This window comes from Camellia sinensis, chromosome 9 (genome assembly GCF_055761805.1).
Source record: "Camellia sinensis isolate YWXY chromosome 9, ASM5576180v1, whole genome shotgun sequence".
Taxonomy (NCBI): domain Eukaryota; kingdom Viridiplantae; phylum Streptophyta; class Magnoliopsida; order Ericales; family Theaceae; genus Camellia; species Camellia sinensis.
In genome coordinates this window covers 22,375,663-22,447,112 of record NC_138969.1, presented here as the reverse complement: position 1 = coordinate 22,447,112, position 71,450 = coordinate 22,375,663, and the positions used below count along the sequence as shown (strand labels likewise).

At 38.1% G+C, this 71,450-nt stretch overlaps 4 protein-coding genes and 1 long non-coding RNA gene across 8 annotated transcripts; 3 read left to right on the top strand and 2 right to left on the bottom strand.

Annotated features, from left to right (window-relative positions):
• Positions 1–10,243: 10,243 nt before the first annotated feature.
• LOC145799295 (uncharacterized) lies at positions 10,244–13,882 on the bottom strand. Its single transcript, XM_082888842.1, has 5 exons — positions 12,808–13,882; positions 12,274–12,365; positions 11,414–11,613; positions 10,557–10,584; positions 10,244–10,315 (listed from the first exon to the last, which is right to left on the bottom strand). Exons 1-5 carry the CDS (start codon positions 13,880–13,882, stop codon positions 10,244–10,246), a joined length of 1,467 nt encoding a protein of 488 aa, XP_082744968.1.
• A 9,774-nt stretch (positions 13,883–23,656) lies between these two features.
• Positions 23,657–28,827, top strand: MEE49 (Ribosomal RNA processing Brix domain protein). Its single transcript, XM_028235442.2, has 11 exons — positions 23,657–24,091; positions 24,211–24,291; positions 25,144–25,239; positions 25,408–25,491; positions 25,612–25,681; positions 25,770–25,852; positions 26,280–26,359; positions 26,931–27,029; positions 27,116–27,224; positions 28,283–28,372; positions 28,510–28,827. Exons 1-11 carry the CDS (start codon positions 23,828–23,830, stop codon positions 28,546–28,548), a joined length of 1,095 nt encoding a protein of 364 aa, XP_028091243.2. The 5' UTR covers positions 23,657–23,827; the 3' UTR covers positions 28,549–28,827.
• Positions 28,828–32,167: 3,340 nt separating this feature from the next.
• Positions 32,168–37,066, top strand: LOC114291613 (pentatricopeptide (PPR) repeat-containing protein). 2 transcript variants are annotated; one of them, XR_014339432.1, is made up of 2 exons: positions 32,168–34,826; positions 35,869–37,066. XR_014339432.1 is itself a non-coding variant. In XM_082886285.1 (1 exon), exon 1 carries the CDS (start codon positions 32,345–32,347, stop codon positions 34,688–34,690), a length of 2,346 nt encoding a protein of 781 aa, XP_082742411.1. In that variant the 5' UTR covers positions 32,168–32,344; the 3' UTR covers positions 34,691–35,041. The 2 variants fall into 2 exon arrangements, 1 of the variants encoding a protein (XP_082742411.1); XM_082886285.1 differs by lacking the exon at positions 35,869–37,066 and having other exon boundaries at positions 32,168–35,041.
• A 1,422-nt stretch (positions 37,067–38,488) lies between these two features.
• LOC145798499 (uncharacterized) lies at positions 38,489–39,239 on the top strand. The gene is made up of 2 exons (XR_014339431.1): positions 38,489–38,700; positions 38,836–39,239. It is a non-coding gene; the product is annotated as an uncharacterized LOC145798499 (long non-coding RNA).
• Positions 39,240–40,005: 766 nt separating this feature from the next.
• Positions 40,006–44,688, bottom strand: LOC114291594 (protein ARV 2). 3 transcript variants are annotated; one of them, XM_028235443.2, is made up of 10 exons: positions 44,367–44,688; positions 44,204–44,251; positions 43,872–43,961; positions 43,537–43,582; positions 43,348–43,430; positions 43,141–43,235; positions 42,381–42,447; positions 42,117–42,192; positions 40,625–40,787; positions 40,006–40,519 (listed from the first exon to the last, which is right to left on the bottom strand). In XM_028235443.2, exons 1-9 carry the CDS (start codon positions 44,460–44,462, stop codon positions 40,681–40,683), a joined length of 708 nt encoding a protein of 235 aa, XP_028091244.2. In that variant the 5' UTR covers positions 44,463–44,688; the 3' UTR covers positions 40,006–40,519; positions 40,625–40,680. The 3 variants fall into 3 exon arrangements, with proteins under 3 accessions (XP_028091244.2, XP_028091246.2, XP_028091245.2); XM_028235445.2 differs by having other exon boundaries at positions 40,006–40,531; positions 44,367–44,679; XM_028235444.2 differs by having other exon boundaries at positions 40,006–40,514; positions 44,367–44,679.
• Between the last annotated feature and the right edge of the window lie 26,762 nt (positions 44,689–71,450).

The following is a 71,450-nucleotide window of genomic DNA, read 5'->3' as shown; positions in this document are numbered from 1 at the left end:
GTGTGCCGGAAACCTCTCCGATGCCTAAGTCAGAAAACTTGACAAATAGACAAAGCTCAATGTATTCAGGAAGCAAAAATTGTATGTTGTGTTATGTTACCTCCTCCAAGGTGATGCTTGTGAGCTTTTATAGGTTTTGAGTGGCACAATCCTAGTAGGACTTTTATTTCTCCATGCAGAGTTTTCCTAGGATTCATACTCCTAAAGGATAATGCTTATCCTTTTACACCCCCCCACTGCTTAAACCAAGTGGGTTGGTTTTTACCATGGCTGAACTACCATTTGACCGAAGTAAACTGGCTATGCTGAGCCACAAGGTAGGCCGAACTATCCTTAGTTCGGCCCTTCCTTTTACTCATCTCGGTTCTCCCTTGTATGAACCATGGTATGTTGGGACCGAGCTACCGAGTAGCAAGGTCCTGACCGATCTATCCAGAATACGTCATGACCGGACTAACTCGGAGACCGGACTAACTCCAAGTTGTCCAGACCGAAGTAGCTTTACAATTCCTGAGCTGAAGTAACTTCATCTCTTTTGGCCGGAGTAACTTTATCTCTCGTGGGCCGGAGTAACTTTTCAGCCCTTCTTACCCAGTCCATATTTTGGGCCATAAAGTCCATCTCATAGCTCGGCCCAATTTTCACCAAAAATTACCCTCTCACTATGTTTTTTGAACATATTTTTCCTTACAAGAAAGGACATGAATTAAGTTCACAGAAAAGAACTTATGATTGTACACAAAATCAAGAGACTAATGACAATCAAATACAAGAGATTAGTAATGGTCTCGACCAACAGGATTTAACTGATGTTGAACCAAGACGAAGTAAAAGAGTAAGACCATCAAAATCCTTTAGTCCAAATTTTCTGACATATCTGTTAAAAAATGAACCTCAAAACTTTAAGGAAGCAACGACAGGTCCTGAAGTACTTTTCTGGAAAGAGGCTGCTAATAATGAAATTGAATCTATTATGCAAAATCATACTTGACAATTGGTGGATCTTCCACCTGGTTCTAAACCTCTTGGATATAAATGGATATTCAAGAGAAAAATGAAAGTAGATAGTTCAATAGACATGTATAAAACAAGACTTGTGGTAAAAGGTTATAGACAAAAGGAAGGTCTGGATTATTTTGACACATATTCTCTTGTGACAAGAATAACATCCATATGCATACTGATTGTTATAGTAGCGTTGTATAATTTAGAAATACATCAAATGGATATTAAGACAGCTTTCTTAAACGGTGATTTAAATGAAGAGATCTATATAGAGTAACCTGAAGGGGTTGTAGTGCCAGGGCAAGAAAAGAAAGTTTGTCGGCTTGTAAAATCTCTTTATAGATTAAAACAAGCTCCTAAGTAATGACATGAAAAATTTGATCATGCTATGCTTACTAATGGGTTTAAGATAAACGAATATAACAAGTGCGTCTATGTTAAAAACACTGACAAAGGGTATGTCATCGTTTGTCTTTATGTGGATGACATGCTTATCATTGGAAGCAGTCAAAACATAATCAAACCAACTAAGCAAATGCTAAACAAAAGATTTGATATGAAAGATATGGGAGTTGCAGATGTTATATTAAGTATGAAAATTACTAAAACATCTGATGGGTATGCATTATCTCAATCTCATTATATTAAGAAAATTCTTGGAAAATTTATCAAGGATGATATAAAAATAGCTAGAACTTCTGTAGACATCAGTTTTTATTTATCGAAAAATAAAGGTGATGCGGTGTCTCAATTAAAATACTCCCAAATCGTTGGAAGCCTAATGTACTTAATGAATTATACTCGTCCTTATATAGTTTATGTTGTTAGTAAATTGAGTAGGTACACTAGTAACCTCGGAGAAAACCATTGGAAAGCGATCATTCGGGTTCTTAGATATGTAAGATTTACTCGTGATCATGGTTTGAACTTTACTCGATATCCAGCAGTACTCGAAGGATATTGTGATGCAAATTGGATATCGGATACTAAAGATTCAAAATCTACTAGTGAATATGTCTTTACTCTGGGAGACGCTGCTGTTTCTTGGAAATTCACGAAACAAACATGTATCGCACGATCCACAATGAAATCTGAGTTTATTACTTTAGACAAAGCAGGAGAAGAAGCAGAATGGCTTCGCCATTTTTTAGAAGACATTCCAATATGGCCAAAACCTGTGCCAGCTATTTGCATTTATTGTGATAGTCAATCTGCAATAGGCAGGGCACAGAATCATATGTATAATGATAAGTCACGACATATTCGTCGTCGACATAATACCGTAAGCCAATTGCTCTCAAATGGAATAATCTCAATAAATTATATAAAGTCTAAAGAGAATATTACGGATCCGTTAACAAAATATTTGATAAAAGAGTAAGTGCATAGTTAATCAAAGGGGATGAGATTAAAGCCTATGACATAAAAGTCATCATAATGGTAACCCTACTTATATGACTGGAGATCCCAAGAACTAAGTTCAAAGGGACAACTAAGTTATGTATAGCTCGCCAGAAATCACAAAGGGATTAAAATTCTCTACCCATTCCTATGGTGAGAGTGATATTTGCAACATGTGTTGTATGCAGGGGTTTAAGGATAAGCTTCGCTTTTAATGATTACTTATATCTTGATTTAGGTATAAAAATCAAGACGAGTAGAAGAGATACTCACAATAAAAATCACTTATATGAGTGTCGAACTGGGGCCGGTTCTATGAGAATAAAGAGGCTAAATTCTCTAAAAAGCACTCATGAACAACCAGGAGCGTTCAAGGCCAAAATGAACACCATCGTGAGAACCACGATGTGTCAGAAGATATTTTGTGTGAAATCTATTGTCTTGGCTTATACAAATGGCTGAACAATTCAAGGTATCGCGTCCATTGGTTAGCTAGTAAGTCCGATAGGTTATCACTAGGGAAGGTTCAAGGCCAAAAGCTATCTATCCTGATGCAAGCTATTTTCGATTTATACTCTTTTTGACAAATTCTGCATATTGTTGCATTTCTTTTGTCATCAAATTCTATACATGTGGAGGATTGTTAGAAATGGTTTTGGAAGTTTTGAAAAAATCAGATTTTCCTCAACTTTCGTCTATCTTTTAGGTAGGACCCATGCGCCAAAGTTGGCGGGTCTAAGTGGTAACGTGTTCTATGTCGCGTTGTGATTCATGTAGTGTATTTGGTTGCTCAAAACCTTTATCGGGTGAATAGGAAATTGAAGCCAAAGTGAGCTCCATGGAAATGAAGTTTGTGATCAAAATTTCTTAAGGTTTGGTTTAAGGCTTGTCCTACATTGGTTTGGTCAGCAAACTTTTGTGAGTTTATAAAGCTTGGGTTTGTAACTTGGGGAGGGCCCTAAGGAGTATCCCAATTTTGTAGAAGGGAGAGGTTATAAGCAAAGTGGGCTAGACCCATTGGACCCAAAAATAAACACACGCGCGCGCGTCACCGTTGTCCGTCCGTCCGGTCAGTCGGTCAGGCGGGCTGGACTGGGCTGGGTCTAGGCGCAGGTGCATAGTATGGGGTTAGGTTGGGCTTGTCCAACCCAATGCTTATCTTTTTAGGTAAAAAAACATTTGAATTTATTTTATTTGTTTGGAAATAAAATCTGTTCGTTTTTATTTCAAATTCTGGTTGGAAATAAAATTCAAATTTTGGTTTGCACCTCTTCGGAAATTCTGTACAGTTTCATATCTGTCCAAACATATCCAAATTTGTTCAAATTCAAACCCAAACATGTTTTTATCTATTTGAAATTTAAACCAGATCTATCCGAACAAGTAACCATACCTGTTGGATTCAAACCAAACAGCCACCATTTTCATCTATAAATAGGCAATCTCTCAATTAATTTTTTCACTTAATTTTCATCCCAAATTCTGCCTGCTTTCTCTACATTTTGTTGCATTATTTTCTTGTGAGAAAGAGTGTAAACACAAAGTGTGTTCGTTGTGCGAATAATTTTTTGTGCTGCTATTATTCGTAGTTGATCATTTTATTTTGGGAGATAGATGTCCACAATTTGAAAGCACCGTGGAGAGAACGAATCTGTCTTAAGGATACAGTGTTAAACACTGGACTTGATCAAAAATTTGTTCGACAAATTAATAAGGTAAGTAAATAATTTACTTTTCTGTTTTATTATTTTTTTTGTTTCAAATTTTGATTTTGTTTTGTAACAAAATAAAAATCTGTTTTATTTATTTATTTTATATTCTTGTTTGATTTTGAAATCAAACAATCTCTCTCATTTTCTTTATTTCTTCTGTTTGTTGTTAAGTACACAAACATAATTTTCTTAATACAGTGAAGATTGTTCAACATGTGTTTCAAACTATGATTCCACACTAATAAGCCTTGTTTGGGTAGTTGGCTATTTTGATAGGTTATTTTAGTTTTTGGTTATTTTAGTAAGTTAAATTTTTTGTAATTGGATGTGATATTTGTAAGAAAAAAAAGTGAAATTATTAGGAGTTTAATGTAACATTTTGTCTTATTGGCTATTTTGTTTTTTTGTGTATTTCAACCAAAAAAAATTCAAAAAGCCTCTGGCCAAACAGGGTCATAAAACCCTATGTTTGTTTACAGTTTTCAAATCATAATTCCAAATCAATTTCAAAACACATTTTGAAAACATGTTTGGTAAACTATAGAGTTTTTAAAATTTTTGGTCTACCCGGTCATTCACCTGACCATTCGCCTAAACAATTTTTAAATTTTTGAACCGAACCAAACATTGTCCTTTTGACAAAATTTATTTGTAATTTAAAAAAGTATCTCAAATCCAACTTTATACCAAAAACAAAAAAAAAAAAAACAAAAAACAAAAAGGAAAAAAAAGAAGAAGTCAATTTCTTGGATTTATTTTGAGTTGAGATTCTAAATAAGTTGAAAATTCAAAAAATTTAAATAATACCTTAACTTTCCAAAGTATAATGGTTTAAACCTGAAATTTCAAATATTAAGCTGTCAAATAAGTTTAGTTTATTTGTTAAAAAGGAAAAGAAAAAAGAGAGAGAAAGAGATACAAAAATAAATATAACATAATAATACTATATAAATGAATTATTTACACGAAAATTCCCTCAATCTATCTTTTTATTTATGAACTCATACACTTTTTAATTGGAGAATTTCACCACAGTAGACAAATAAAATAAAATAAAAAAATGAAAATTAGTTTAAGGTCTCTCTCCCATTTTTAGTAAGAGGAGAAATCCACAATATTATTTTGTAATGTCTAAAGTTCCTCACCCACCCCCATATGTCTCACCTACCCAATCTTCATTCAACTTCACACTTCTTCACGCCAACTTCCAGAGAATTTCTCTAGTTTGAACGACTGATCTATCATATCATCTACAGTTATCATTTACAGTTTCGAATAATGTTCTCATAGGAAAAAAAAAAGAATGAGCGGTCTTTAAATTAGTGGTTTTCTTGGGTTTGAACTTGATTCTGACAGTTTCTTCTCTCTCTCTTTTTTTTTTAATAGAGTTGTTCACAGTTTTTGCAATGTTCATCAACACAATGTTGTTGTCTTTCTTGAATTCTATAAATCTCACCAACAACAATAACAAGTTCGTTACAGCAATAGAGACGATCACATGGCTCAACAATTTTCAGATTCAAGCAACTGCGATGATGTAGCGCTCGAGATTGGCGATTAATCTAGTGACAATTTCGATTTGCTAAACCAAACTCATGATCCAATTCCAAGACGGACCATAAAATTTTCCGAAATTCAAGATAATGATGATGATGAAGACAACAATGATGATTTGGTTCCAGGAAAGCCAAGGATGTTCATGTCTTGGACCAAATCGAGGCTTGAAGATTGACATTGGAGATATAAAAGGCTGTCGACAACTGGCAAGGATTGCAAAGACGATGATCTGTTCTTGGACGAAGGCAGAGATGTATTCGGGAATTTCTTTGGATTTCATAAAATGCTAGTGTCTTACAGCCCAGAGAAAATTGGTCAAAATGAAAATGGTGGTTGCTCAATTTTCCCTGATTTGTTGTTGTCTAAAAGTCTTATAGTTTAGAGAATATTGGTCAAAATGAAAATGGTGATTATTCAATTTTCTCTGGTTTGTTGTTGTCTAAATGTCTTACAGTCCAGAGAAAATTGGTCAAAATGAAAATAGTGGTTGTTTAATTTTCTCTAGTTTGATAAAAAAATACAGAGAAAATTATGAGTAAACTAAAGAAAATTAGTCAAAACACATAGAAATTCTATGAGAAATTCTCGGTAATTTACCAGAGTTTGGATTTGGGTTTGGGGTTCGAAGCTTGATCTAATTTTGGGATTTTTTTTTTTGTTGAGAAATTAGGCTCTGAATTTACTAATTTTATTACTATTTTGGTTAAGAAATGAGTTAAAGTTCTAGTTTTGTATTACAGTTTTGTTGTGTAATTTTCCTAAGTTGGTGAATTGGGGATTTGGGTTTGGATTTTGAAGGTTGATCAAAAAAAAAAAAAAATTTGTTAGGAAGCTGGGTTGTAAATTTACAAAATTTAGTATTTTGGTGAGAAAATTACAGGAACTTGTTAGTATTTTGTTCTAATTAATTTTCTCTGGATAATTTTCTCTGTCTTGTTTAATTTTCTTTGTGTTATTCAATTTGCTTTGAATTTCTCTGGTTTGAACTCAGAAAGATTTCAATTTTCTCTAGATAATTTTCTCTACCCTATTTAATTTTCTCTGTGTTGTTCAATTTTCTCTGGTTTGAACTCAGAGAAATTTGAATTTTCTCTGGTTTGAACCTAGAAAATTCTTCGGGAAGTCCAGAATTTCTCTGGATTGAAATTTCTCTAGATCAATGTTGATGGACCTTAGTCATTATGAAAATATTGAATGTTCTTTATGCCATAAAATCTTAATATTAATGACCCTTAAAAAAAATCCTAAAAAAATTATAAAAATATATAAGGTACAAGTAATTTGTGATGAGGTGCAAGTGAAATATTGTGGAGTGCAAGTGTAACTTACTGTCATAACCCAAACCCGCCCCTATAGGTTTAGCATCATAACCGGCCTGCAATCCTTGGATTACCAAAAACCTTTTGACAAATTAGCATATAATAAGGAGCTGCGGAAGCAAATATACAAAATATAAATGGTCCAATGAGCTGTGACGACATACATGGGACAGAATAATTTAAAACTTGTATGAACATAAGAGTGACGACCAAAAGATGCAGTATTTACATAACATTCCTTGAAGTGTAATAACCAGGATTCGACCTAACTTAACAAAACAGACAGAGACTAGTATAAATACAAAAACAGCCATGTAACTTGACTTCGATCAGAACCTCCTCGGGCGGCACAACGGTTGGCTGACAAAAACCGAAACGAAGGCTGTCAACTCTGGCCCTTATCATGTGTCAGCTCACCTACATACATAATATAAATAGTGAGCGAAAGCCCAGTGAACAATAACAGAGTAAAGGGGTTTTAATGAATGAGTCCATACAGATTCAGAAATCATAATTCGTTTTCATAACAAATTCATATTCATATTCTTGTCTAGATCATATACAGAAGTCATAAGTCTTGCTTAAGCATACGTGGTATATCCATTAGCGCTAACAGAGTAGATACAGAGCAGATGCAGACACACGGTGGTTATGAATAACCAGTTTCATAAAGGAGCCTCTGGATCCGGGTAACAGAGAATAAACATGCTGAGCCGCATGATGGAACCTCCGGTACGGTTAATAGAGTGTAGACATATTAAGTTCCATGATGGAACCTCCAATACCGGGTAACAGCTAACAGATATCACATGATGCTAAGGATGCCACGAACACATTATTAGAAATTGGACAATCATTTGTTGTGCAGAACATATCATTTCAGAAACAGATCTTACTTCATCACACAGAAAATAAATAAAGTTGAACATAGCTTTACTAAGTTATTACTCACAGTTGGCTTTGAGGCAGACAGACGGAGCAGATTGGTTAAACGGTATACGGCACGTGACCTACATGACACATAACAAATACAAACCTAAAACACATGTTCGAATTGTATATAACTTATTTCGTTTGTTCTTAGTGCGTTTCTAGCCTTTAATCCTCATTATGGAGTCTTAAACATGGCCTAGGAATGCTTATGATGGAATGAGGATGCAAAAATGTGTTGGAAAACATTTTTCAAAACAGGCTAAAAATAAGGTCCACACTTGAGCATGGCTTTCCTCGCTCGAGCGGACATGCAGACAACAAAGCTCTGCTCGAGCGTGACTTTCCCCGCTCGAGCGGACTACAAACTTTTGAAAAGTACTAGTTGCATGTTTTTCACGCTTGACAGACGCTCGACTTCCGCTCGAGTGTGAGACTCAGACCCTCGCTCGAGCCTGAATTCCCTCGCTCGAGCGGAGTGCAAAACACATGAACTTCTGGGCATATGCATTTCACGCTCGAGCGTGACTCTCGATGCTCGAACGGAAGTGCATGTACTCAGAGTGAACGCTTGAGCATAAAGTCCCATGCTCAAGCGTGGATCAAATTTATGAAATTTCCAAATTTGATCACCAAGCTCAAATTCAACCTCAAATGCATCAAACTCAATTTTTTGGGCCCAAAACTTTGGAAAACACTTAGAAACTCATAAAACAACATATTTAAAGCATTATTTCAAGAAATCGTGGCCCAAAAGGATACCAATTGTGCACAAACTCAACTTAAACTCTATGAATGTCCCAAAGCATAACATACATGAACTCTCTTGTACTTGACCTCTTCAAAACATGATCAAACTTGGCAAATTGTTAGAAAACATGATGAATTCTCAAAACATAGATGAAATGAACACAGGCATGAAAGAAGTCTTTGAAATCATGCTCAAATTGTGAAGAAATGCACATGCATGCATGAATTCACTCTTAATTCCACTCTTTAAGCTCAATTCCCATGTTAAACCACTTAACACCATTAATTTCATGCTCTAAACAACTAAACTTCAAGGCTAGAGATTAACATTCTTACTTAGGGTTCTCAATTCCTTATGTTAGAGATGGTCTTGAGTGATCTTCCAAGTTTTCCTAGCAATTCCCTCATTGTGAATTTAATTCTTGAACCTAGGACCCAAATCCCTCAATTCTCTCTCATTCTCACGTTGAGCATCGAGTTGAGGAAGAATGAAAATGAAAAGGTAAACTTAGTGGGGTTAAAATGACCTTATGGGTAGTAATTAATCAAATGGCATTAATTTAATCTAATTTAATCATTCCGAACCAAATTTTAATTAAACTTACCATAAAATTCTCTAAATCCTAACTAGCACATAAATCAAGTCAATTTCTGATTCGAACGCCGATAAGGTCTCTAGTTCGCAAATCGAAGTTCAAGCAAGAACAGATCTTTCTACACTGAACAGATAGAGACACAAAAGTAATGCAATGCGCATGTAATTTAACTCATGATTTCTTCTTAATTACTTATTTGGCCTACGTAAACATGAATTAGCATTAATCTTAGGTCGGGGTTGTTACAGTCTCCCCCCTTAAAAGAGTTTGGTCCTCTAAACTCGAATTACCTTCATTCTGGAACAACATGGGGTCCAATGGGAACAAATCTGGATATCTCTTCATCATGTCTTCTTCTGTTTCCCAGGTTGCATAAGCTCCTCCATGGTTTTGCCAATTAACTTTTACCAACGGTGTTTCTTTGTTTCTTAATCTTTTGATCCTGCGGTTCACAATCTGGATAGGTCTTTTCTCATAAGTGTAGTCGTCTTTCAAAAGCACATGTGTTTGTTCAATGACATGGAGCGGATCTCTCAAGCACATGTGTTTGCCCTTAACACCAAACCGAGTTTGACCCTTCATCGGGGTCACCTTTATGAACACATGGTCCCCAACTTCATATTCCCTATCTCTTCTTCGAACATCAGCATAGCTCTTCTGCCGACTCTGTGCAGTTTTCATACGCTGTTGGATCAGTTTCACCTTCTCGGTTGTTTCTTGCACAAGTTCTGGTCCCAATAAAGGTCTATCACCTACCTCAGCCTAACATATCGGAGAACAACATTTTCTTCCATACAAAGCTTCATAAGGAGCCATTCCAATGCTTGAATGGTAACTGTTGTTGTACACAAATTCAGCTAATGGAAAATAGGTCTTCCAACTTCCTTGGAAATCTAATACACACATTCTAAGCATATCTTCCAGAGTTTGATTGGTTCGTTTAGTTTGTCCATCTATCTATGGGTGATAGGCACTACTCAACCTTAGTTTTGTCCCCAAAGATTGTTGCAAACTCTGCCAAAATCTTGACACAAACTTTGAATCCCTGTTAGACACAATAGATACTGGCACTCCATGCAATCTCACAATTTCAGTCATATAAATATTGGCCAATTTGTCAGCATTGTAAACAGATTTAACGGGTAGGAAATGAGCAGACTTAGTTAAACGGTCTACAATGACCCAAATAGAGTCCATACCTCGAGAAGAGCGAGGCAATCCCACTATGAAATCCATGGTTATGTGCTCCAATTTTCATTTCGGTATTGGGAGTGGTTGCAACAAACCAACGGGTCGTTGACGTTCAGCTTTAACCTGTTGGCAATGTAGACATCTAGCCACAAAATCTGCAATACTCTTTTTCATTCCAGGCCACCAAAAATTTTGTTTCAAATCATGATACATTTTCGTATTCCCTAGATGCATAGCAAATTTAGTATTGTGGGCTTCAGACATAACACGTTTTCTCAAGTCACAACAATCGGGTACACAAAGACGGTTTTGAAATTTTAGTACATCATTCTCAAACACAAATCCCAGCCTCGGCTTTGAATCAAATTCCTCTATGATCTTTTTCAAATTCTCATCTTCACATTGCTTCCGTTTGATTTCTTCAATATTTGTAGGTTGAGCGGAAATAGCAGCTAAAATCCCACCTTGCTCTCACAAGACAATTTCAATCTCCTTCTGTTCTAGGTCATCTAGCAATTCTTTTCGATTGGACAACAAACATGACAAATTTGCAATGGATTTTCGGCTCAAGGCATCTGCCACGGTATTTGCCTTCCCCGGATGATACAGAATCTGTAGATCGTAGTCTTTAATCAACTCTAGCCACCTTCTTTGTCTCATGTTCAGTTCCTTTTGGGTAAAGAAATATTTGAGGCTCTTATGATCTATAGACACTTCACAAGTTACCCCATACAAGTAGTGACGCCAAATTTTCAAAGCAAACACCACTGCTGCCAATTCAAGATCATGTGTTGTGTAATTCTTTTCATGAGGTCGGAGTTGTCGAGAAGCATAGGCAATCACTTTTCCATTTTGCATTAACACACACCCCAAACCTTTGTAGGAAGCATCACTATAAATTTGAAGCCCATCAGTACCATTGGGCAAAGCTAAAATTGGTGCAGTCACTAACCTGGTTTTCAACTCTTGAAAGGCTGCCTCTCTTTGTTCGTTCCAATCAAATGACACATTTTTCTGAGTTAACTGGGTCAATAACATGGCAAGTTTGGAAAAGTCTCTCATAAATCTCCTGTAGTAACCTGCAAGTCTCAGAAAACTTCTAACCTCTGTCACATTTGTCAGTTTAGGCCAGTCCACAATAGCTTCAATTTTCTGAGGGTCAACAGAAACACCATTCTTGTTGATCGCATGACCCAAAAATGCCACATTGTCAAGCCAGAATTCACATTTGGACAATTTAGCATATATTTTCTTTTCTCTAAAGGTCTGTAGAGCAATTCTCAAGTGATTCTCATGTTCTTCCCTGCTTTTGGAGTAAATTAGGATATCATCAATAAACACAACAATAAATTCATCCAGAAATGATTTAAACACTCTGTTCATAAGGTCCATAAAGGCAGCAGGTGCATTGGTCACCCCAAACGGCATTACTAAAAATTCATAATGTCCATGTCTAGTTCTGAATGCAGTTTTCTCTATGTCTTCAGCCTTAACTTTTAATTGGTGATACCCAGATCTAAGGTCAATTTTGGAAAATACTTGGGCTCCCTGAAGTTGGTCAAACAAGTCATCTATTCGAGGCAGATGGTATTTGTTCTTGATGGTTACTTTGTTCAATTCCCGGTAGTCTACACATAGCCTCAAAGACCCATCTTTCTTTTTGACAAATAGAACTGGAGCACCCCAAGGTGAAGTGCTCGGACGGATGAATTTCTTATTCAGCAGTTCCTGCAATTGAGTTTTTTATTCTTTCAGTTCTAAGGTAGACATTCTATAGGGGGTCTTGGAAATAGGTTGTGTTCCCGGAAACACCTCAATAGTGAATTCAATTTCTCTATCAACTAAGTCCCTAGGTAAGTTATTCGGAAACATGTCGGGAAATTCACAAGCAACAGGGATAGTTTCTACATTAGTACCGTCAGATGATGCAGTCAGTATACAACACCAGTAACCCCTACATCCCTTCCTAAGCAGTTTTACAGCTTTCATAGCCGAAATCAGATATGAGGGAGGAACTACCCCATTCCTAGTAAAAATAAATTCAGGCATACCCGGTGGTCTAAACACAACAGATTTACTTGCACAGTCAATGGTAGTATAGTATTTAGTCAACCAGTCCATTCCCAGAATACAATCAAAATGATCAATGTTCAAGGGCAACAAGTCAACATATAATATCATATCGCCAATCATAATATCACATGCTGGATAAACATAGGCACACTTCATATGTCATAAGTTTTAATGGTCTAGTCAATTTTCGAGAGAAAGCATGCGATACAAAGGAATCTGTAGACCCAGAATCTATTAGTACACATGCATTTTGAGAACATATAGGGAGTATACTTGACACCACAGTATCGGTGTTTTGTACATCACCGGGCACTAAGGCTAACACTCGACCTTGTCTCAGAGGTTCTTTCCCAGTATTAGCCTTTGCATTTGTTTTAGCTGTAGAAGCGGACCCAGCTGAACTCACCATAGAACGGCTAGTATTCTCAGACCCAAGTGGGCAATCTTTCACTACATGACCTATCTTGCCATATCGGAAACAAGAGCCGGATACTCGGTAGCACATACCCCTACGCCTTCTTCCACAATCAGAACAGACCGGGATAGACCCGTTACTTTGACTCGAGCTGCTTGTAGACCCCGTATTCTGCTTCTTACTCACATGAGACCGGCCTCTTCTAAAACTATACCCCGACCTTTTTCCTTTCCAATCAGTTGTTGTAGCTGCTGGGGCTTTACTTTGTTTCATAGCGGCTAAGGTGGCTTCCGCCATTAAGGATCTGTCTAAAACTTTCACATAAGTAGGCAATTTCAATACGCCTACCCAATCAAACACTTCTAAATCCAGTCCGCCTTCAAATTTCCATACTTTCTTGTAATCAGTATCCACCATATGTGGAGCAAACCGTACTAGTTCAGTGAATTTGGCTTCATACTCAGCTACAGACATTCTTCCATGTTTAAGTTCTTGAAACTCTGACATTTTCCGATCCCTGAAATATTGGGGAAAATATTTATCATAGAAGATTGCATTAAACTGTGCCCACGTCATATTCCCATTGCTGCTTTGAATTAGTAACCACCACCTTCGGGTTTCATCCTTCAGAATATAGGTGGCTAGGAGGACTTTTTGGACTTCAGAACAAGGAAACACTTCAAATAGCTTTTCCATTTCAAGTAACCACGTCTCTGCTTTCAACGGTTCAATTCCACCAAGGAATGTCGGCGATTTCATCTTCATGAATTTTTGTGTCAAGTTGATGATGTCATTATTATCTGCTTCGGCTTGTGCCGGCGGAAGTGAAGGGGGCAAAAGCTGTTGTCTTTGCTGTTGTGTCATAGTTTCAGTCAATGCCGCAAGCATTTGTTCTGAAAATTCACTTATATCATTTCCCCTTGCATTCTCCATGTTGCTATAGAGACATCAAATGACAATAAACATAGGAATAATCTTATTCGTTTCTTTCAATTCATTTGCTCAAATGTACATTCAGTTTTCATATCCATTTGGATTACCACACACTCACACATGCAGATGGAATGCCCCTAATTCTTACTAGGACATCTTAAGCTCAGATGGACCTGCGTGTGCGATAAAACACGTGATCTGATACCACTCTATCACGACCTAAACCCGCCCTTGTAGGTTTAGCATCATAACCGGCCAATAATTCTTGGATTACCAAAGGCCTTTTGACAGATTAGAATATAATAAGGGGCTGCGGAAGCAAATATACAAAATATAAATGGTCCAATGAACTGTGACGACATACATGGGACAGAATAATTTAAAACTTGTATGAACATAAGAGTGACGACCAAAAGATGTAGTATTTACATAACATTCCTTAAAGTGTAATATCCAGGATTCGATCCAACTTAACAAAACAGACAGAGACTAGTATAAATACAAAAACAGCCATGTAACTTGACTTCGATCGGAACCTCCTCGGGAGGTACAACGGTTGGCTGACAAAAATCGAAACGAAGGTCGTCAACTCTGGCCCTTATCATGTGCCAGCTCACCTACATACATAATATAAACAGTGAGCGGAAGCCCAGTGAATAATAACGGAGTAAAGGGGTTTTAATGAATGAGTCCATACAGATTCAGAAATCATAATTTGTTTTCATAACAAATTCATATTCATATTCTTGTCTAGATCATATACAGAAGTCATAAGTCTTGTTTAAGCATACGTGGTACATCCATTAACGCTAACAGAGCAGATACAGAGCAGATGCAGACACACGGTGGTTATGAATAACCAGTTCCATAAAGGAGCCTTCGAATCCAAGTAATAGAGAATAAACATGCTGAGCCCCATGATGGAGCCTCCGGTACGGGTAATAAAGTGCAGACATATTAAGTTCCATGATGGAACCTCCGTTACCGGGTAATAGCTAACAGACATCACATGATGCTAAGGATGCCACGAATACATTATTAGAAATTGGACAATCATTTGTTGTACAGAACATATCATTTCAGATACAGATCTTAATTTATCACACAGAAAATAATTAAAGTTGAACATAGCTTTACTAAGTTATTACTCACAGTTGGCTTTGAGGCAGACAGACGGAGCAGACTGGTCAAACGGTATACGGCACGTGACCTACATGACACATAACAGATACACACCTGAAATACACGTTCGAATTGTACATAACTTATTTCGTTTGTTCTTAGTGCGTTTCTAGCCTTTAATCCTCATTATGGAGTCTTAAATATGGCCTAAGAATGCTTAGGATGGAATGAGGATGTAAAAATGTGTTGGAAAACATTTTTCAAAACTTGTTGAAAATAAGGTCCACGCTCGAGCGTGGCTTTTCTCGCTCGAGCGGATATGCAGACAACGAAGCTCCACTCGAGTGTGACTTTCCCCGCTCGAGCGGACTGTAAACTTTTGAAAAGTACTGGTTGCATGTTTTCACGCTTGACGGACGCTCGACTTCTGCTCGAGCGTGAGACTCAGACCCTCGCTCGAGCATGAATTCCCTCACTCGAGCGGATTGCAAAACATATGAACTTCTGGGCATATGCATTTCACGCTCGAGCGTGACTCTCGACGCTCGAGCGGAAGTGCATGTACTCAGAGTGAACGCTCGAGCGTAAAGTCCCCCGCTCGAGCGTGGATCAAATTTATGAAATTTCCAGATTTGATCACCAAGCTCAAATTCAACCTCAAATGCATCAAACTCAATTTTCTGGGCCCAAAACTTTGGAAAACACTTAAAAACTCATAAAACAACATGTTTAAAGCATTATTTCAAGAAATCGTGGCCCAAAAGGATACCAATTGTGCACAAACTCAACTTAAACTCTATGAATGTCCCAAAGCATAACATGCGTGAACTCTCTTGTACTTGACCTCTTCAAAACATGATCAAACTTGGCAAATTATTAGAAAACATGATGAATTCTCAAAACATAGATGAAATGAACACATGCATGAATGAAGTCTTTGAAATCATGCTCAAATTGTGAAGAAATGCACATGCATGCATGAATTCACTCTTAATTCCACTCTTTAAGCTCAATTCCCATGTTAAACCACCTAACACCATTAATTTCATGCTCTAAACAACTAAACTTCAAGGCTAGAGATTAACATTCTTACTTTGGGTTCTCAATACTTATGTTAGAGATGGTCTTGAGTGATCTTCCAAGTTTTCCTAGCAATTCCCTCATTGTGAATTTAATTCTTGAACCTAGGACTCAAATCCCTCAATTCTCTCTCATTCTCACGTTGAGCATGAAGTTGAGGAAGAATGAAAATGAAAAGGTAAACTTAGTGGGGTCAAAATGACCTTATGGGTAGTAATTAATCAAATGGCATTAATTTAATCTAATTTAATCATTCCGAACCGAATTTATTTAAACCTACCATAAAATTCTATAAATCCTAATTAGCACATAAATCAAGTCAATTTCTGATTCGGACGCCGATAAGGTCTCTAATTCGCAAACCGAAGTTCAAGCAAGAATAGATCTTTCTACACTGAACAGATAGAGACACAAAAGTTGTCATGACTCGAACCCACCCCTATGGGTTAAGGACGTAACCGGCCAGTAACCCTGAGATTACCTACGGCCTCAAATCAAACCGGACATAATTCGTCAGAGTAAAGGGGCCAAATAGAAGCAAAATTTTAAAACTTTGTCCATAGAGCTGTGCTTACATGGCACATCATAACAAACCATACATACACGTATTAATAACTCACATCAAAATACAGTGACATAAAGTTCTCTACAGACAGGATCAGTTAAGTCTAGGTCAGCCAATGAAAACTATACACAAACATGAACCAAAGTCCTCGCCAACAAGACAAAATAAAATAAAGTGGCAAAAGAGCACTGGTCTCGTGCGTGAGACGCAAGGGCTGACTCTTCAAAACCTTAGTTGTTCCACACAGACTTCATTGAGGCTGGGTTGAGACCTTTCTTGGCTCACCTACAAACACATGAATGAGCGTGAGCGAAAGCCCAGTGAATAATATCAAATAAAGAAGATATATTAGAACAACGTACATCAAACGACCTTGGGCCCAATTTGTATTTCTATTAGCATATATAGTTAGCTATAGATCAAGTGACTTCGGTTCCAACCACTTCAGACGACCTCAAGCCCAATCCATTCATGTCAAACTGGCCTTTGGCCCATTTGTCTTTCATTCATGTCAGACTGGCCTCTGGCCCATTCATTCTTTCATTCAGATCATACTGGCCTCTGGCCCATTCATTCTATCATTCAGATCGTACTGGCCTCTGGCCCATTCATTCTATCGTTCAAATCATACTGGCCTCTGGCCCATTCATTCATTTATGTCAGACTAGCCTTCGGCCCATTCATTCATTCATTCGTGTCAAACTGGCCTTTGGCCCATTCATTTGACATAGCAAACATTGTCCACCAATCAAATTAACAAACCTATAAACTTACATAGAAGTAAGTAATTGGACAACAACATATTTCAGATATCTTTGTCAAGATATTACTCACAGTGATCGGTTGGTTGGTTTGCCTTGGAGCTTGACCCTACACATCACATAACACATACGGGTCACAAATGATTCAATCTGTTCTTTAATTCACATATTCCTCTTTAGGCTTATTCTTATCTCTTTAATTCATTTACAATGCTTAATACATGCCTAAGAGTACTTCGAAGTGAAAGAGAATAGAAAACGAAACACATAATGCACTTTAAAAATTTTCAGACACAGGGTCCCTGCTCGAGCGTAGACTTCCCTGCTCGAGCGGACCCATGAGGCCTGCAAAAGTACTGGTTATGCCAATTTTACGCTCGAGCGGAAGTCCTCACTACATGGCTCCCTGCTCGAGCGTAAACTTCCCCGCTCGAGCAGACATCCATGTCTGCAAAAATACTGGGAACACGAATTTCCTGCTCAAGCGGCACTTCACTCGCTTGAGCGGACATCATAAATTCTGGGTTTTCCAGAATGGTTCTTGAGCTCAAATTCATCATTCCAACCAACATTTCTTGCATATTATGGTTCAAACTTCATATATACATGTACTCACATGGTACAAACACTAAATTACAACACAATGAAGCTCAATTCCTTGAATTACCTACATGCATGTTCCAAATTGTTTCCATCACAACAATTCCATGTATTTCAAACTTATATTCTCATGGATGGTACATGCATGTGGAACACAACTCTTATTCTCAACTTAGATGATGAAGAGATGGTCAAAAACATGAGCTTTAACTAAAAACTTACATGGATCATACATTTTGTGTTCAAACATGCAAATTCAAAGCAATTACACACATGCATGCATACATTGACCTTCAATTCAGCATGATCAACTCAATTTTATTTCAATTCTTACTCTTGATTACCCAACTAGCTTGAATACACAATTTACAAACTTATACTTTTGAATTCATGCTCACATGCTTACCTAGAGGTTCAATTCTTCCAATCTATAGCAAATTCTTGAGTAATCTTCAAGATTTCCAAGCTTCTTGAGCAAACCCTCAATTCCCTACACTCTCTCCCTCTAATTCGGCTCTCTCACACTTAAGAGCCCAAAATCAGCCAAAATGAATCAAAAAGAGAGAGATTGAGTATATATGGCCCTTTATATAGCCCCACTAAGTCAATTTATCAATATTAAATAATTGAGCACTTAATTAATCATTCTGAATCTAATTATTTTAATTCGAGTCAATTTTCAATTAAATTTCACCGTAGGATCTAAAAATTACGCAAATCACAATGGCGTAATCGATTTCAGATTTCGTGTCCGATAAGGCCTTCAATTTAATTTCCAAAGCAGGTAACCAAACAGATATTCCTACGGTGAACAGATAGAAATTCAAAACCACATATTTTCACATAAATGGCATACAACATCATATCAAACACATAATCACATTTATAATAAGGACCAATTAGCATAATATGGAATACGGTTATCATAAAAGTAATGCAATGTGCATGTAATTTAACTCATGATTTCTTCTTAATTACTTATTTGGCCTACTTAAACATGAATTAGCATTAATCTTAGGTCGGGGTTGTTACACTGTAGACACCTCATTTTTGACCGTCCTCAAGACTTGGACGTCATCGTTTGAACACTCGATGATTATCTATGTTTGTGTTCGCCCTGAGTTCTCGGAGGTCTCGGCCACGCGCCTTGCCTCAAGACCTCTCGACTTGCCTGTTTTGTGTTTGGTTTTGCACTAAACACTTGTGTTTTTGCTTCTGAGGGTGGGAAATAGCTTGTTGGTCATCCCCACACCTCACCGGCCATGGCTTGAGGCCATCGGCCTTGTTTTGTTGCTACCGGCCATTGGTTATGGCCGGTTGGCACTCTTTATGGTCGGCCGACCATTGTTTTGGTCAATTTGTCATTTTTGGCTGGCCGACCACTGTTCATCTGCTTTTGGCAGATATTTTATGCTAGCTGTGATAGCTGGCATCCACAATTAACCCCCTCCATACACGTGTATGGAGGGATTTCCCTCTTGCTTAGCTTGTTTTGTAAGCTTTGCAAGATTGAAATTCCTATAAAGGGAGGGCTTTTCCTCCCTTCTCAAGGGTTCCAAGAAGTTCCAGAGGTCTGGTTTTAGGGTTAGGAGTCTTGTATCTATCTTATCTCTATATCTCCCTCTCCTTTTGATTTGTGTGTGTATAAGGTGCGTTTGTTCTTAGTTTTGCACTAAGGCACCTAATGTTACACCATACCTTGGTTGCTGAGGTGCCAAAGGGTTGTTCTTGGAGTTTTTGAGCTGGTATTGACCTAAGGAAGCTGTTGGAACTCTTTTCTTGAAGAAGGTCTTCAAGGGTAAGAAACTTACTCATTTATTTCCCATTTTTGCACAAGCTTTTAACCTATCTTGCATCTATTTTTAAGCTTAGTGTATAACTGAGAAAAGTTCTGTTTTTACTTGCTTTTGATCTTTGTTTAGGTCTCTTTGGTGTTTGGGGTTGTTTACCCTCTCTTAGGCCTTGTTTAGTCTCATTTTGTGCCTCTTTTTGTAAGTTTCAGGACCACCTTGTATTGGTCTTCCCACCACTGAAATCCAGAGGGATTTCTGTGGTGGAGATGATGTTTTGAGGTCCTAAGAAGGAGAGGGTCATCACCTTTCCTTGTTGCCTTCAATATTTGTCATTTTTGCCTTATGTGTGAGCATCTTGTTTAAGTTCATGATGGCCATGTCTTAGCTGGTATTTCTGGTTGTTTTGCCATGTTATATCTCTGTTTCAAGTTGGTTTAGACACACCATGCATGCTTTGCATACTTGCCTTGTAATGCCATGAAATTGCCTTAACATACTTTGTGCTTTGAGCCCTGTTTTTAGCATGATTTTGGCTTAGCTTTGTGAAGCTTTTATGCATGTTTTAGTGTGCTTGAGGTCTGACTTTGGTTATTTGGGTCGTCCATGACTTGCTTTGTATAGCTACCATGCAATCTCCCTTATAGGCCTTGTGTGTTGGCCTCTCTAGCATGCTCTCCTTGCATCATTTTAGTGGTTTGGCATCATTTATCATGTCATTTCAGTCCATATGGTATGCTTGAATGCTTGCATTTGATACTCCTTTGATGCTTTAAAAGGTTGATGTCTTATGCTCCATGTTTGGACCATTATGTATGCTTCCATGTGTAGGCCATTTAGATGCCATCTAAGTGTGTTTTGGGCCTTGTCTCGACCTACATTGGGACTGTTTTGAGTCCCCTCGACCCTTTGGGACTCGCCTTGCATAGCCATGGTTTGATCCCTTAGGTTAGCCTTAGGCCTTGGGCTTAATTGCATGCTATGCTTGCCTTGTTTAATTGGTTTGGTACCTTTTCTAACATGATTTCAGAGCTTGCTATGCTTGCCATATGTCCATGTTCATTCCTTTTAAGTGTGCTTAAAAGTTGCCTCTTTATGCTTAAGTGTTGGATCATGTGTGCATGCATGTTTGTATGTGACTTTGTCTCTTGTCTCTTAGCATCTTGGCCACTGATTTGGGCCTATTTTAGAGCTGTCCAAATTGGTTTAAGACCATCCTTCGCATGTTGTCGCATGTTCGCCTTGTGTGTTGTTACGTACTTGGCCTATCGCATGTTGTTGCATGCTTGAATCGCATTGCATTTGGCATGCATTTTCTTTGCTAAAGTTGCTTTACATGTTCCCAAGCTAACTCCCATTCACATGTTGTTGCATGTTGGTTATTAGCATTATTGTTACATGTCTCGCATGCTTGTTTGCTTAGGTTGTGTGCCTAGTACACATTGCTTGTTTGCATACTCATATTGCATACTTAGCTCGCATGTTCAGGTTGCATTTTGCATGCATGCCTTGCCTCTTGAATCACTAGGATAGAGGTTAGGTCCCTTGTTTGTTTGGTGTGCATTTCATTTGACATTGAAATGGCACACTTGGCCTCTTTGGCCATCACGCATTGAAATACGCGATTGGTGGTCCGAGAGTCGAGGGCCACACTCCCTTGAGTTCATAACATGATGGGGAGGTTGGTTGTGTAAATATTTGGTTTAAAATGCATTGCCATGCCTAGTTTGCCCTCTGCTGCTGTCAAAACAGGATTCTGCAGGAAGATATGGTCGACCGACCACATTGAGTAGCCGACTAAATATCTTTGGCCGAAAGCCATACCAATGGTCGATGACCAGTTTCCCCTGGCCGGTGGTGTTTCCTCTTGGTCGCTGACCTTCCACAGTGATCAAGAAGTGATTCTGGAGCATCATTGAGACTTGCACAATTTTCAGAGGAGCAGAGCAGGGTAAACAGAGGCAGCTTGTGCATGGTGGTGGATTTCCGAGCGAAGCCGAGCACGCATGCATTGGACCCTCTTCCCAAGGTTGTTTTACCGCTTTATTAGCTTAGTTAATTTGCTTAACTAGTTAAGTGGTCTGTAACTATGTAATTAGCTTGTTAGTTAGTTAAATTTGTATTATTCTTTTGGTCCCTCCGAGAGAGGGCGAATTGTGTAATAAGCGTGTGTGTGTGTGATGCATGTCTTTTAACCCCCACTTCTTTCTCCCTTTTACTTACCTGCTTTGATAGTTAGTATTAGGGCATATTTTAATTAGCATCCTTATGCTATGTATGTGTGCATTCATTCATCAGTATTGCATGCATCGAGCTCAACGCATCATACTAACTGCATAGTATTTTAAATCTAACTTGAATACATGTTATCTGTTACATTTCACATGCCATCCATAGATTAGCTGAGCCTATTCTAGCTGCATTTTGCCTGTGATACGTTAGCCATCTTAACATGGACTTGGATCATACATTTGATTACTAACATGTTCCTTGATTTGGCTTGGAGTACTAGGTGAGTGTTTATGCTTTAGCATCTCGCATGAGTGTGAATGTTAACATGAAAACATGCTTGCCATGAGGCTAACCGCTTAGTTGATTTACTGCCTGAATGCCTGTGGGTGAAGGTTAGATTGTTTGAATTGGAATAATTCATCGAAATCTATATTTTAGCCTACTTGCGAGTAGCAAACCTCAAATCATTTCCAAGCAATGGATATGCGATACTTTGTTCCAAATTAGGCAATCTAGTTTATACTTTTGTGTTGTGCGCATCACATAGTAATTCTAGGCTAATAACCGGAATAAGAATACATAATGTTTTCAAAACTTGATATCATGGTTAGTAGAGGTCGATCTTTGATCAGGCGAGCGGGGGTGCTCATAGTTGACCTTCCCCAATCGTACCCAAGTTTCCGAGCCGAGGCAACTTTGGTGATGACGGACACGTGGCCTTAGGCAAACGAGTCAAGGTTTCCTAAATTCTCCCATAAAAAATATTTAAGTGACGACTCTGTATCTGGTAAAGCAGTCCATGTTTGGCACTTTTTTCTAAAAATCAATTTTTCAAAACGATTTGCCGAATTTGGACTCTTTGGTGATCTTATCAGTCTTGCATTGCACTTTGCGAGATCAGATTAAGAACCGACACAAAACGAGTCCGAACTGTGGAAGAGCACAGGACCCGAAGGCGCGTCCACATATACTTACATCCTTCTATGTTTGTATAATTTTTTTTTTCTCTAATTGAAGTGTAATTCCCCTTTTTTAAACTCTCTCAACTATAAAATTGTATTATGTTTACCCTCTTTAAACTACCTGCGAAAGAAATGTATTTGTACAATTTTCATAATTGATGAGCTAATGTGTAATTAAGGGTGTACGCGGTGTAATTCAGATGATTTGAAAATAAAATTATAATTTGAAATGACGGATTGACAAATAATCAAATCACGGTTTGGGTAGATTAAAGAATATTCTTAACTAATTATCAACTATTTGCATAATATACAATATTAATTTTCTTTACATAATATTTTTTATTTATGTAATACAAACTAATTTTACATAATGTTTTTCATATATATATCTATTAATTTGTAACAAATTTCACATCTTAAATCTCTCACACACTTATTTTTACTTTAATATTTGATTAGAAGTTAAAAAATATATATATTAACTATAGCAGATAGAAGCAGTTTTGAAGGCGAATTATAAATTTTAAATTTTAATCATCTGTTAGAAGATAGACGGTGTGAATTTGTGTGAATCAGTATAATTTTAACGGATTGAGCGATATTTTGTATTGTCTTAAATACATTTAATAAATGAGGAGTAAAGTGATATTTTTTAATAATTAAGGGTTGTTAGTGTAATTAACTCTAAATAAATATAAAAAATCTGTTCATAACGATTTGAAGAGAAGAGAGGTCACCGCCGCCGGAGGCTTCTGCCCAAAAGCAAGAAGAGAGAGAGAGAGACTAAAACCCTAATCCTCTCTTCATCTTCGAATTCAAGGTCAGTGGTAATGGGGGCGAAGCGAAAGAAGAGCGAGAGCGAAGGCTTCATCGAGGAGAACAGAGAGAACAACAATGGAGATGAGAGGAAAGCGAAGAAGAACAAGGAAGGGGGTGAGGAAAGGGGAAAGCAGTTGCTTCCATCGACGGTAAAGAACAAGGAGAAGAGATCGGCTGTTCACGCCAAGCTCAAGCATCAGAAGAAGCTTGAAAAGCGTAAGAGGTCCAAGGCTCGTGACGCCGCAGAAAAACAAGCTCTTGAGCTCGGCGAAGAGGTCTATCATTACCAATGATTTGTTTTTTGAATTCAATTGATGGGTTTTGATTGAATTCTTGTGGGCATTTTTTTTTTTTTTTTGTTTTAATTTTTAATTTTTGTTTTTTTTTTATGCAGCCTCCGCCGAGGATGATCCCTCGCACAATTGAGAATACTAGGGAGCTTGATGAGACTGTTTGCAAACCTGATGATGAAGAGGTGTTTTTTATTTATTTATATTTATTATATTGATATCTTGTTTTAAAAGTTAATACAACTGCATTGTGTTTAATTGTGTTTGTTGATCATATATAGGACCATCTCCAACCCTTCACCAATTTTTTTTTTTTTTTTAAGTCTAATTTGATTCTAAATTTGAGTAAAAAGTTTGATTTGGTATGAACTACTACTCCAATCATTTGGTCAAATTTTCATCAAAATGTTTATAAAAATTTATCTTTTCATCAAATTTGATGAAAAAAATCTTCTCAAAGGCTTCATCTTTTTCATTTTTTTGATGAAAGATTTGATGAGCTCTCAATTTGAGGAAAAAAATGAGTCTCCCTTGATTTGATGAGCATTTGATGAAATGATTGGAGATGATTTTTGAGTAAGACTACCCTTTTTCCTGCTCCAATGGTTTCAACAAATGAGTGTCAAATTGAGAATATCAAAAATCTTTCACCAAATTGAGGACGCCTGGGACCTTTCATTGTTTCACTCTTCATAGCCGTTGTATTTTCACCACTGGATGCCCCCTCGAATGACCACCTCTTTGCAAAAATTTGTGAAAAATATACACCGGCCGGTTGACTGACCAGATCTGCCTGGTTGACCGTTGTTTTGATGAAAGTTCAACATACTCCGTTGGAACAGTTGGAACACTTGATATCAAATAGAGTTTTTACTCAAATTTTTACTCAAATTTGGTGAAAAAAAAAATACACTGCTGGAGATGCTCTAAGTTATCTCTACCTATAGCATTTAGCTGTGAGGGAAAAAAAATTAGCAAGACCCACATATGTATTTTGACTTCGCATTCGCATGCGGATGTGGTGTGTTCATTTGCAGCTGTTTGCTGGTAATGATGTGGATGAATTTAGTTCAATTTTGAAGCGTGAATGCACTCCGAAGATATTGATCACAACTTGCCGTTTCCACTCTACTGTATGCTTTCTTTTCAAATTTATCAGTTGGCTTAGACTATTTCGCCTTTATTTACTATTCTTTTTAATGTCTTCACTCTTCCAATGTTTATGGTATTGTTGTTCTTAACTGAGATTCATTCTGAAAGATTTTAATTTGTTTTTGGTTGGTATATTGTTTAATCTACAGAGGGGGCCTGCTTTTATATCAGAATTGCTTTCTGTGATCCCAAATGCTCATTACTACAAAAGAGGAACGTATGACTTGAAAAAGGTGCTGCTTTTTAAATTATTAATTGTCATCTTTTTTTTTTTTAGGAAACAAGACTATATGATTGGAGTTAATGATGTAAGCTGTTTTCTTATTCACAATAACATTGTAATGTTTCTGCAGATTGTAGAATATGCAAGAAAAAATGATTTCACTTCAATAATAGTTGTTCATACTAACAGGAGGGAACCCGGTTAGCATTCGTAGCCTTTTTTCTTTTTCCTTCCCTTTTATTGTCATTGAAACTGTTACAATATTCAATTCTGGTGGTTGTTTTGTAGATGCTCTCCTAGTCATTGGTTTACCTGATGGTCCTACTGCTCATTTCAAGCTGTCAAAGCTTGTTTTGCGCAAAGATCTTAAGGTCCACTGATTCATATTCTCTCTCTCTCTCTCTCTCTCACAGATGTTTTCCATTTGACATTTAAGCAAGTTGCTCTACATACAAAATTTGGAAGAATTGATAGAATAAGTTACAATCAATCTGGAAAAATAGCAGAAAGAAGTTGCATATTATATATTATTGCCTATTGACTAACTTGATCTCACATACAATAGCTGCAAAACTAATTACCATTACTTGTTTTTGGGTCCGTGGTACTGAAAAATGAAGAAATAAAAAATTAACAAATAGCCTTGAGTCTCACTATGAATACTCTGCTTGGTTCAGCAAAATTAAGCATTGAGATCATATTGCTTGGTGCTGCTGAATTGTCAGAAGGTATTGCATATGACGGAATTTATATGATATATATCTATTATGTGATTGTTGTGGTGCATGTTTCTTGCAGAGTCATGGAAACCCGACGAGTCATGAGCCTGAGCTAGTGTTGACTAACTTCACGACACGCCTGGGTCATCGTGTTGGGAGGTTGCATGCTGCTTCTTCCGTACTTACCATTGTTTCAAACATTTGAATATTGTTTGAGATTTTTCATCAAATGTGTTTTAAATATAGTTGCGAAAATCATACTTCATTGGACATGGAACTTCATATGAAACAATAAGGGTTTCTACATTTCGGTTGCTTATTCCTTATATATTTTTCTGTACAAATTTTTAACTCTCTCTCTCATTCTACTTCTTTGAGTGTGTGTGTGTGTGATCTATTTACCAATCTAGACATATACATATCAAATATTCACTCCCTTTGCCCATTTTTGGTAGTCCTGCTCTATGTGTCATAGTCTTAAAATTCAAAACCTTTAATCATCACTGGCCCATGTTACCCTACCCTTCTTCAGAATTGGTTTTATAAACAATCCCATTTCCAAAACAATTATGGAAATAGGATAGAGCAGAGGGCATTATTGTAAATCCATTTTTCAAAGGCTTTTTGTAAATTATTACTTGCGCATGGTCAATCATGCCATATGGAATGGAATGGAGTTGGAGTATCTCTATCTATTGCTGACTTTTGTGTGTCTATTTATCTCATGTAGGCTAATACAGTCTCTTTTCCCACAAGATCCAAATTTTCGTGGACGGCGAGTGGTAACCTTCCACAATCAGCGAGATTTTATATTCTTTCGCCATCATCGGTGAGTGTTTGTTACGCTTATGGGATGCTCTATTTTGAAATTCGACTATGAGGAATTTACTGTTACACTTTGTTATATGTGTGAAGGTACATTTTTGAAACCAAAGAAAATAAACAGAGTGATTCAGAAAGTAAAAAGGTCAAGGACAATAAGGACGAAAATGGCACTCAAGACAAAACAATTGCCCGCCTTCAGGTCTGTGCTTCCCTAATCTTTTTGTCTCTGTATCAATATTTGTATGGATTTTACTAGTTTATTTCCGGCTTTTAGAACATATTTTTTTGCCTAGATATCACCCTTATGCAATTGTTGCTCAAATCGCTCAGACTTCTAGAAATTTTAGGAATCCATTTAGGTTGATTGCATGAATGCTTGGACAAAATTGGAGCAAAATGGCTTGTGCATTTTTCGAAACTCTTTGGGGGGTAGTAGAATTTGGGGCTGCTGTTATGATACTCGTCTGTTTAACCATTTGGTGAAGCGGCCTAATGTTCGACAGGAAATACATGGATAAACATAGATCAAACAGAGAGCCATAAGATATATCTACTGTACTTTCACCTTGATCTCCAGTAGCAAAGAGTGAATAAAGTTATCTTGAAAGGTTCTTCCTATAACTAGGGAGAAGGATATACAGTCATGGGCTAGTTTTGCCTGAAAATGGCACTTTTAGGTTGAACATTGTCAGGCTTGGTGAATTGAAGGTTTTTAGGATGATTTGTATGTTTATCACATTCGCATTATGATAGCTTTTAAATTTTTGTTAGGCACACATCCCTTAGCATGTGAATCCAGATGTTTCAGCTTTGATTGTGAAGCTTGAGAGATGATATATCTGAGGTTTGGAAATGCTTGTAATGTTCTTTGATGTCTGAAAATTGTAGAATTCGAATTTATTTTCACTTGTCTCGTACTTTGTGTCCTCTCTCGTCATAAGGCGGTCCTTAAACTGGATGATGGAGGGTTATGATATCTAGGTTCTGACTAAAGAGAAAAACTATTTGTCCAATTTACTATGTTGATCTAATTCCACTGCTGTTCACTATATTGTTGGCTGGATTGCTGTTTCGATTGGAACATTGATATCTCAGATTATGATACTCAATGACTTGATGGGGGCGTTTGAGTTCAGTAAAACCTGTTTTTGGAGGACTGCTGTTAGCATTAGTTATTTCGGCCTTTGTTTTCTTGATTCAAGGCCCGTCTGGTTTATGACTACGTCCTGAAAAAATTTTATATTTCCAAACTCACAGGAATGTGGTCCTCGTTTCACACTGAAGTTGATCAGTCTGCAGCACGGAACATTTGATACAAAAGGCGGCGAATTTGAGTGGGTTCACAAGGTAAGTTACTGAGCTTACAATTTTTTTTTTTCTATATCAATCTGACAACTTTCCTTCCTATAGATTTATTTGTTTGATTTGTCTAATTCATTTATTGTCTGCATTTGTTTCTTTCTTTTTTTCACTTTGAATGTTAGCCGGAGATGGACACAAGTCGCAGAAGGTTTTTCTTGTGATGTGGTTTTTGTAATCTTGCAACCAAGTTTCTTGGTCCTTGCAAAAGAGTAATCAAAGAAGACGAAATTTTTTGAAAGCCGGCAACATTGTAATTTGAAGCTAGTTATTTGTAATCATTTATCACCCTTGATGGCTATTCTGTTTGTTAAGTATGCATTGTGCTGTTTTTTGTTGGTGCTGATTGATAACCCTTTATAAATTGTTGACCTTTTCTTTTTCAGACAATGTAGCAAGAAAAAGTCCCAAAGTAACATGAGAATTCAGTGTTTTTGTTTTCCTGAGATTGTTTTCATTCTTTCTTGCTGTTTGTGATGGAAATCATTTATATTAACACAGAAATAATTGATTCAATTATTTCCATGTTGAAAAAAATATGATGGCAACAACAGCATCCTCTATTCAGGGGTGCACATGATCCTCTTAAAACCCACCAAGGGTTGTAAAGTTTGATTCCATTGAAACCAACTTATATTATTAATACTTGTAGCAGGTTTAAAATATAGTATATTTTTATTGAACTTATTTTTATGTAAAATGTACTGCCTTTTATTTTGTGGCTGGTGCTTAATAAAATAAAATAAAAAATTCAAAAATCATTATCATGATTTAATCATAGTTTTAAAATACATTTTCTTTTAAATCAAGACATACATTGAAATTATGTGATTATGAATTTTGTAATATATATTTTTTATGAATAATTAACACGCAAGGATTGTGGCAGACTCCACCGGCCAACTACACTGTCAACAGGCCTATTCTGGAAAAAACAGAATATAAGAAAGAAAAAGATGATATGAAACAATTTTTTTTTATTATATATATATATATATATATAGAGAGAGAGAGAGAGAGAGAGAGAGAGAGGGTATTTTGAGTCAACTTGGGTGTCAGTTTAAGTTTTTACAATCTAAACAAGTTTTTTGAAACAAGTTTATTCCTTCCTGTCCGTGATCCCAAACATTTTATAGACAAAAGTAGTTGAACATGAGACGGACTGGAAAATGGGGGATTAGAATTCATCGGACTTGAGTTGTGGGACTGTGAATCCCCCGGATTATTTGGTCGGATTGGATATGTATCCTGTGTTTGTTTTTTCATGGATTAGATGTCTGGATAGGACTATTTTCAGTGAATCCAACGTTTGGTTGGACGGACTGGATGGGATAAATGAACAAAAGACTATTTTACCTTTTTTCAATTGTTTACTAAGTAATAGCAATATTAAACATATCTTTAATATTTTAATTATTTTTAATTAAATAAATTCGTTTTTTTAAATTAAATAAATAAATAAATAAAATATCAATAAAATTTGTTTTAAATCATTACTGTATAACAAATCATTATTTTTTTTACATGCAAAACTTTACTGTGTTTGTTTATTTACACAATTAAATAAATTTATTTTTTTACACAATTAAATAAATAAATAACCACTAAATTTGATTTAATAAAATACTGTATAACCTGTATAAAAAATTTATATTATTTTTTTAATTAAACTTTTAAATAAATTTTAAATAAAACACATATTAAAATTTAAATAATGAAATTAAATAAATTATAAACAAAATTTTAAAATAAAACATCAATAAAATATCTATAAAAAATTATTTTAAAAATTTAAATAAATAAAACATCAATAAAAAGTTAAATAAAATAATTTTATTTTTAAATTGAGACATTTAAATTTTATTGAATTTTATTAAATATAATACATAATTAAATAGTAGAGGGTCAAAATAGTCATTTTCGCATCTAATCCCAACAGTGAGTAGTCCCCCACATTCTATCCCACTCCCCTCCTAGGACACAATAGTCCCCCATATGGGGGACATGGAGTCCGGCCGGACTCTATGTCCGGCGGACTAAAAAAAAATCAAACGGCGGATAAAGAACACTATTTGGATTGTAATCCAAATAATGGATAGTCCCCCCTCCAATCCCCCCAATCAAACACGCCCTAAGTTCAGGTCTTACTCATCCTGCCAAACCCTTCTAGTTAAATGAATGAAACAAATTTTCTTTTCCTTTCACTTGAAAGAGCACTACCAACTAAGCTAATAATACAAGCAAATTAATCAAACCAAACAAAAAACATACAAATAAATTACCGCATTTGACAATTCTACCCTTACAAAGAAACAAAATCAGAGAACCCAAGAATGGCAACTTTCGTAATTTACTCTTTTATGGAGGCCCAATTATTATCTCTTTTTTCCGCTCCTCTCATGCCCCAAATCAACAAACCCTAATTTTCTGTGTTTTCGAAGTTGGGTTTTTTTGTTGAAAAATTTAGCCAAAACCCTTTTATTGGACCTTTGTTTGGTGAAAAGGTGAGTTCAATTTATTTTGTTTCATAAATTTTTAAGGAGCAAACATATAATTGAGTAAGGATAAAGTAAAATATTTTTTTTTCGTTGACAATATTGCCAGAGTAATATGTTATTGTCAAACAGAAGCGTAACACGTTACTGTGAGACAGAATAACATGTTATTGTCAAACTGAGTAACATGTTATTGTTACTGTTAACATCAATTTTGACGGTAATATATATAGATATTTTAAAATTTTCATAATTAACATAGATCTTGATGAGAGAATTTTAAAAATACTAATTTCATTAAAAATCGATATCTACATCAAAAATTATATTATTTTAAAGTTTAATATTTTGATAATAATGGTATACGGTGGTCTTTTCAAGAAATTTTTTTATGATTGTCCTTAATGAATTAAAGTATTATTATAAGAAAATTTTGACCAAATTTCCGTCAATATATATATATATTTTTCTCCTTCTTCTTCTCCAGATTTATGTATAAATGCAAATGTTGAATTGAGCATAATTTTATGTGTTCGTGGTGTTGGGTTGCTATATGTTTTTTTGAGTAAATTACACTGACACTCTCAGATATTTATATTTATTACAGTTTTTCTCTTATATTTGGAAAATTACACTGACCCCCTTATTAGTGTAATTATTTGACGGTGTTAATTTTTAAGTTAAAATGACATATTTACCCTTAACCTTTACATATACTTTAAAGGGTAAATTACATTGACACCCCCTGAGGCTTCAATTTAATACGGATCCCCCCTGACATTTAAAAAAAAAAAAACTAATTTAATAAAAATTAAATTGCTGACATCAACAAAATCTGTTAGTTGACTTACCAGTCAACTAACTGAAGGAGCAATCTGTAAAAAAACTTTAAACCTCAACTAGGGAGATGTGTTTCAAAAGGTGAGAGAGAGAAACTGTAATAAACATAAACCTCAAGGGGTGTCAATGTAATTTACCCATGTTTTTTTTTTTTGAACACATAAGGCTTGTTTGGTTTACTTTTGGAAGTGTTATTTTTGAAATTTTTGTCTAAAATTTTATTTGGTTTGTAATTTTTTTCAAAAAAATTTCAAAAACAGTTTCTTTTCATACACATGAATCAATTACTTTTTCTCTCTCTTCTCTTTTTCCCAATCACTTTTTCTCTCACACACATCTACTAATTATAACAAAATATTAAATCATTCAAACTCTCAAACTCCCAAACTCCAAAAATACTTTCAAAATATATAACCAAATCCACCATAACTTTTTTTAAACTCTCACCAATTTTTTTTTTTTTTTTGAAAATCTCTCTCAAAACCAAACCAAACACACCGAGACTCTCTTCAACCACCATACAGCACACCCAGAGTCTCTTCAACCACCACATAGCGTTTAAGCTTTATTGGAAAGAGTATATATGAATTCGAACCCTCATTTTTGCGCGTAAGCTTAATCTCTAATGGAGCCTCCAATTCTATCTCTTTCGGATTTTTATGCGTCTCTCCTCCAAACAAGCCTCAAGACCAAGAACCCATTTGCCGGAAAATCGATTCACGCTCAGATTATCAAATCCGGGCTTCAATTAAGTGTGTTTTTGATGAACAATCTGATCAATTTCTATGCTAAAAGTGGGCACATTTCTGATGCCCACCAAGTTTTCGATGAAATGCCTATGAAGAACACATCGTCTTCGAATACACTTCTATCAGCTTATGCAAAACAGGGCAAGATTGATTTAGCGTACCAGGTTTTTGACGAAATGCCTGAGCCTGATTCGGTTTCGTGGACTGCGATGATCATAGGTTATAAACAGATGGGTTGTGTTGAAAATGGGATTAAAATGTTTCTAGATATGATTTCTTGTAGAGTTTTGCCAACCCAGTTCACAATTACAAATATTCTTGCTTCATGTGCTGGTGTAGAAGCTTTGGCTATTGGTAGGAAGATTCACTCATTTGTTGTTAAACTTGGGCTCAGTAGCTATGTCAGTGTAGCTAATTCCCTCCTCAACATGTACGCAAAGTCTGGCGATCCAATGACCGCGAAGACTGTTTTTGATAGGATAAAGTTGAAGAGTGTATCGAGTTGGAACGCTATGGTTTCGTTGCATATGCAATCTGGGAAGGTAGATCTTGCTCTGGCCCAGTTCGAACAAATGTGCGAACGGGATGTAGTTTCGTGGAATTCAATGATTGCAGGTTACAATCAGCATGGATTCGATCTTCAGGCGTTGGATATGTTCTCAAGAATGTTAAAGAACACTTCTTTAAAGCCCGATAAGTTCACATTGGCAAGTGTTTTGTCAGCTTGTGCCAATCTCGAGGAGTTGAATCTTGGAAAACAAATTCATGCTCATATTATTAGAACTGAATTCAATTCTTCTGGGCCAGTTGAAAATGCTTTGATTTTCATGTATTCCAAGTCAGGTGGGGTTGGGATAGCTCGAAAGATTTTGGATCAAAGTGTGACTTCAAATCTTAATGTAATAGCATTTACAGCTCTTCTCGATGGGTACATCAAGCTCGGAGATATAAACCCTGCTAGACAAATATTTGACTCGTTGAGAGACCGTGATGTGGTTGCGTGGACAGCAATGATAGTTGGTTATATGCAAAATGGCTTCAATGATGACGCAGTCAAACTTTTTCGGTCAATGGTTATAGATGGCCCCAAGCCTAACAGCTATACTCTAGCAGCTATGTTGAGCGTGAGCTCAAGCCTGGCTTCTTTAGACCATGGAAAACAAATCCACACAAGAGCAATTAGGTTCGGGGAATCATCATCTGTTTCAGTGAGTAATGCTTTGATCGCCATGTATGCCAAAGCTGGAAGCATCAATGGTGCAAGGCATGTATTCAATTTGATACATCAAAACAAAGATACGGTCTCTTGGACTTCCATGATCATTGCTTTAGCTCAACATGGACTTGGAGAAGAAGCTATGGAATTGTTTGAGAAGATGTTGAACGTTGGTATTAAGCCCGATCATATTACATATGTTGGCGTGCTTTCTGCGTGTACGCATGTGGGATTGGTAGAACAAGGCCGGTTCTACTATAAACTGATGAAAGATTCACATGGAATCGAACCAACCTTGAGTCATTATGCTTGTATGATTGACTTGTTTGGGCGTGCTGGGCTGCTCCAAGAAGCTCAAGCTTTCATAGAAAGCATGCCAATTGAACCGGATGTCATAGCTTGGGGTTCACTTTTGGCTTCGTGTAAAGTTCACAAAAATGTGGAGCTAGCGAAATTTGCAGCCGAGAGGTTGCTTCTTATCGAGCCTGAGAATAGCGGGGCCTACTCGGCCCTCGCTAATGTTTATTCTGCCTGTGGAAAATGGGAAGATGCTGCTAAGATTAGGAAGTCGATGAAGGATAAACAGGTGAAAAAAGAACAGGGTTTTAGTTGGGTTCAGATTAAGAACAAAGTCCATGTCTTCGGGGTTGATGATGGGTTGCACCCTCAGAGAGAGGTGATTTATCGAATGATGGAAAAAATTTGGAAGGAGATAAAAAAGTTGGGTTTTATTCCCAACACTGATGCGGTATTACATGACCTTGATGAAGAGGTTAAAGAGCAGATTCTTAGACATCATAGTGAAAAGCTTGCCATTGCATTTGGTCTGTTAAATACTCCTGAGAACACTACTTTGAGGATTATGAAGAACCTTAGAGTCTGTGATGACTGTCACTCCGCAATAAAATTTATCACCAAACTTGTGGGGAGAGAAATCATTGTGAGAGATGCTACTCGGTTTCACCATTTCAGGGGTGGCTCATGTTCTTGTCACGATTATTGGTAACCGAACCACTAACAGAAATAGCTGATACACTAACAGAAACACACTTGTTACAGTATATTGTTTGATTATTTTTCAATGCCCTTGTATACTGTGGTGGCCAATTCAGCTACAATACAAGGTTACTTACTTTAATCAGGTACACTTGTTCTTCCACTTGGCAAAAATTAATGATGCACAACCAGAAAATAAGAAGCTCACTAGGTGCAGTAGATTTATTGTATGAGATATCAACTATTTGGGACATGCTACATACACTAGTTTAAGATGTTGTAAATAATGAGCAAATGCTGTTAGGACATAAATATGGGTATTCTTTGCAATTATGAATCATAGCAATAGGCTTTTTATTTACAAGTGAACTGTTACTAGCAATATAAAGCATCAAGTGGATTATATTACTAGCAATACGGGCTTAAAGCTTTTGAGTCATGTTGGTAGACCTACTCTATTTAAGTTGCTGGGCTAGTAGGCTACTTGGGGCGTGGCAATGGTATCAAAGTTTAGGGTGTGACAATCTTGGCATAGCAGAGCTTTTGAATTGTAATGTTAAGGGCATTGCTTTTGAATTGTTGTCATTTTGAATTTTTTTTGTATTTTCCATTTATAGGACTAGGTTTCTATGGCATGTCCTAGTTTCAATTGCACACACTCATCTATTGTTGCAGACCGCCACCACACCTCCCCTCCCTCCACCACCTGCTACACCTTCTTCTCCACCCCTTCTTCTTGATCATATAAGGCCATCTCCAACCCTTCACCAAATTTTTCATCTAATTTGATTCTAAATTTGAATAAAAAGTTTGATTTGATATGAACTACTCCAATCCTGTCAAATTTTCATCAAAATGTTTATAAAAATTTCCTTTTCGTCAAATTTGATGAAAAAAATCATCTTAAATGCTACATCTTCTTAAAATTTTATCAAATTTAAATTTGATGGGCTCTCAATTTGATGAAAAAAATGAGTCTTCCTTGATTCGATGAACATTTAGTGAAGGGATTGGAGATGATTTTTGAGTAATTTTTCATCAAATTTAAATTTGATTAAAGAAAAGATGAAGGATTGGAGAAGCTCTAAGTCATCTCTACATGTAGTAGCATTTAGCTGTGAGGGAAAAAAATTAGCAAAACCTACATATGTATTGACTTCGCATTTGCATGTGTGTGTTCATTTGCAGCTGTTTGCTGGTAATGATGTGGATGAATTTAGTTCAATTTTGAAGCGTGAATGCACTCCAAAGATATTGAACACGACTTTCTGTTTCAACTCTACTGTATGCTTTCTTGTCAAATTTGTCAGTTGGTGTAGAATCATTTGCGTTTATTTACTATTCTTTTTAATGTCTTCACTCTGCCAATGTTTATGGATAGTGTTGTTCTTAACTGAGATTCATTATGAAAGATTTTAATTTGTTTTTGGTTGGTATATTGTGTAATATACAGAGGGGGACCTGCTTTCATATCAGAATTACTTTCTGTAATGCCAAATGCTCATTACTACAAGAGAGGAACCTAGGACTTGAAAACGGTGCTGCTTTTTAAATTATTAATTGTCGTCTCTTTTTTTTCGATGATTGGAAATAAGACTATAGGATTGGATTTAATGCTGTAAGCTGTTTTGTTATCCCCAATAACATCGTAATGTTTCTGCCGATTGTAGAATATGCAAGAAAAAACGATTTCACTTCCATAATAGTTGCCCGTACTAATCGCAGGGAACCCAGTTAGCATTCTTAGCATTTTTTTCTTTTTCCTTCCTTTTTGTTGTCATTGAAACTATTACAAGATTCAATTCTGGTGGTTGTTTTGTAAATGCTCTCCTAGTCATTGGTTTACCTGATGGTCCTACCGCTCATTTCAAGCTGCCAAAGCTTGTTTTGTGCAAAGATCTTAAGGTCCACTGATTCATACTGTCTCTCTCTCTTGTACAAATGTTTTCCATTTGATATTTAAGCAAGTCGCTCTGCATACAAAATTTGGAAGAATTGATAGAATAAGTTACAATCAATCTGGAAAAATAACAGAAGTAAGTTACATATTTTCTGGACAAATTTTTAACTCTCTCTCTCTCTCTCTCTCTCATTCTACTTCTTTGAGTGTGTCTGATTTATTTACCAATCTGGATATATACATATCAAATATTCACTCCCTTTGCCCATTTTTGGTGGGCTTTGATCCTCTTCATTCTATATATGTAATAGAGAATTTTCATTATATATCTAATGACTATCAAATAGGATTGTAAATTTATAATTATTTTAAATTAAAAGAGATCATTACACTCACCGATGGATGATGTAATAGAACCTCTCCATTATGAATATGCAATGGAGAGAATCACAATCCATTTTTGATAGTCTTGCTTAGGGGTGAGCATCGTCCTCGACCCGGTTAGGGATGAAACTAGAATCAATCCGTGAATTACAATTTCTTAAAAATTAGAACCAATCTGAACCATTTAAACCATGGAACCAATTTGAACTAAACCATTTAAACACGGATCGATTTAGTTTGGAACCACAGTTTCACACAATAAAAATCACATGACATTGTTTTAAAGCCATTCAATATGTAGCAAATAAATATAAGTTTATCATCTAACAAATAAACACAAGCTCAACATCTAGCAAATAAAACTCTCATTTAACAAACATTTTGTCGTGACAATAACAGTTGCAAAACTAAATTTATGCTAAATCAACCTATAATATTAATAAATTGATTATTGATAGTTAGTGGTAGTTCTATTGAGAGCAGCACTTCCTTTTTTTTCTTTGGAGGGTTCCTTATTAGGGTTATATATGTAAAAGGTTGGGATTGTATGCAGCAGGGTGTATGGTATAATGGTAGGGTGGGATAGTAAACAGTTTGGATCGGATTCAATCCGGAACCATGTATCATAATCCAGATTCGATCCGTAAACAACGGATTGCTAATTTTTCAAACCAATTTAGAACCATGGATTAAAAAAACCAAACCAAACTTATCGGATTGGACTGGACTGGTTCGGATTGTAGATTTTTTGGTTCACCTGCACACCCTTAGCCTTACTTCATGTGTCATAGTTTTAAAATTCAAAACCTTTAATCATCATTGCCCATGTTACCCTTCTTCAAAATTATATTTATAAACATTCCATTTCCAAAACAACTATGGAAATAGGATAGATGGCATTATTGTAAATCCATTTTTCAAAGATGCTTTTCGTAATCTATTACTATGTGCATGGTCAACCATGCCATATGGAATGGAATGGAATGGAGTTGGAGTTTCTCTTTCTGTTGCTGACTGTTGTGTTATGTGTCTATTTATCTCATGGGATGCTCTATTTTGAAATTCGACTATGAGGATTTTTTTACACTTTGTTATTGTGTGTGAAGATAAACAGAGTTTTTTCACTTGTCAAAAGGTAAAAGGTAAAAAGGTCAAGGACTATTACCTTTGTTATTGGCCCATGTTACCTTTGTTATTGGCCCATGTTACCTTTTTACCTTTTGACTCACTCTGTTTATATTCTTTGTGAAAAACCCACTGGATTGTAAATTCCCCATTATATTATTATTTTTCACTTGTCTCATATTTGAGAGTCCTTTTATCATCATAAGGTGGACCCTAGACTGGATGATGGAGGGTTGTGATGTCTAGATTCTGACTAAAGATGAAACTATTTGTCCAATTTATTATGCTGACCTATTTCCACTGCCTATTGCTATATTGTTGGCTGGATTGGTGTTGGATTGGAACATTGATTTCTCAGATTATGATACTCAATTTCTTGATGGGGGCATTTGAGTTCAGTAATACCGGTTTTTGGAGGACTGTTGTTAATCATTAGTTATATCAACCTTTGTTTTCTTGATTCAAAACCCATTTGGTTTATGACTACATCCTGAACAAATTTTATATTTCCAAACTTACAGGAATGTGGTCCTTGTCTCACGCTGAAGTTGATCAGTCTGCAGCATGGAACATTTGAAATAAAAGGCGGTGAATATGAGTGGGTTCACAAGGTAAGTTACTAAGCTTACAAATTTTCTTCTATATCAATCTGAAAATCTTTCCTTCCTATAGATTTATTTATTTGATTTGTCTAATTCGTTTATTTTTTGCTTTCGGTTCTTTCTTTTTTCCACTTTGAATGTTAGCCGGAAATGGACACAAGTGGCACAAGGTTTTTCTTGTGATGTGATTTTGGTAATCTCGCAACCAAGTTTCTTGGTACTTGGCAAAAGAGTAATCAAAGAAGACTGGAAATTTTGAAAGTCCATACCTTGTAATGCGTAGCTAGTTATTTGTAGCATTTGTCGCCCTCAATGGCCACTCAGTTTTTTTGTGTATGCATTATTCTGTTTTTTTGTTGGTGCTGATTGATAACCCTTTATAACCCTTTATAAATTGTTTTGACCTTTCCTTTTTCAGACAACGTAGCAAGAAAAAGTCCCAAACTTACATGAGAATTCGGTGTATTTGTTTTCCTGAGATTGTTTTCATTCTTTCTTGCACTTTGAGATGGAAAACATTTATATTAACACAAAAATCATTGATTCAATTATTTCCATAATATTGAAAGAATGATGGCAACAACAACTTCCTCTGTTTAGGGGCGCACAAGATCCTCTTATAACCCGTTGGTTGTAAAGTGTAATTCCATTGAAACCCACTTACAATAATACTTTTAGGAGGTTTAAAAATATTATATATTTTTATTGAGCTTACTTTCATGTAAAATATATAATCCTTTATATTGTAAGCGGTGCAATTAGGCCTGTTGTAGAGCCTTACTTGAGTGATCTAAATCATTTATTTTGTCTTTGTGCTTAATCATTCATTGAAAAAAAAAAAAAAAGATTCAATAATCACTATCATGATTGAATTGTAGTTTTAAAATAGAATTTTTTTTAAAAAAAAAAAAAATTTAACTACGACATTGAAATTATGTGATTATAATTTTTTTTAATGAATAATTTACACATAAAGATTGTAGCAGACTCAACAGGCCCAACTAGCCTATTCCGGAAAAAAGAATGTAGGAGAGAAAACCATGCTATATCATTAACGTTGTCATCATTTTATATCACCATTTACATAAATACTCATAATTGGTTCTCTTGTTTAAAAATGATTACTAAGGCCAAGTTTGACATGTCTTGAAAAAGACAAAAAGTCACTATCCTATTTAAGTCACATCATCTTATTTAAGTCGCATCACCTCTCTAACACATCACTTCAAATCCAACCCAAACTCAACCCATATTTCATAAAAAGTCAAAAAGTGCACTTATTTAGATCATCCCAAACAACCCCTAAGCCACTAATGAAAGCAAATAATATGTATTCCAGTGATAATATAGCAATTACACAAAAAAAATAAAAATAAAGTCTCCACTCTCCCTTCAAAGAGTAACAACGTAATAGGCATACAAGATTTCCAGGAAGAGAGAGAAGGTAGAACAGAAATGCCGATTTCCATGAGTATTTGTTACCCAATCAAGGCACGCTGGCAAAAATCCTCTAACCAATTTCAAATTTGGGATGGGTATCCATCTCCCCACCCCAAATTGAAGCTTGGCAAGACAACCTCGTCACAGCAATGAATGATTGATTCTCTGTTTATTATAAGTTCAGACTTTTGTCCCATCTCATGCCAAAGTGACCAATTGTCAAGACAAAAATGGTGAACAACATGCTGTGCTTGTTCCAAAATGATAACGACTTGTGCGTACAACACTCCCTAGCTAGCCGGTTTTCCCAGAGTAGTGAAAGCTAGAGTCATCCATCTTGTTCAAGTGATAAAAAATCTGTCGATCAAAGATAATATTCACACCTGCACTGCCAAGCATGCTATCATTATATTAGTAGAGGGAAAAGAATTAACTAATAACTGGAAGAAAAAAAAGATTATAAAAGAAGAAGAAGATTATTAAGAACTATTACTTGATTTGCTGCATTTGAACTTAGAAGTCATTTGGCAATAAAGATGATGAATTATTTCAATGATCTTGGCAGATGATGTCAAGTGCTCCTTTGACTAAGAACTTGACAGCATATGCACTGAAGCAAGCCCCGATACATTTATCAACGGACAACTCAGTTATAACTGATACATAAAAAACAGAGAGAGAGAGAGAGAGAGCCTGGTCAGTTGGTTTAATAGCAGCAAGCATGCTGTCATACAATAGATGTTCACCAATCAGCAATATTCTACATAAAAATATTATTTTACTAACAGAATAGAATAGGGCTAGACATCCTTATATTTACAGATGATGCATTTATAGATATCCTTCTTAAAACATCCAGTCCTAAATTAAAAGTGAAAGACGTCATTAAAACATTTAAGGCAGTACACAAGCATTAAATCTCCCCTTCCCCACCAAAACCTAAATTTGTGAAAGACTTCTTAGAATGCTTATGCTAAATCCCCTCAACATGATTTATAACCAAACCAACTTGACCACCCAAGCTCTAGGAAATGTCCTCACTATGATCTCAACTGGTCTTCCGAGTATTCATGCAGCCATTCTTAGCTTGCCATATGTGAAAACTTTGAGCATCGATTATAACGCTCCTTTTTATCAAGTCTTGACTAATTGACCATAACTTTAGGATAAACTTGGACTAAGGTTGTCTACAATTTGAATCTGGTCGGTTTCAGTTATGGAAGCTTCTAGGGTAAGGGTTTTATAAGGTAAAAAAACACTTCCAAATGTTTTCAACTAGAAAAAAGTTTAGTTTGCAGGATTTTCAGAAACAGCTTACAGGAAATCCTTTGAAAGCATAGGTTTCAAAAGGTATAGAATTGAAGCCTAAAGGGTAAGGAAAAGGGTTGGAGTTGATTTGTGTTTGATTTAATAGGGGGTTGAGGCTGAAAACAAGACTGCTTTGAGCTGTGAACAGTAACCCAAGACCAGTGTTTGTGAAAGAGGAGTCAAGGGTGCATTTGGGAAGAAAGAATTTTAGTCAAAAAGCCAAAAAAACGTATAAAAAAAGTCAAGATTCCTTGCCTTCTCCCTACTTTTTGCATGTTTTTTCGTAAAAAGCGATTCCCAAACACTTCAATTTTTTCACCTCATATTTTAGACAAAAGCCATTTACCAAACCAACCCTTAGTTGAATAACATTAAAACAACAAAAGAAGAGTTATTAACATATGCTTAGGCTAGTGACAGCAATGCTTATGGGTCCCAAGTTCTTCAATATGTAGTGGAACTCTGAAGAAACGGTAAGCCCGTGGGAATAGAATTATCTAAGTCATATCAGAGATGAAGGATATAGACATGACACACAATCTGATGTGTTATAGATAATAGATATCCATTAAGCTTCACAGAAATAGAAAATAACAATATTTTTTTCTTTTCTTTTCTCATTTTTTTTTTTTTTTGGTAAGTGATGTATATAAACACTTCATCTTCTTCATACTGACCTTTCAAAGCCACTGTATTGGATGACAGAACAAATATATCAATGATGAAAAGCACTGAAGCTGGAAATTCCCAAACCTGCAAAAAGCATAATCAAAGATAAAGGGATAAACTAAGTTGCATGAATAATATTATAGACTATATTTATTTTTGAAAAAAAAAAAAAAAAAAAAGAAAGAAAGAAAGAAAGAAAAAGAAAGGAAACATTTAATGTATTTTGTACTAGAAGGCTAATATTGATGGATAAGTGACATATGAAAACCTACCATCATGGCAATGAAAAAGACCTTGAAGTAGCTAGAAATAAAGATAGCAAGCAAAATATCTTTGTACCTGCATAGATACCCAAAATTAGATAGAATAAAGCAGAGGTACACAGAGAATAAATAACTCTACTTAAGCTGTGTTTGGATCACAGATTTGGAAAGTGAAAGGGATAGGTGAGAGAAATGGAGAAAAAAATTAGCTTATTGCTTTCAAAATTGAGTTTACGTATGTCTAGGTTTCTCTCTTGCCCTTTCTATCAACTTCTCGTTAAACCAAACTTGTCGGTGCAATCATCAGCCTCAACTGTATGAGACCAATGCATCTTTCTTAGTTAACTTTCTCATCTTGTTCACAATTCTACTGTTAACTTTTCATATATGTATATCTCTCTTTTGGTATCTTTCTGATCTTTAATTCAACTTAATAAACGGGAGTCATTCTAGGAATATGTTTTTGATTGCCATAACATTCTAAACAGCACAGAGTTAACAACTTGGATGCAAAACAAAAAAATCAATATCAAGACAACTTCCAGTGAAGACATAGCAATGCTTTGCTTTACACTAGAAACTGATTTCAGGACTGAAAAGTTAAAATTGTGTGTAAAAAGATAAGCTTTACTGGCACGATTTCCACACTACAAATTCTCAGGGGCTTGCCTCAAGGTAAGCAATAGTCTTTTGACAAATAAAGCACATTCTCATTACTACTAACTTGAGAAGCAGAATAAAACAGCTTTAAAAAACCAAAAACTTTTACCGAGAAACTCCAGCCGATTTGTCCAAAAAAAATCTTGTGACAATGAGTAAAATGTAGAGAAACATGAAGTTTCCAAGAAGGAGATCCATCAACATCTACAATTGACATTATTTAATCCCAATTCAATACACGCACTTTCATGATTGAAATTCATTTTCTTATTCACAGCAAAAAGGAAGAAGAAGAAGAAGAAGAATGTAGGCAAACCTTTCCATATCTCAAAACTAATGAAGAAAACCTGATGGGCAATTTCCATCCCGCGTCACTCCAATTTAAGACCAGTATCCTGTCTTAAAATTCTAAAGGCATACAATGCAACATTGGGAGATGAGTTTAAAAACACTATTTAAGATCATTAATATTTAAACAAAATGACATCACTCATGAAAAGGATACAAGTATCCATAAGAAGGAAAGCGAAAATTGACTTCCAAAACAAGCCCTGCAAAGTCATAACAATGTCTACATGTTAATTAAAGTCAGAAAAATCAGCACAAATGGAATATTGCCCTGATAGAGGTGTCCTCATAGAAGATCAGTATGCGTCTAAACAGAACAACCACAGACTCTCATGAGTTACGAAACGTCTGAGTTCACATAAATACGCCAAGTTTCAATGCTCAAATAGAAGAAGCATCACAGAGACAAATGTTTGATTTTACAAGTCAGCATCACATGAAGATTAATAGCAAAGAAGAACACGGAGAGAATAAAGCCATGTTTGTTTATACCTCAAGACTCACAACTTGTGGATTGAGCACATTGTATAGTAAATGTCTATATGCTTTTGGCTTGTGCAGTATCAAATCAATTAAAAGGATCTACACAACACAACAAAACAAAACAAAAATTAAAGTATCAAATCAATCATTCACCAATTGTTTCATCAAATTTCAAATTTGATGATTAAATAGCTAAAACTGAGCTCTCATCATTTCATCAAACTTGTATCAAAAATCATAGGAGGCAAAAATTTTACCAAATTTCCAACATCATAATTCTACTCAAAATCAATTTTTTTTTTTTTTTTTTTTTTAAATTTTAATATTTGATTAGGATTTACCGTAAGCTCGCATTCTATATACTCATCTGCAACTGCTTTGCAGTTCTCCTGCAATACATTAAAGAACACAAATTTGATTCAGAGGAAATTCACGATTAGAAAAAAAAATTAAAATTAAATTAAAAAATAAAATTGGAAAGAAATGGGATGAAGGATTAGATACACATTTCATGAGGCGAATGTTTCCAGCAGAATATTGAACGAACAGTGGTTTATTGTTACGAATCCGAAATCCGCACTCTATGCATCGGAATTCCATTTCTTCTTCGTCTCTATACTGAAAAATGATAGATTGAGGCGAGACTTGATTGATTTGGGAGTCCGACTGGGCTTGATTTGCAATTGCCCTAGTTTGATCCCTTCTGTTCTAATGTTTTGGAGTTGCACAGTGGGAGACTTTGCTTGCAGCCCGTTTGGATGGTACGATTTGGAAAGAAAAGAAAAGAAAATTTAAAAGGAAGGGAAACTACAAAAAAATAAATAAAATCTTGTGTTTTGGCCATTTAAACAAATTAAAAATTTTATTTTTAATTTTGAAAATTTAAATTCGATTTTCTATTTTATTTTATTTAAACACAATCTTTTAATCGTTGTTAATCTCCCTCTAGGAAATTTTTTCCTTCACTAATGCCCTCCCTAAGATTTGATTTGTTGTAAGATCAAATCTAAGATTTGATTTGTTGCAAGATCAAATTTTAGATTTTTTTTTTTTTTTTTGAAGTCTTATGCGAGATTATTTTTTAATTTTTTTTGAAAGCATTAAAATAAATGAATTTGTTATAACTCATTTTGAATCTCTCTAAAATCAAAAGAGTGAGAGAGAAATTAATTGAATGACTACTAGCATTTTCTATACAGTGATACTGGATCAAGAGTTCATACACAAAAAAATATTTAAAAAATTATTATGTGATTTAGATTCAATTCTTGTATGACAGAATTCATACTTAAAATGAATTTAGGTTATACATTATTTTTTTAATATCTTTTTGTATTTGAATTCTTCATCTCCAACACTATTGTTCGTTAAAAGATTAAAATTGTCATGTAAATACCAATGAAATAAAATCTAACAGATTATTTTGATTACATAACTTGTAGGGAAACAACAATTCAATTCCAGAAGAGTATAAATTACACAAAAATCGAAAAATAGATATTCTAATCTAAAATAATGAACCTTAAAATTTCTATGAATTTTTATTCATTAATTTGAATGTTTCCTAAAAAATACTACATTGAATTGACTTCTTCAATCTCAACACTTAAATATGAATAATCTATAATCTATTATAAGTTGGAGAAAAGAAAGTCACAAACACAAGAATGATAGTTCTTACTTATAAATAGTGAGTTATCTGCATGGTGTTCGCAAGCTTGGAGACAAGACGATTGTAGTTGTCCTAAAGAACCTAAAAGGCGACATTAGGAAGTTGAAAAATAAGTGAGAGTACTAATTAGTGCTACTACTAATGATGTGACAGTGGGCTCCACCATGAATGATTTGATATTTTGGCATTGGTGTTGTATTTTTTTTCTTTTTTTATTGAGTGCCATGTCATTAGTGATCTTTTTAGAGCTCCAAAATTAGTAGTTTTTATCATTGTTGTAGGAAGTTATGTTGAGCAAATCTTCAAAGGTTCATGAGAGCCCGAGGCTTGGGATAGGCCAATTTGGACCTATTTGTTACTTGAAAGTGACGATGGCTCCATATTCTATAGTTACCTGCCATGATAGAAAGTGTTTGCTTAACATTTTTCTAACATTTCAAGAAGTCACCGAATGCTGTTTGTGAGGAGATGTACGTATATCTGTTGGTTATATATTTTGTACAAGTCAATCACGATTTAACACGTGGCAGGATGAGGACAAAACGAGAAAACAATTCAAGTCTTCAATCATAATCATGCACGTGACAGTTAGTATTGGTTTTTGTAGATTTGCGTAGCATTGGATCAGCAAAGAAATGTAAGTTGACGTGACTTCAATGGTTATTCATATTTAAATTCAAAATTGAGAGGGAGACCTAACTGCAGATATGGCATAGTGGAGCTAACTATAAGGCAACATGATCAGCAATCATGGAAGCATGGTTCGACGGTTAGAAATGCAGTTTGACGGTTGCCATTGAGAAATATAAATAACAGAGAAGGCCCCATAAAGAACCTCAGACTCAAATCTAGAAAGCTAGTTTATATCTACTTTACATTATTTCCAGTTTTTTACATTTCTTGTTCTTTACATTTCTGTACTTCAAATTCCTGCACTGCACTTCGTTCATAGGAGTAATTTCAAGTAGATTGTTGCTGTAAACCTCTACGAGGCTGATTTGGATCTTTGTAAGTCTTTCATTTTACTTAATGAAATATTACAATTGTCCTTTCTTTAATTATTGTTTACTTAATTTTTCCTAAACAAAGCCACCAGTAAAAGTTCTCTTCATTAAGGTTGAAAGAACTAAAACACAATCGTCTGATAATTGGTTGGCAATTAACATTCTTTAAGGACTGATTGATCCTTACTGATACGCTCATAATTACAAATATAACCTTCGAAAGCCAAAAAACCAACATATATTTTTGGTATGCCCAGTGGGACCTGAATTAAAATGGCTAGACGTAGGAGACAATGAGAAAATGAACGCTTAGAAGAAGGCGTAGAAGGAGAGGTAGAAATGCCTAATCTAGAGAAAAATGTGATGACACATCCTGTGGAGGTATTTGTTGTGTTAGAACCTATGGTCGAACAGACCAGCATTTCAGAACAAATACCACATGTTCAAAGTATTGGACGAGGCTAAGGAATTAGACCATCCACTGTTCCATCTGCTCAGCCAATGAACCCGTGGGGAGGTCTAGTAGATGCCATGGGACAGCAGTTAATGAACACAATGGAAAGATGGGCAACATCCTTTTTGGATCGAATGAATACTCATCAACCAACTAATGCAAGGCATATAGAGGAAAATTCAAATGTCCCTCAGCAAAGATTGGGTAGAGATAAACAGCCTATGCAAAGTAATGGGCATATTAATGGTCAAACTAGCAACCAAAACCATGAAAGACGTCCACCTCAGTCTTGGTATGAGCCTCTTTCAAGGCCTATGACAAATCAAAATGCTTCATTTCTTAACAGTGAAGCCATGCAAATTGGTGGATCTGGCCCAACACAAGATAATGGCGTAAGGATGGTTCCAAATCTCATGTTCGAAGCCATACCTGGCACGAGGGGGTTCACTAATCGTTTGTTCGAATTTATGCCCGGGGGGTTAGAAGGTTTTCCTACAACTGGAAGAGACACAACACTTGTGTCAGCACCTTTCGCAAGTCCTTTTGTAGGATAAGCTCAAAGGGGTCACCCATATCCCCAATAGCAGCCAGCACCACAGGGACAACCAGTCCCAAACATACCACCCTATGGATCAAGAGGACCCCAGGCACAAGGTTGTCCACCAAATCCTGTGTTTTTTCCTCCAGTAGTGGTTCAATAGGCACAAAAATATGGTCCCTAGGGACCAAATTGCTGATATTGTTAGAGAGATGTGTAGACCAATGGCTCGGGGGGTTCAGACTCCTGTCTGCAGGAAACCGTACCCAGAATGGGTAGATAGGGTACATGAATACTCAAGAGGTTTTAGGATACCAGACTTTGCCTTTTTTATGGGAATGGAAACCAGTCAACGGTTGAGCATATTGCTAGGTTCGATGCTCAGTGTGGTGAATTTACCAATAATAACTACATGAAGTTAAGATTGTTCCCAAATTCTCTAACCGGGGGAGCCTTTGTATGGTATATTAACCTTACACCTAGCTCTATCCAAACTTGGCAACAAATGGAGGAGGCATTTCATGCCCAATTCTTCCAAACAGAGCCAGAGGTTTCCACGTCAGACTTGGTAAGATTGAGTCAAAGGCCTGATGAGAAGGCTACTCAGTTTATTGCCAGATTTAAAAGACCATGAAATAAATATAGGATCATTTTACCAGAGCCTGAATTTGTGAGGTTGGCCCAAAATGGTCTAGAGTTTAGGTTTCGAAAAAAGTTTGACTCAACTGAGTTTAGAGACCTAGTGGAACTAACCTACAAGGTGTCTAGGTATGAAACATTACTAGAAGAAGAGCAAGATCGAAGTAATGCATCGTACAAGACGTATTATAGAGATCCTAATAATGAGATTGATGCAGCAGAGATTGTAGGGAAAGAACCTGTGATCTGTGAGGCATTAATTCATAAAGACATAACAATTGACCAGCAGTTTAAAAAGAAAGACCTTCATAGGAAATATTCTTTTGATTTGACAAAGGCATATGACATTTTTGATCATTTGCTTGCTGCAAACTTCTTGAAGTTTCCAAAAGGAGTTAAAATTTTATCTCCAGAAAAACTTAAAGGAAAAGTCTATTGTAAATGACATAATTATTGGTCTCACTCAACTAAAAACTGCATTGTTTTTCGAGACAGGATCCAGGAGCAAATTCGAAAGGGAAGTTTGAAATTCTCAGCTAAAGCAGAAAAAGCCATGGAGATTGACACTAATCCATTTCCAGAAATTGGAGAAGTGGCAGCCAATGTTGTTGTGCCAAGCTTCCAGAACTTGTCCATGAAAGAATTGGAAAAGGTCAATGTGCAAATGCATGTTGCCAGCCAAACTACTGTGAAGAAAGATGCTAGAAGCCTACCAGTTATTGGACAAGGTTTTCCAAACCAGAGGGAGGATTCTGATAAAGAAACACTGGATGATGATTCTTTAGAGGCAGCTGTTATGCAAAGAATATGTCCCAGATACAGGTTAAGCTATAAGTGGCTGAAAGGGCTTCCAATTGATGGGAAGCAGTATTACAAAGATGTGCAGAAGCGTCCTAAACCAACCGGTGCTTATAATAAAAGGGCATATCCAACTGGTATTAGGCAACAACCATCAATGGCTGACTCAACGGCCACTAGAGTAAACTCCACAGGCAAAAGACCTCTACATGAATTTAGACCACCTAACTATTACAGAATGAAGGGCAGTCATCTTGAAAGGAGACCTGAAAGGGGTTCAAGTTATGGGATCAAAGCCAGAGATTGGCCTCCTAGACTAGCCTCACGCAGGACGGAAAGTGGCCACCTTCATCAAAGGCCTGAGTTAGGTCCAAAACAAGGAGTCAGGGCCAAGCAGTGGCCTTCACAGCCAGCTTCGAAAATGGATTCAAACGAAAGAGACAATTCAACAATTGGGTTAGTGGGCTCATGGGTACCTGGAGTTCCAGATTGATTTGTCATGCAAAACAAACCTAGGGAGATGTCTACCCAAAGGAATGTTGTTGGAAACCAAGGTAATATGGTCAAACCTCCTTTGGTGGCTCCAAACAATTGGGTGTTACTTAAGCACCCAAAAACAAAGGAACCAAATATGGTCCCAGTGATTTCAAGGTCCCAAAGAAGGAAGATCCAATGAAGGTACACAGAGTACCAGAAGGACTTGAAGGACAGTGGAGAAAGCTCTTCATTAGTCTAGCCAAAGAGCTAGGTAGAAAGAGAAGAAAATTCAAAGTCAGATCATGATCCAAAATCGACTCTTCAAGATAAAAGGAGTTGCAACAGAGAACAATTGGCCAAAGTTCACTCCGAACTAAAAGTCAAAGAAAAATCCAGTTTGGCAGGATTGGAAAAGGCTTTGATGGAAAGTGATAGTGAGATAGAGGAAAAAGTCGGCCTAGACCAAAGAAAGGAGATGGTTGAGGAAGAGATGTTTGAAGCCTTCATGGATGAACATACATTTTTGGTTGGATAACCAGTAGGAACAGACCATTCGAAGAAAACTATTATTACTGAAGTGCCAGAATGCAATATGGAAGATGCTTCTGAAGTAGTTGAACAAGTCGGCCAGGAAGGAAAACAGGTACAGCCAGTCGTCCAATTTGGCTCATTTCCTCCGGTGTCAGTGAATATGGTGCTTATATTACCACAGGAGTTTCAAGCTGAGGATGAAAACCAAGGTCAGGGGATTGACCTAATTCCAGTTTCCAGTGAAGACTCACAAGTGAGTATGGTGCAAGACGAACCCGAAGTAGCCACACCAATGAAAATTGAAGATGAGAGTGAGGAAGAGGTGAATATTAACCTCTCATACCATTTTGAGTATCCCATGACATCCATGACACAACATGTCAAACCCTTGTATATCAAGGCCTTTTTCGATAGAATATAGATGAATCAAGTGTTGGTAGATAATGGGGCAGCAGTAAACCTGCTTCCGAAATCTTCTTTGAAGAAACTAGGAAAGAAGAACCCCAGACTAATCCCAACCAGTATAGCCATTGCTGGTTTTGCGAGAGACGAACAGATGGCCCAAGGTATTTTACCCATCAACCTGAGTGTAGGAACCAGGGACTGCATGACGACATTCTTCGTTATCAACAACAATCCTAAGTATAATGCTCTACTTGGAAGAGATTGGATTCACACCAACAAATGTGTGCCTTCCTCTTTACATCAGAAAATCATGATGGCCTTATGCAATGGAGAGACAGAGGAGATTAATGCAGATCCTCAACCCTTCATAGCTTATGCAGATTTTGCAGAGGCCAAATTGTATACTGAAGGAGTGGCACCGCTCAATATATTGAGAAAACCTAATGGATCAGCTGAAGTGACGACTGATGAGGAATTAGCACACATGAAGCATTTAGTCTAGGAAAGTGCTGATGAAGAGTTTGTCGTTAAAGATGATAATGATGCCTGGTTGTAGGCAAAGAGATGAAACCCAAGAAACCTGATCTTTGGCTTTAATTAAGTTCTCAATATTGGATGTAAAATCAATAGTCCAGAAAGTGCAAGTGCAAGTGCAAGAGCAAGAGAAAGAAGCCATGGTAATTGGTTGTAAACAAGAGTAGCAACAGGTCAGGATGTTGGCCTTGGAAAAATATTGTGCATTGGACATTGAGACAAAAGTCCAGGAAATACAAGAAGAAGAAGCCTTGTTGACAGACTTTGTCTATGAGGAAGAGGGCAAGGATGTTGAGCCAAAGGAACTGGAGGCAGGACAAAGCAAGGAGATTGCTTCGAAGGTAAAAGAAATCAAAAAAAGAAGCATCAATAAGTCCTCAGATGCAAGACCCTTTGGAAGAAGTGAACTTAGGGGAAGGTTCTATATAGCAGCCCACCTATATAAGTGCTTGGTTGAATATTCTTGACAGGGACCAGTTATTGGTGGTTTTGAAGAGATATAAAGATTGTTTTACATGGTCTTATAATGAGCTGCCAAGATTGGATAGATCATTAGTAGAACATAGGCTCCCTATGAGGCCTAATTTCAAGCCATATAAGCAAAAACCAAGAAGGATGAGTCCTGAAGTGATTCAGAAGGTCAATGAAGAAATCCTGAGGCTCCTCAAGGCAGGTTTTATTAGGACAGCTAGGTATGTGGAATGGTTATCCAATATTGTGCCTGTAGTTAAAAAAAATGATAAAATGAGAGTATGCATTGATTTCAGAAATTTGGATCTAGCAACTCCAAAAAATGAGTATCCTATGCCTATAGTAGATTTATTGGTAGATAGTTCAACAGGGCATCAAATTTTATCAATGATGGATAGGCACTCTAGTTATAACCAAATCTGCATTGTAGAAGAGGATATCCATAAGACAGCATTCAGATGTCTTGGGAACATTGGTACATTCGAATGGGTTAAAATGCCATTTGGTCTGAAGAATGCTGGGGCTACATATCAAAGAGCTATGAACACTATCTTTTATGCTCTTATTGGAGGATATTTAGAGTGCTACATTGATGATATTGTAGTAAATCCCAAGCCATGGAGAAACATTTGTTTCACTTGGAAGCAGCTTTTGAAAGAATGAGAAAGTTCAAGTTGAAGCTTAATCCTCTCAAATGTGCTTTTGGCGTATCGACTGGAAACTTTTTGGGCTATGTAGTACACAAGAAGGGAATACAAATTGATCAGAATAAAGCCAAAGCTATCATTGAAGCCAGACCTCCATCAAGTACGAAAGAATTACAAAAATTCCTCGGGCAGGTTAATTTTCTTCAAAGATTCATTTCTAATACTACAGGGAAAACTAAAGTATTTTCTTCCTTATTAAGGCTGAAAGATGAAGAGGAGTTTGTGTGGACAGCAGAGCATCAAACTGCTTTCGAAGGAATCAAAGCTTACTTGGCCAACCCTCCAGTGTTGATACCACCAAAGGGTGATAAGCCCTTGAAGTTGTACATAACTGCAACAGAGGATTCATTGGGAGTTTTCTTAGCCCAAGACAATGAAGAAGGCAATGAGCAAGCTGTTTATTACCTTAGTAGGTTTCTAAATTTTTGTAAATGTAAATATTCAGCTGTAGAAAAGTTGTGCCTTGCATTGTATTTTACTGTAATGAAATGAAGATACTATCTTTTGCCTACAACTGCCTTGGTAATTACAACCACAGATTTGGTTAAATATATGTTATCTAGACCTATGTTGAGAGGAAGAATTGGCAAATGGATTCTAGCTTTATCAGAATTTCATTTAGAATATGTCCCCCAAAAGGCAGTAAAAGGACAAGTTTTAGCTAACTTTCTGGTAGAACATCCATGCCAAACAGATAGCCAAGAGATGATGGAACTTGGCATGACTAGTGTTGAACCATGGCAAATGTGGTTCGATGGATCAAAAGCCAATGGTTTAACTGGAATTGGTGTAGTAATTAAGTCATCACAAGGAGTAGAAACTACACATAGTTTCAGAGTGGATGAAATTACTTGTTCCAATATCAAGTTGAATATGAAGCCTTAATAATGGGACTGGAAATACTTATTGGATTACAAGCTCATGCAGCTGACATATTTGGAGATTCTCAATTGGTAGTTAACTAGGTGAAAGGGATTTTCAAATGTCAAAGTATAAGCATGTTGCCATACTATGTTGTTGCATTACATCTGCTTTCTCAATTTTCAGATAGCAAATGTAACTTATGTCCCAAGATTCTTGAATAATAAAGCTAATGATGTGGCTCAGAAAGCTTCGAATTTCAAGAGAAGAAATGATACTCAAAGGGACATAAGCCAAACAACATATCAGAAAGTAATACCACCCTTAAATAAAAGGAATGTGGTCCTGGAAGTCAATCATAATGATTTACAAGAATAAGATTGGAGGCATCCAATAATGCAGTATCTGGCTGGCCCATCTTCGAAAGTCAGCAGAAAAATTAAATTACATAATGTATGGTAATGCTCTCTACAAAAGGGGGGCAGATGGTTTATTATTGGAATGTTTAGGCCCAATGGAAGCATTGACAGCAATGGCTGAAGTTCATGAAGGGATCTGTGGTGCGCATCAGCCTGGTGTGAAGATGAGATGGCTACTTCGAAGATATTCCTACTATTGGTCAACCATCCTTAAGGACTGCATAGAATATGCTAGAGGTTGCCAGGCATGCCAAAGGCACGGCACAATAAGGCATGTATCCATAACTGATCTGCATGCGGTTGTGAAGCCTTGGCCATTTAGAGAATGGACTATGGATATGATAAGAAAAATACACCCACCCTCTTCGAAGCATCATTGTTTCATCTTAGCGGCCACAGATTACTTCACTAAGTGGGTCGAGGCTAAGCCATATAAGGCTGTGGACCAGACTGAAGTCATTGGATTCATTAAAGATTTGATCCACAGATTTGGTATTCCACAGACTATAACTGTTGATAATGGGACTGTATTTGATGGGAAAATGGTAAAGTCTTTTGTGGCAGAGTTTGGAATTAGCCTTGTTAATTCTACTCCCTATTATGCACAAGCCAATGGACAAGTTAAATCATCCAATAAGTCTTTGAAAAAAGGAATTCAGAAGGTTGTGGAAAATAATCCCAGGGATTGGCATAACTTGCTGTTGGATGTATTGTGGGCTTATAGGACTTCACCAAGATCAAGTACAGGAATCACTCCTCATGCCTTAGTATATGGGCATGATGCAATGCTACTTGTGGAAATTAATATTAAGTCCTTAAGGGTGAGATGTCAGGATCAATTAGATCTTGAGCAATATCATCAGAGTATGTGCTTAGAATTAGAAAGTATAGATGAAGCTAGAATTCTGGCATTAAATAACATTCTTTTCCAAAAGAGGAAAACAGCCAAAGATTATAATAAAAAAGTCAAGCACATTAGTTTTGATGAAGGTGATTTGGTATGAAAGACAATACTCCCAATAGGGATTAAAAGCCACAAGTTTGGCAAATGGTCACCTAATTGGAAAGGATCATATCAAGTTCATAGAGTCTTGCCTATGGGAGCGTATCATTTGAAAAATTTGAATGGATATGTACATCCCAAGAAAATTAATGGCAGATATTTGAAGCCTTATTATCCAACCGTATGGGAAACACAAGGAATAGAATAAGTGCTAAATAAAAGAACATGAGAACACTCAAATGATAAATAAGAATTTTTATTTCATAAAGAGTTGAGTACACGTAGCCATAGATTGGCCCAGAAGTCAATACAATGTCTCAGTTGTTCTTTTACAATAGATGCGCTATTCTGAAATGATGGGAACAACTGGATAGTTGTAGCCATCTCCTGTTTTCGATTAGCCAGTCCTTAATTGGTAATCTGCAATTCGGTGGTAGTTTGATCTAAGGCTTGGTTGACTGCTGATAGCTCATCTTCAAGTTGAGTTTTCTTCTCCAATAGTTGAGCTCGAAATTGGGAGACAGAGGAATGTTGTTCCTTTAATTCTGACACTTCAGTATGTACTTTGGAAACAAAGCTCTGATCTCTCACCAATTTCTCCTCTGCAACCTTGGTAGCATGACAAATGTTGATGTAAAAATCAATAGTGGCTACTGCCTGAGATAAATAACTTGAGACAGCCATGCCGGATTGCTCAACAACCTTGCAACACTGGAGGAAGCCATTTTTGATTATAGGCCTTTGTAAGGCTTTGAAAGGAATCCTCCAAAAAGATGCCAGTAGCTCCAGACAGCTGTCCAAGTCTATCGAAGGCAAGGAAGTCTTACCACTAGAGGAAGAGCTCTCAAAAAATTTCTAGCAGAGAATCAGCTAGAACTAATGGCTCAGTCTCATTTCTAGTCATTGGAAATGTGGAAGGTATGTTGAAAAGACTAGCTAGCCTAGCCTCAAAGATATCCATCTTATCCATTGACATGGAAGGTGCAGAAAGAGCTCTGGTAGAAGGAAGAAATGACTGCATAGGAATAGGAGAAGAAGGTGGAGTATCCTTAGAAGTCTCTATAGTTTTGGCTACCAGTTGGTCAAGAGAAGAAGGACTGGAGCTAAGCAAAGATAATGGATGATGGATTGTAGAGCTACCAGTACCTTCTCTACAGGAATCAGCTACCATCAAAGATGAAGTAACAGCTGGAATTTCATTAGGAGGTGGAGAAGAAGCAAGACTCGAAAGAGAATCAAATCGAGTAAAATCGAAAGACAAATAAGGGAGGTATGGAGTTAAGCCAAAAAAAAGAGATGCAGGAATACTTGGCTTCAGGAAGGGTATGGAAAATATAGGGCCAGAAAGTAGAAGTATTATTTGAATGGGTTCCACATTTTGAGGCTGTTCAACTTCAACTGAAACTGAGGGAATCCTTATTGGAAGAGTAGGCAAAGTAATTGTTTCTGCAAAAGAAGAAATATAGAATGCCAAGCCTCAGTATTGAGAATTTGAGAAAGATGTATAGAAGTGCGAGGGAACTTACTAGTTTCAAAGGTAGTGGCTATGATTGGAGAGCTGCAAAGAGTGTAGTGTCCAGCAGCTTGTTGTCTTTTTGCAACCTCTTTTTGGAGTGCATCAGCGGCAGCAGTTTCATCCCTGAGCATTTGTTGTTGTCTCCTCTCCTCAACCCTTTGAAACACAATAAGTTCTTTGGAGTGCTCTGCTTGTGCTGCCTTAGCAGATGCTTCGTGGATGGGATCTCCAGTGAAATTAGCAAGAGATACAGTCATTTTCTTTCTTCTTTTTAAAGTTGTCTCTTGCTCTTGTTCTGCCTTTTCTCTTTCTGCTTCTTCTTCTTCTTCTACTGCATGAACCACATGTGCCTCCTCTTCAGGATCAAGTATAAGCTTTTTTTTTTCTTTTGTTGTTGCTGTTTGCTCCTAAGAAGGTTTAAAGCTTGGACCTTTTGAGGAGAATCTCCTTGTGAGGCACCCGCACCATTTACACCAAAAAAAAAAAAAAAAAATAAGTAGGGATAAGAGCATTATAAAAGAGAAGAAAAGAAAAGAAGCAAGGATACATACCCTTTTTCGAGGCAGCTCGAGTAACTCTAGGAGGAGTTGGGGCAGTAGGAATAGACTTTGTGGTGGCAGGCACAGGAACTGAAGTGGTAGGAGCAGTGGAAGGTGACAACTCCAGCTCCTTTAGGTTTGGCTTGGGCCACATCCAGTACCATTAGCAGGTCTTGATGAGGAATGGCTAAGCGTACCTCCATGTTTGCCATCCACAAATTCTAACATCTTTTCAATATCTTACTTTGAGGAATGAAAGGGAAATACTCAAAGTCAATAAAGTCCTGGATAAATTTAGAAGTTGCTTCTTCTAATCTGGATCTTCGAACCTTCAAGTCCCTGCTGGTAAGGCTTAAATTGGTTTGGCTGTAGAGAGGTATTGGGACTCCTCGTGAGAAACCAAATTGCCTAGCAAATTGGGCAGGGCAATAGGGCTCCGCAATGCATTTGTAAGCTCTGCGGTTCAGAGTCCCGAGAAACAACTCTCTAGGGATCAGAATAGAGGCCCATATATTATTGTGTTGGGGTGAAGAGCAGAGCCTATCACTTAGAAAGGTCTTCAACCAGGATGGGCCAATGTTGGTAGGTTCGAAGGGACGGAAGCTGTGGGAAGGAAAGGAAGCTGGGAGTTGGTGGAAGAAAGAGAAGTAAAAAGCAAAGGTAGAAGGGTAGAGTGAAACATTGGCTAGCCTCATGCCATGAGTAGTAGGATTTGACTCCAAAAACTTAAGGCATTTAGATTGTAGCTCAGTAAAATATGCAAAGAGCCAAAGCCGAAGTATCCAAAATGGACCTCCTTGATTGGCATCCAAAGGTTTCTCAGAAAAAATGGAACAAGCTCTTTATACGTGACCTAAAACGTATGGAGCTAAGGCCACCTTTTTTTATAGGACAAGGGCTTTGGCAAGAGGGACGAATTCAGGCATGATGCTCTGAGAAGAGGTGCAGAAAAGGAATTTGCAAAGCCAATATAATATGAAAGAAAAGAATTCCCTATCAGTCACAGGACCCTCTCTTTTATTCTCAGCCTTGACAAAGTCACTATAGAATGAGTTAAGAGAGGGGAGAGAAAAAAGGGTTTGTAGGTCAGGATAATCTGGTCCAATAGGGGTTCCAGTGGGAGATAATCCTAATAGATGGAAGATATCAAAAATAGTGGGGGCCATCATCTCACATCTGAATTGAAAGAAATTAAAAGCAGAATTCCAAAAGCAAAGGGCAACAGGCATTAAGAAAGGGTCCTCCGAAATGGTGAACATGGATAATTGGAGGGCGTTGAAAAAGCAGAGCTCTTGAAGATCTAGAGTCCTATCAGGAACAACCCGATCATACCATTCTTGCCACTCTGTCTCACCGTGGGCCAGCAGCGATGGGGGCGGTTCATCCTCCAACTTCCCTAGTCAAGACCACCTTCGTAGAAGAGACAATGGTCTTCTAGACGTGGATATAGAGCTGGAAGCTCAGTAGGAATCTCCCTGAAGATGGGCCCAAGCACATACTCTTGCTGTTCATGACGTCGAGGAATGAAGATGCGTCCGTCAATGGCGTTTTTCTCACCAGCGTTGTACTTCTCACACTTTGCGTCAATAATCCTTTTCAAGGTTATAGACGAACTTGCACGCTCTACGACTGGTATTTTCAAGGAAGAAGAAGCCATTGATGGAGAGTTTTCTCAGAGGACGATGTCGGGAAAGAGAGTAGAGAGAAAAGGAAGGTCGGTAGAGATGAAGGGTTTGTGCGATAGGCAAATAGGTGAGTTCAGAGTACAGAATAAAAGGGTTTTAAAACTTTCGTGTCTGAAAAATATACCCAGTCGTTTTACACAGACGGAATTCACGAAAAGTACTAAAAGTATGGATGCGAAAGGTTTCCCTCAATATTGATAGTTTTGGAGGGAAACATATCTCAAATACTGATGTCAACTTCGAATTAAAATATTTGCCTTCGAAGCCAGATCTTGGCGCCAAGATCTGATAACAAACAGCTTCGAAGGCAAGGAGTCGACTTCGAAGCACATTCCATGCCTAAGGATGTAAGAATATTCAAGTATTCGTTTACTTCAAAAGGATTGATGGTTGTTTCACGGTTTGTCAGTGACAGTAAAATCCTTCGAAGCAAAACTTGAAATATCTTAAAATCAAAAATTGTTGTTCTAAGTGCCAAAACCAATAGTTGGTTTGATGATACACAGAATAAATCACTTTTTTAGAGTAAAATAGTGCAGTTCTTAAAAGAGGTTTCCATATTTTGGAAAATGTAGACTGTTTGATTAAAACAAAATTAGTTGATTTAAAATCACTTGATTGTAATAACCATATGATCAAATTGAGGTTCGAAGGGTAGAATTGATAAATTTGAGGCTCTGATTCTAAAAGGAGACCAACGTATGTTGTTAATTACACGCCATAAGTTGGAAAAAATTCAAATTGGGTCTTCAGTATTTCATCAGGTATGATCGAATTGAGATGCGAATGATGAAATTATTGGTTTCGAAGCCCTAAGTTTGTTTGACTTTGACAAATGGGGCAAAATCAGACCATACCAAATAAAAAAAAAATTTCTCCGCTTTATTAAGATAAATATGATTACATCAGAAGCCCTGCCTAGGCACATACTCAAGTTCATAAAAGTAAGGAATAGAATAAATAACAAGATCATAAAACTTGTTCCAGCTATGGTCAATAAGCTTCTGTTCTTTCGTTATTCTGTCTTCCATCTTCTCCAGGCTAGGTTGCTGAAGTTAATATGCTCTTACTTGGTAACAAAGTTTTTCATCTTTTATTTCAAACTCTGTCTCTTTCAGCCCTTGTTCTGTCTCGTCCATATCCAGGTCATCCTAGTATGCAGAACCTTTATTCTTGAAATCATCGTATTCATCAATGAGGTTCTCTGCTTCATATCGAGTATGAACTCGATTGGCTGAGATATGACTCCGGGTCATAAGAACATTTGAAGTTCTGCTTAGGTGATGGGGTTGAGAATATGACTCCGGGTCATAATATCACAAGCCCATTGAAAGTTCTTGAGAGGAACATCGTCCTCAAGAACATTGAAGGACAAATGGGAAAAGGCCGCAAGTAGAAATTGGGCTTGCTTTCATTGATCTTTAGTAGAAGGAGATGGAGGGTGATAGGAAGGGAGAAACTGGTCCTCAGAGAGAGTATGCCTCAATTCCTCCATCTAGTGAGGGTCTTATGGAAGAGGAGGTGCAGGAGTTTCCATCTCAAAAGTAGGGGGAAATCGGGGGCCATTAACAATGTCAAGCTAGTCAGAAGAGCAAAGTTTAGCCTTCTGAGCTAAGAATGAAGGGTTATATCCTTGTGCCTCTTCCGGACAAGGAGTGGCATGTACTATTTTCGTTGGCGTGGAAAATGTGTACCACGCTACGAGTAGGTTGTTTTCCAAACAACGTCAGCGGTCGATGGGCACGTAGGGATAAACCACCGAACTCCGAGCATCAGAAGGGAATTCTAGAGGATCAATGAACTCGACAAAATGATGGTTGACTTGCTTTCTTAATTCCGGCCAGCTTCCCCAACCAGAAGCCCCAAAAGAGGAAGAAGTTAAGGCATCATCCCACGCAGAAGGCTTTGGGTTAGAGGAAGAGCTTCCAATGCCCATATTTGTAAATTTCTGAATCAAAAGATTGTGGACAATATGTTCGTAATCCAAAGGTTGATAATTTGCAAAAGCTTCCATGACTTGAATATAGGAAGATGGATAAATGTGGCTAATCAATGCATGAAGATTCTTTCAAGGACGAACGGTATTATCAAACAACTCTTCATATGCTTGATCAAGATAAGAAAATGTATGTTTAGCCATGAGAACTGAATTGGTCTTTTCGAATACTAAGATAGTGAGCATGTTCAAGGGATCGAAGAGGAGTTAATGAAAATGTTCATCAATGAATGACGGTTGTGTTTCTAAAAATGCAAAACCTATGCACGTTCTAAGACGTGGGAAAATACCTTGATTCACTAATATCACCAAGTATTGGTTATATTAGAGCGGGTGGTAATGTTGGCTATTATTTTGTACAAGCCAATCACGATTTAAAACGTGGCAGGATGAGGACAAAACGAGAAAGCAATTCAAGTCTTCAATCATAATCATGCACGTGGCAGTTAGTATTGGTTTTTGTAGATCTAAGTAGAACTGGATCAGCAAAGAAATGTAAGTTGACATTGCACGGGAAAGAAATAAACCTTCTCGTATAGTCCTGTTGATCAAGTCCGCGTTCCTCCAAACGTCGTCGCTTTACTCCCTGAAAACACAAACGTGAGCTAGCCGGCAGGTGTGTGCCGGAAACCCCTCCGATGCCTAAGTCAGCAAAATAGACAAGTAGACAAAAGCTCTGGGTATTCAGGAATCAAAGTTGTATTACCCCTCCATAGGTGATGTTGTAAGCTTTTATAGGTTCCGCGTGGCATAATCCTAGTGGGACTTTTACTCCTCCATGTAGAGTCCTCCTAGGATTCATATTCCTGAAAGATAATGCTTATCCTTTAACACCCCCTCTCACTGCATAAACTAAGTGAGATGGTTCTACCATGATCAGACTTCAACACGACCGAGGTAAGCATAGCTATGCTAACCTGCAGACTAGACCGAGATAACATTAGCTCGGCTCTTCCATACACCGTTCTTACCTTGGCTTTTCTTAATGCTAACCACAATATGTCTAGACCGGAATAACCAATACTCCGGTCCAAACCGGGATAACTTTGGGAGTGAAAACCGAACTTACCGTAAGCTCTTTGGGACCAGAGTAACTTCAGGTCTCTTGCGGACCGGAGTAACTTTACACCTCTCTTGGGCCGGAGTAACCTCTCTTGGGCTAGAGTAACTTCATGGCCTTTTTACTCAGCCCTTCGCAATGTGGCCCATAACGGCCCATTACCCAGCTCGGCCCAATTTATAAGTATAAATTACCCTCTCAATTGCCCTTTAATTTCATCTGCGTAGCATGATAGGGATTACCTGTTACCAGTCGAGCTAAAAAAATTTCAGAATTCCAACCGAGCTAAAACCATTTAGCCTTTCCAGCCGGGTAAAAAACCCTTTTAGCCTTTCCAGCCGGGCTAAAAACCATTTTCGCCTTTCCAATCGAGCTAAATTCACACCGGGCTGTACCTGTCCGGTCAAAACGTCTCTTCAATCACAGCAACTGAATCGCTTCTCATTCCTATGACAAGTGGCCCCCTCTGATTGGCCCAATGCAGCTGTCACGCCGTCTTCGTACTCCGTGAATTTTGAACAGTTCTCGCCTCTGGTCCTTCCATCAAAACAAAACTCTTTGTTTTCTTGAATCACTCACCACACTATTTATTTCCTCTTCTCACTCTCTCGTTTCTGAGCTTCTTTAACCCTGAACTTGCTGAGTTCGTGTTCTTCATTGCCGTTGTTTCCATCTCCGATTTCTTCCTCTTGACCTGGTAAGTTTACTCAAATCTGTCTTGTTTTTGTTGTTTTCGCATTTGCTTTTACAATACACGTATTTTGTGTGTTTTTTCTAAACACATACCTTTCTTTCGTGTAATAGAACCTCTGGCTTTTCACGAATAAACTGAAACACTGATTTTGATCCAAAATCACTGTATAACCGAACTAAAAAGTAGTTTGCAGTTGATGTCACTCTAGCTAGGCCATTCAACCGAACTAACACTTCACGTTATAACAATAGTTTCAACAAGTCAAACCACCTCTTGTTTTAACTCAGCCGAGCTAGCAATCCGCACTAAGTCTGTGTAATAGTGTGTCTGTTAGTCTCAACCACGGCCGAGCTATAACTTGGGGCTAACCCAGCCTTCGTAGTTCAAACCGAACTAAGAGCGCTGCCCCTAGAGGTTCAACCGGGCTAACACTAACCTTTGCACAAAACGAAATAACGAACCCCTTGCACAAACCAAGATACCAAATTCTTTCTTCAAACCGAGCTAGGACTATATTTATCTTGCCCCTTTTTGTTCTTTTAGCACGGTCCCACGAGCTGTGCTTAACACCTCTTTTTTTCACTTTGCAGACTTTAGGTTGCCCAGGCACTCCTTTGAGCGCTCCACCGAACTACTCAGCACCTTTCTCCGACCGAGCTAACACAAGCTTAATTTATTCGTAACTTAAAAGAGAATGGGTAAATATAGGTTCTTGGTAGACACACCGGGGGGTTTGGCCGAATTCCAAAAGGATTATAACATCCCTGATGACGTCCATCTCACCTTGGCCGAACAAGATATCATACCTTGGGGGAACTCTGGTTTTGTTCATTTCACCCTCCTTTCCATTGTAGAAATCGGCCTAAGATTCCCTATTCAGCCCTTGTTTTGTGAATTCCTTAGGCAAACTAGGATATGCCCAACTCAGCTTTCCACAAACTCATACCGCATAATTAACGGTACAGCCGAGCTGGCATTAACCTCGGCTTAGCCGAACTCTTTCATCAATATTCAATAGGATCAAAAGAAAATGGCTGGGTTTACTATCTAAGAATACGCCGTCGTCGAGAGAAAATAATAATGGACACACCGGATAAAGACTTGAACGATGATGATTTCTTCTGGGTTTCTGGAAACTTTGAAGACCATGAAGCGCAGATTCCTGGTGACCGAGTAAACTGGAATGAAGGAACCACCGGTATAATTACCTCGGCTCTATTGCATGCTTCTCTTTATTTCGGTCTCCTATTTCTGAACCGAACTAACACTTGCCTTCTTTATGCAGATTCAACCCACCTTAAGTCATTATACAGTTACCCCAACCTAGGCACACTTCGCGCCGCACTACGATACCCTGAAAGAAGCTGGGCCAAACTACTGAATTTTGAGCCGACGTATAGATATAGTAGCTGACGAAAAGCCAGAGTAACAGATTTTTTGCTAAAGGCCTCTCCTGAATCGGACCCGACCTTGCCACAAATCAACCTAGTTTGTACTACTGCTGAAGAAGAAATGGCGAAGAGGAATAGAGTAAGGGCCCTCCTAACCGAAACCAACCGAGTCGAGGTACCACCGTCCAACTAGGCTCAGGAGACCGTGGTGGCCCTTCCATCTCAACAATCGTCCTCATCTCGCCCAAACAAGCGTGCCCGGACTACCCAAACCGAGCAACGCCTAGTTGATGAAGACGAAACCCTTCTTCCACCAAGCCTGCAACTGGAGCACTCTGACCGGGCTGGCTCCTCTAAGTAGGCGCCCAAAATCACTTTTCAAAATCGAGCTATTCAGGATACTGACTCGATGGTCGCTGAGAAGGATCACATGATGGCATTCAATCTTGCCAGGAGTGTTTGCCTTCCAGTAGACATGGAACATCACAAAAATCTGACCGAACTAAAAGCCATTCGTTTGGCCACGAAATCCATGGTGCTTGTAAGTAGCTTTTCCTGTTGATCTTTTTAATTTGCACAACTTTCATCTTGGTTTGATTATAAGTCTTTCCCCTTCTTTTGCAGGCCGTGCAGAAGAGCCACATCGCCCATAAGCGCGTGTTGGAACTTCGCAAGACTGCAAGGCAAGCCATGGCCGAGGTAACTGAAAAAACTGTCGAACTAGAAGAAGCCAGGAAACAAATAGCCGAGCTAAATTCTGGGAATGGTCGTTTGGCCGGACTTGTTAGCTCGGCTGAAGCAGAAAAACAAAAAGCTGCAGCCGTGATCAAAGAGAAATATTTGCGCGAACTTGCTAAACTTGAGGGCAAGAAAAACACCGAGATAGAGCAGCTAAAGAATGATGCTGATGATGCCAAGCTCCGGGGTTTCAAGGAGGGGGAGGCGACTTACATTAAACAATGTGAAGCTGCCAAGGATCTCTTCTTCAAGTGCAGTTGGAGGGCGGCTGTAGAGCAGCTCGGTCACGATCCAGGGACCGAGGTCTTCAACACTTCAGCATACTTCATTCCGGGCTCTATGACGGAATATGTTGCTGCTCTTCAGCAACAATTTCTTGAGGACTCAGATGATGATGAAGAAGCCGTGCCAAAGGATACTTCGGTTGTCAATGACCCTGTCGAACAATTAGTTCGGTTGGAGCCATTGGTGGAAGACCTGACCAGCGAGCTGCCTACTGAAACCGTTCATCCAACTGAGACCGCGCTACCAAATGAAACCGGGCTCCGTGTAGATATTGATGCCAATCTTGATGACTTGTTTGACTGACTTTGTATTTTTCTTCCTTTTGTTGGAAAAAAAGTTTGTAACCGGGTTGGGGCCCCTCCTTTGTATTTGCTTTAAACTTTGCAAATGAAAAAAATCTTCTATTGTTCTAACTGTTATCTTGGTTTGCTGCTCTACTTGTTTTTTACTGTAGTTTGAATGAAGTAGTGCATTCTCTTGCCGAGATAATTCATCCTAGTTTTAATTTTGTAATCAGACTAGCCATACTAGTCAACCGCTTCAACCTAGATTTATATCTCGGTTGAAGCATAATAAGAGTTTGGTTTTTCCAGCCTCTTCGACTTTGATCCTTATTTCGGTTGATCTTTATGCTTATACCTTTACTTTTGAACTGATGTCTTGCATGAGGTACAACATTCTCTTGCCGAGATACTTTATCTCGGTCTTAATCATTGTAACTATGAGTATACCTGCCAATCATTTTTTAGCTGAGATCCCTACCTTGGCTGAAGAATACTAAAAGTTGGTTTAATCCAGCCAACCACTCTTCAGCCGATGTCCTTACTTCGGCTGAAGAATACTAAGAGTTGGTTTAGTTCAGCCAACCACTCTTTAGCCGATATCCTTACTTCGGCTAAAGAGTACGAAGAGTTGGTTTATTCCAGTCAACCACCCTTTAGCCGATGTCCTTACTTCGGCTGAAGAGTACCAAGAGTTGGTTTAGTCCAGCCAACCACTCTTTAGCTGATGTCTTTACTTCGGCTAAAGAGTACTAAGAGTTGGTTTATTCCAGTCAACCACTCTTTAGCCGATGTCTTTACTTCGGCTAAAGAGTACTAAGAGTTGGTTTAATCCAGCCAACCACTCTTTAGCCAATATCCTTTCTTCGGCTAAAGAATACCAAGAGTTGGTTTAATCTAGCCAACCACTCTTTAGCCGATATCCTTTCTTCGGCTAAAGAGTACCAAGAGTTGGTGTAATCCAGCCAACCTCTAAATTGGTTATTCCTGCCAATTTAGAATAAAATGTTTGGTTATTCTGACCAAACGTCCTGCAGCCGGGATCCTTATCCTGGGCTTAGGAGGGGTATTGGTTTTTCCAGCCAACCTTTAGATTGGTTTTTCTAGCCAACCTAAAGTAAAGTGTTTGGTTGTTCCAACCAAACGTCCTGCGGCCTGGATCCTTATCCTAGACTTAGGAGGGGTGTTAGTTTTTCCAGCCAACCTTTAGATTGGTTTTTCCAGCCAACCTAAAGTAAAATGTTTGGTTGTTCCGACCAAACGTCTTGCAGCCTGGATCCTTATCCTAGGCTTAGGAGGGGTGTTGATTTTTCCAGCCAACCTCTAAGTTGGTTTTTCCGGCCAACTATTCTTTCAATGCCCCTAGTCTACTAAAACAACTTTTACAGAGTAAAGACACTTATGCTGGAAAGAAAACTACTTGTTTTATTGGGGAAAAGAAATATTACAAGTATTCTAAAGAAATGCTAAAAATAAAATAACTTGAGATTGACAGTATTTTATGGCCTGGGAATTGCCTTGTCGTCCTCATCTTCTAAGTGGTATGCCCCTTTGCCGGCTAACCCAACGACTTTGTAAGGTCCTTCCCAATTGGGCCCTAATTTGCCATCTCTCGGAACCAAGGTGTTTCCCATTACTTTGCGCAGTACCCAATCTCCGATCTTGAATTGCCTTGGATGCACTGTTTTGTTGTATTTCCTGGATAACTCTTGTTGGTATGAGGCAATGTGAATTAGTGCTTTTTCTCTTCTTTCTTCGGCGAGGTCGAACTCCAATGCTATGGCTTCTCCATTTAAGTCTGGATCAAAATTTTTGCTTCTAATTGTGGGGAGGCCAACTTCCAGCGGGATTACTGCTTCCATGCCATAGGCTAAGGAGAATAGTGTTTCTTCTGTTGATCGTCGAGGTGTGGTGTGGTAGGCCCGTAAAACATGAGGAAGCTCGTCAGCCCATTTGCCTTTTGCTCTTTCTAACCTTTTCTTTAGTCCATCCAAGATGACCTTGTTTGACGCTTCTGCCTGGCCGTTGGCTTGGGGATATGCCGGTGTAGAATTGTAGAACTCTATTTTGTATTCTTCACAAAAGCCTCTAAAGATTCTGCCATCAAACTGGGTGCCGTTGTCTGATATTAGGGCTTTAGGTATGCCGAATCGAGTAATGATATTCTGCCAGACGAACTTCTTCACATCTTTTTCCTTGATTGATGCCAATGCTTCTGCTTCCACCCACTTTGTGATGTAGTCTGTTACTGCGAGAAAGAACTTCCTGTTTCCGGGTGCTGTTGGAAGTGGTCCTACTATGTCCAAGCCCCACATTGCAAAGGGCCATGGGCTGGACAATAGTAGGAGTTCTCTGGCCGGCTGATGTATTTGGTGTGCGAACTTCTAACATTTCTCGCACTTCTTCACATACTTTTCCGAGTCTGGCTGCATGTATGGCCACCAGTATCCTTGTGAAATGGCTCTGTAGGCTAACGATCTTCCTTCTTGGTGGCTTCCGCACACCCCTTCGTGTATTTCGAACAAGAATGCTTCTACTTTGCTGAGGTGGACACACTTTAAATAAGGTCCTGAGAATGACTTTTTGTATAATGCCATAGATGGGGAGAGCCAAAATTGCTGCGACTTTGCTCGACTTTTGTTGGATTCTTTCTTGTCTTCCAGTAAGACGTCGTCTTTTAAGAACAGTATGATGGGGTCCATCCATGAGGGGCCTAATTCGGCGCAACATACCTCTTCTACTTCGGGGTCCTCAATGCTTGGTCTCGGTAGGTAGTCAATTAGTAGTGGGTGAGGGATGGATGTATCAGCCATTGACGCAAAGCTTGCTAGTTCGTCTGCTTTGCTGTTTTCCTCCATGCCAATCTGTTATATTCTTACTACTTTAAATTTCTTGATCTCTGTTCTGACCAATTCTTTGTACTTGGCCATCCTGTCATCCTTTGCTTCATAGTCGCCAGAAATTTGGTTTACCACCAGCTGTGAGTCGCTGTAGACTATTAGTTCGGTGGCCTTCATGTAGAATGCTGATTTGAGTCTTGCAAGAAGTGCTTCATACTCCGCTTCGTTGTTTGATGCTGGGAAGTCAAGGTTGATTGCTTGCTCCACAACCAGGCCGTCTGGTGAGATGAGGACTATGCCAAGTCCTGCACCATGCCGGTTGCATGCTCCATCCATAAAGAGCTTCCACATCTCTCCAACGAACAACTTTTAACAAGTGGAGGGGTCAGATGATGCCGTGGGGTCAAGGATGTTGCTGGTGTTCTCTTTAAGGTCCATACGGGCTGTTTACCCCTCGCTATTTGATTGAACTAAGTCTTTATTTGTTGGTGAGTCTTGGCTTGGTGTAGCATGGTTCGCTTCAGCCTTGTTCTTTTTATTCTGGTCTGCCTTAGGGTCCGACTGAGTATCCTGCACCAAGGGTTGCGCTATTCCGGCGTCAACTTCCACCCCCCGTTCGATTGTGTTAGTCAGGTCGACAGGGCAGATACGATGACTTCCTGGGGTAAATTCTGCGACAAAGTCTGCCAAAGCTTGGGCCTTTATCGCGGTTCTGGGTTGGAACTTGATGTCGAATTGTCCCAACTCTACCGCCCACTTCAAGATTCTTCCAGAAAAGTTCACTCTTTCAAACAGAGCTTTTAATGGGAAAGCTGTGAGGACAACTATAGTGTGGGCGTGAAAGTAGTGTGACAACTTCCTTGATGCCATCATTAAGGCTAAGGCCAGCTTTTCTAGTGGCAAATACCTTGTTTCGCCACCCAGCAATGTCTTGCTGACATAATAGATGGGCAGATGTTGGATTCCTTCCGCACGGACCAACACTGTGCTAATTGCGTGCTGAGAGACCGCCAGGTACATGAAGAGTTCTTCTCCAGGTATTGGGGTGACCAGCAGTGGTGAAGAAGACATGTATTCTTTCAAGCTTTCCAGAGCGCGGTCGCATTCTTCGTCCCACTCGAACTTGGCTTTTAACGCTTGAAAAAATGATCGTAGTCTGTCTGACGACCTACTAATGAATCGGTTGAGCGCAGCTGCCATGCCGGTGAGATGCTGTATTTCTTTTACTGAGTTAGGTCTCTCCAGATCCTGAATAGCTTTGATTTGGGAGGGGTCTGCTTCTATACCCCGATTGGTCATTAGGAAGCCCAGGAATTTGCCAGATCCTACACCAAACGTGCACTTAGATGCATTAAGGCGCAACTTGTGCCTCTTCAGAATCTGGAACATCTCACCTAAGTCCCTTAGACGGTCGTTTTTATCCTTGCTTTTGACCACCATATCATCGATGTAAGCTTCCATTGTTCTGCCTAACAACGGCTCAAACATCTTGGTGACCATTCTCTGGAATGTTGCCCCTGCGTTCTTTAGGCCAAAGGGCATAACTTTATAGCAATACAGTCCTCTTGGAGTGGTAAAGGACGTGACCTCCTGGTCTGATTCGTACATGGCAATCTGATGGTAGCCTCTATATGCATCCAGAAAGCTAAGTTGGTTGTGCCCCGCCGTTAGGTCTACCAGTTGATCTATCCGTGGTAAGGGGAAGCTATCCTTTGGGCATGCTTTGTTGACTGTCTTATAATCGACGCAGACACGCCATTTGCCATTCTTTTTTGGCACTACGACTGTGTTGGAAATCCATCTGGGGTAGTGCACCTCTCTGATAGCTCCTGCTTCTAGCAGATTTCCCACTTCTTCCGCCACTATCTCGGCGTGGTGGAGTGCCGACCTGCGAGTGCGCTAAATGATTGGTTTGGCGGATGGGTGGACATTGAGTTGGTGACAGATGAAGTTTGGATCGATGCCTGGCATGTCGTATGGTGTCCAGGCAAACACTTCGATGTTAGAGGTCAGGAATTCCAAGACCTCTAATCTCTGAGTGCTGGACAACGATGAGCCGAGCAAAAAGAATTTATCTGGGTTCTTATCATCTATTCCTACCTTTACCAAGTCTTCCACCGCTTTTTGGTCAGCTGCTTTGCCGACATCTGCGAATAGTTCATTGCTCTCAAGTTCTTCCACCGAATGAACATATCCCCTGCTAGCGCGGCTGCCATTAACCGTGACAGAGCATTGCTTAGACATAATCTGGTCTCCAAAGTCCTCTTCAATTACTCCGGTTCTGTTAGGGAACCGCATTACTTGATGGTAGGATGATGCTACTGATTTCATGGCATGGAGCCATGTTCTTCCCAAGATTATGTTGTAAGTGGAAGGGACTTTCAACACCCAAAATTCCACTTGTTTTGTCACGCTTCCTGCCCTGACTGGCAGTATAATTTTGCCGACTGGCCATTCTAGCATTGAATTGAATCCGATCAGGGGGGATACAGCTGGTGCCAGGTCTTTGTCCTCCAATTTCAGTTGTTTAAAGGTGTCGTAGTACATTATCTCATACGAGCTACCTTGGTCTATCAGAATTCGCTTGACGTCGTAGTCCTTGATGCGGAGGGTGACGACCAGTGCATCGTTGTGAGGGCAATATATTCTCTCCAAGTCCTTGTTTGAAAAAGACATGACGTTCGTGGCCTCTGTTCTCCCCTTTTTGATGGTAGGTTGGGCACTTAGTACCTCCCTTAAGTGCTTAGCTTTCTTGATCGATCCTCTGAGCTCGCATACACGCTCAGGTTCGAATACTCCATGTATCACATTGATCACACCTTGAGGTGGGGCGTCAATTGGCATTCCATTGGGGTTTTTGTGGTCCTGGGGGGCTGGTTGCGTCCCTCCTTCAATGTATTTATCCAGGTGACCGGCAGCCACCAACTCCTCCAGATGCTGTCTCAATGGCATGCAATTTTCAGTGCGGTGCCCCTTTTCTTTTGTGGAAGGTGCATCGCGATCTTTTGTCGTAGTCTTTCTGTGCTTCTCCTAGCTTAGCTGACCATCTGACGAAAGGTTCATCGCGTATTTCGCTCAGAATTCGGTAGATCGGTTTCTTGAATACCGTGGTTATGGCAGTGCGGACTCTTAACCATCTTTTATCCTGGTCCTCTCCGTTGTCTCGCCTGCCTCGTCCGTTTTTGTTCGGACGTTCTACCGCGTTGATCTTTGCTGTGGTCTTTTTATCTGGTACTGCGGTCATGCCAGATTTTGTTTTGGCACGGGCGCCATCCTCTTCCACCCTGATGTGCTGATGCACTCTTTCTATCAAGGCCTCCATGGTGAGGGGTGGTGTCATGGTGATTGAGTCCCTTAGTTTGTTTCCGACTGGAAGGCCTCTTTTGTACTGTGCAATGGCGAGATTGGTGGGGTAGTTCCCAATCTGGTTGAATGTCTCCCAGTAGCGATTATTGTAGGATCTTAGTGTCTCCTTTTTGCCCATGTCGATGGAGAGTAACTGGTCAATCTCCACCGGGGTTTTGGTGTTCGTTTTGAACCTCGTGACGAACGCCTCCGCCAATTGTGCCCATGAGGCTATGCTGCCTTCTGGAAGTTTTTTGAACCAAGTCAAGCCTAGGTCACCAAGGCTTGATGGGAAGATGATGCACATCAAAGCCTCGTTTCGTCGATATACCGCCATAACTTGGCGGAAGTGGCTTAGGTGTATGTACGGGGTCGTCTTCCCCTCGTACGTGGTGAATTTGGGCTGAAGGAAGTCTGAAGGTAGGGGCGCGTTTTCAATTGCCGGAATGAACGGCGAGGTCTGCAGCCTTGCTAATGCTTTGTCTGTTGGTTCATAGGCAGGGCGTGGTAAGGGCATTCCGACCTCAACGCTTCCATGCGTCCGAGGAGCCAACCGCTGAAGGGCAAATACCCTGCGAGGGTTGCGCGCCCTAGTATCCCCCTTCCATCGTGCCTTTTCTTCCAACATATTCCGCAAATCGGACGATCTTGGCAACTCCGTCTGCCTGGATGATGTCTGGTGCGAGCGCGAGGGTCGATAGGTAC

Excerpts from the sequence above, each read along its gene's own strand:
- LOC145799295 (XM_082888842.1), bottom strand. The coding sequence starts at position 13,882 with ATGGAGAATGCAAGGGGAAATGATATAAGTGAATTTTCAGAACAAATG. Across the intron at positions 12,366-12,807 it reads CACCGATACTGTGGTGTCAA|AAACTATCCCTGTTGCTTGT; the intron begins GTATACTCCCTA and ends GTACTAATGTAG. Across the intron at positions 11,614-12,273 it reads AAATTGAATTCACTATTGAG|AAAATTGAAGCTATTGTGGA; the intron begins GTGTTTCCGGGA and ends GTTGACCCTCAG.
- MEE49 (XM_028235442.2), top strand. The coding sequence starts at position 23,828 with ATGGGGGCGAAGCGAAAGAAGAGCGAGAGCGAAGGCTTCATCGAGGAG. Across the intron at positions 25,682-25,769 it reads TACTAACAGGAGGGAACCCG|ATGCTCTCCTAGTCATTGGT; the intron begins GTTAGCATTCGT and ends GTTGTTTTGTAG. Across the intron at positions 27,030-27,115 it reads ATATTCTTTCGCCATCATCG|GTACATTTTTGAAACCAAAG; the intron begins GTGAGTGTTTGT and ends ATATGTGTGAAG.
- LOC114291613 (XM_082886285.1), top strand. The coding sequence starts at position 32,345 with ATGGAGCCTCCAATTCTATCTCTTTCGGATTTTTATGCGTCTCTCCTC.
- LOC114291594 (XM_028235443.2), bottom strand. The coding sequence starts at position 44,462 with ATGGAATTCCGATGCATAGAGTGCGGATTTCGGATTCGTAACAATAAA. Across the intron at positions 43,583-43,871 it reads CACAAGTTGTGAGTCTTGAG|GGCTTGTTTTGGAAGTCAAT; the intron begins GTATAAACAAAC and ends ATGACTTTGCAG. Across the intron at positions 43,236-43,347 it reads TAGTTTTGAGATATGGAAAG|ATGTTGATGGATCTCCTTCT; the intron begins GTTTGCCTACAT and ends TGTCAATTGTAG.